We start from the raw sequence: 70,476 nt of genomic DNA, 5'->3' as shown, positions 1-70,476 counted from the left end.
CCAGAACTACTTCCCCCTGAACTAAAAGGTTCCTGGTCCCCCATTGTTGTCTGCGTTTGGACCGCGGGCTGAAGTCCCGGGTAGATTGTGTAAATCAGGCCAGTGACGTATGGAGGAAAAAAAGTAAATGCACTACACCACCAGACCAGTAGAGGGCAGTAACACAGAGGAATGCCATTCATCACAGATGACTGCGTTTCCACCGAGGCCTGATGTACGGAGAAGCAATAAAAGTAACTGCACTACACTGTCAGACCAGTAGAGGGCAGTAAGAAAGAGACAAAGGCCATACAACGGAGAGGACGCCATAGAAGGAGACAGACGGGCCAGCATCATTATGAGCGACTCCACAGTTAGCCTGTTAGCATGAAGGAGATTCCTCTTGTGCTGTTTCTGAACTTGCACAGGGAAGATTCAAATCGTCTGAAACGCTCGACTTAAAGCAAGAAGACAGATTCTAAAAACCGGTGTTCCAGTATAAAGAGCGACCCTGTTAACTGGAGACTCTCAGCCGGATGCATCCCTCATAAACGTTGACAAAAAATTGACAAAAAAAAATTTAACTAAAAAAAAATTTACAAAGAAAAATTTGAAAAATAATTTTTTTGAAAAAAAAAGTTTTGACAAAAAAAAATTTGAAAAAAAAAAAATGTTGACAAAAAAAATTTGACAACACATTTTTTTACAAAAAAGATTTTGACAAAAAAAAAAATTAACAAAAAAAATTTGACAGAAAAAGTTGATCCACAGCCTGTCGAAAAAATTAATTTTCCTCAAATTTGAAATTTTGCTCCAAAAGCAGAAAAACCTGCGCCTGTGGTTATAAACATGGAAAAAGCAAAGAATGAATCAACACGTGAGAGGAGATAAGCGCGAGTAGCAAAGACGTTTCAACACGGCTTTAAAATCCTTTTGAACTCAAAAAGCCGTGGCAGAGATCGGCCGGTGTTTTGGTTTAAACAGCGACCCTGTTAACTGGAGACTCTCAGCCGGATGCATCCCTCGCGATGGTGCTATATTTCATCACAGATGACACCATAGAAGCAGACGGACAGGCAGGTATCATTATGAGCAACACAACAGTTAGCCTGTTAGCATGAAGAGACTCAGCTGGTCTGTTTTAGATGGTGCTATATTTCATCACAGATGGATTCACTGAATCAACACGTGAGAGGAGATAAGCGCGAGTAGCAAAGACGTTTCAACACGGCTTTAAAATCCTCAAATTTTTTTACCAAAAAATTTTTTACAAAGAAAAATTTGAAAATTTTTTTTTTGGGAAAAAAAACATTTTTGAAAAAAAAAAATTTTGACAAAAAAAATACTTGAAAAAAAAATTTGACAAAATTTTTTTGACAAAAATTTTTTTTACAAAAAAAAATTTGACAAAAATTTTTTTACAAAAAAGTTGATCTACAGCCTGTCGAAAAAATAAATTTTCCTCAAATTTGAAATTTTGCTCCAAAAGCAGAAAAACCTGAGCCTGCTGTTATAAACATGGAAAAAGCAAAGAATGAATCAACACGTGAGAGGAGATAAGCGCGAGTAGCAAAGACGTTTCAACACGGCTTTAAAATCCTTTTGAACTCAAAAAGCCGTGATCGCAGAGATCGGCCGGTGTTTTGGTTTAAACAGCGACCCTGTTAACTGGAGACTCTCAGCCGGATGCATCCCTCATAAACGTTGACACAAATTTGACAAAAAAAAATTGACAAAAAAAATTTGACAAAAAAAATTAAAAAATAAAATTTTACTAAGAAATTTTTTTTTTAAAAAAATTTGAAAAAAAAGTTTTGAAAAAAAAATTTTTGACAAAAAGAAAATTTGAAAAAAAACCCCTGACAATAGAAATTTGACAACAAATTTTTTGACAAAAAAAATTTTGACAAAAAAAATTTTGACAAAAAAAATTTTGATCGACCGGTGTTTTGGTTTAAACAGTGACCCTGTTAACTGGAGACTCTCAGCCGGATGCATCCCTCATAAACGTCTTTAGACCATCATTAAATATCTGATGAGGATATTTTGAAATCTTAATAAAAACTAAACTAGTTTGCATTCCCAGGAACTCCCTCTGTGTTTCAACAGATGTGTAAACTCCACAAACACTGACACGTTCAGCTGAAGGTCTCCAGTTTACAGGGTCACTTTTAAAAGCGGAACACCGGGAGGAGAGACGCATTCACGGTGGGCTGAGAGAAGACTACTGTTACAAGCTGCTAAATCAAGAGAATCACAGCTTCTTCTTTTGAAAAGTACACACACATACAAAAAAGATAGAACAAATAAAAACTAATGAAAGAAAGAGAAATCAAGAGAATCACAGATGTGTGTGATGTTATTGTGGACGGAGGGCGGAATAAAAACACTGTGGTTAATCTACCAATCAGACACGTTTAGCATTGCAGGCCCCGCCCCCTGAAAGTCCCGGGACCTTTGAGAAGTACTACCCCCCTAGCAGGGGCTTTTCAGGGGGGAGATTATCTACCCCTGAACTAAGAATGATCATAAACTGTATTTTCAGCTGCAGAAATAAAGAGGTTTATTGGTTTCTCTCTGATGAATTCATATGGAACTAAAACATCTCAGGGTTTGTTGCACAGGAAAACAAGATGCTCCATTAAAACACCTCTGAACTTGAGGTATTTCATGTTTTCTGAAACTTTAGAGAACTAATCTTTGGACTAAACTTGAAAACAAAGAAGAACTGGTTTGTAGTCGAGAGCATCTGCAGCAGAGACTTGAATGTGACATGCATTGTCAGTCTGCAGGAGTGTGCATTATTCCAGTGTTAAACATGGAGGAGGTGTGAGGTTAGCATCATGAAGGAGGAGGACGTCAGGCTCCTGTTTCATTAAAATGAAACTCAAAGAAGAGAGGGGGGCTTGGAGAAACAGCTGCTGGTGAAACACTGGTATACGAGTCAGCCTGGACAGATCCGGCTCCTCGGCTTTGTTTCAGTTCTGCCGCCTCACTGTTTCACTTCGCATCTCGCTCGCAGCAGAAGCCATTTGTTTTGGGCCTCGTGCCGACTATCATCCATCCTCACGTCTTCCTCTCTGCTTTATCTCTGCTGCAGACGTGATGCATCATTTCCCCTCCGCTGCCACGCTGACACTCACACGGCTCGCACAAATAAAACCTGCTCACATGCATCCACACAGGGCGGTGTGTACACAGCCCACTGCACGGGGCATCCTTGTTTGCAGAATGGGTGCTACTGACAACCATAAAGACCACACACACACACAGGACACACACACACACACACACACACACAGGTTTTCAGCAGGGAGGACTAAACGTGCCAGAGAGGTATTAGACGAGAGGGACGGAGAGGAAAAAACGACTGATCTTACATCACCAAGACTCAAGGATTAACCTTAATCGCTGAACACTTCAACACTGCCCAGCTAATTCAACAAATGGCCTCTTCCAGCGCAGACAGACGTGCACACACACACACACACACACACACACACACACAAACACACACACACACGGCTCAAATCAGACACGAGTTCCTCTGAGCTTCGTCTCATTAGTGAGATCACCTGAACTTTCTAAAAATACCGAGCTGCCGTCGTCTTTCATCGTGAGACGAGTGTTTGGGCAACAGTTGGCTGAGCAGGTAGAGCCAAGAGGATCCAGAGAGGGTTCTAAACCAGAACCAGAACCAGCACCAAGGATACAGTATGATAAAGTAGATTTAATGTCATCTACATCTCCACTGAAGCGTTAGCTAATGTAACATTTAGCTAAAGTGAGATAAACTTTGCAGCTAATAGCAACAAGAATGGTGACTCATTTATCTGGCTAGCTTCTCCAAACAATGATCTCTGACTCACACAGCATGCTACGCTAATGACAACTGAGCACACACACACTGTAGAGTTCTGCAGCTCTGTGCAGTTTGCTCTTGTTTTGCGTCAGATTGCAGAGAGGAGCTGTTAGCATCTCCACTCTCAGCTGCACGGAGCTGTGCTGTGCGCCCTCTTCCTGATGCTGATGGAGCTTAAATCTGTCCTCATTGGATGATGGAGGTGGATGGTGAGGAGACACCTTTTACAAGTTTATTCAGATTACTTCCTGGAGTGGGCAAAGAGCAGCTCACACAGATAAAAACACACTTTGTCGAGTGTAATGGAACAACCCTTATGTGTGATGGTGGATTCATTAAACAGCCCCAGACTGATTTAACCCCCAATATCAACAAAAACAGCATCTTAATGTACAAACATAACATTTTCAGGTCATCCAAAGGTGGAGTTGTTGTCAAGATCACCTTAAAATGTGGCGCAACACCCAACAACTTTCATCAGATGTTAAAAATGTCATGCTAACTTCCTGTGGCTGTTAGCACCAGAGTTAGCCTTCATTACATGTGTTGTAATGAAGGCTGATTCTGCTCCAGATGCCTCATTTAAAGCTACAGTTGGTAGGAATGGTGTAAAAAAAAACGTTCCTTTTTTTCTGCTGGGTTTGGAGAAAAGGTCATAATGCCCATCGGTACTCATCAGTAGGTGGAGTCATTTCAGATTATGGTGAAATCTGTGTGTTTCTAATGCCTATATATAAAGCAATGTTATTATTCCCCTTGTTGCCGTTATGACGAACCAATCAGAGCTAATTTCCGATCCTCTGTCCTGATTGGTCGAGTGGCGGCCCCTACTACGTCGCCCTGATTAGCAGGGCTGCCACTACTTCCTCATCGAATGCAGAGAGGGGAGGGGTAGCGTTGGCATTCGAAATCTCTCTCAGAACTGATCTTTATATCACAACGACCAACAGCAGCTTTAAAAGGATGCAAACAGCACAGGCTAACAGGGATGCTTATTGCTCTGCAGCTCAGTTTGTGGAGCATCTTCCTGTTAGCATGCGCAAAAGCTGCTCTTTCCTTTCAGAATCAGGCCTTCAAGATCCAAACAAAGACTTTACGAAGGCCAGAAGAATCAGGAATAACAGAAACTGAAAGACCAGATCTTGAAGTATAGATTCATTTGACGCTGACAGCTTCTTTAGATTAATCTCTCCTCCATATCAAAGTCAGGGGTGTGACTTCCTGCCTGCTCTGATCGATGGTATCTCTCAGGACGTGCACACTCGCTCTGCTTTTCAACGAGGACTCACTCACACTCGGATCACTACGCCGACATCGTCACAGTCTTTTATTTTGAAACACACCGGTGAGGTTTGGATTGTTCTGAGGTCTTCCTGCAGAAACGATCAGACATAAATCACGCTGCTGCTGCTGCTGCTGCTGCTGCTGCTGCTGCTGCTCACGTGGAGGTGAAGACGAACAACAACAATATTTCAACTCAATTTATGGAGGAAAAAAAGAGTGTGTTATCGAGGGGTCATGTGAGACAGAGGGGTCTGTGTTGAATTATACATACGCTGACCTTTACTGGTGGAGGAGAGCCAGCACCGAGCAGACCACGGTGTGTGTGTGTGTGTGTGCATGTGTGTGTGAGAGAGAGAGATATTCATTCAAGTGCAGCATCAGAACGAGCAAACAATGTGAAGTATTCTCACAGTCCGGCCGCTCGGCCGTCTGATGGTGATTACCAAGTGTGAGTGCGAGCTGCGGGATGCTAATATTAGCCGCGGAAATGCTAATCACTGACGTCCGAGCGTTTGTTGTGAATCCTAATTTCCTCAAGTGGTTTTCGGACACAAAGCTGACACAGTTTCATAAATGAGTCTGTGAATGGTGAGTTATTTTAGTACGAGGTCCTCACCTCTGTTAGCTGCTGATAATTCAATATTATGCAGATGATGTGCTTCTAATACGCCGTTATTTGGCATGTAAACAAAACACTTTATATATGTTTTAAGGCCACATATAAATAATGTATGTTATTTTTGACAAATACGTTTAATTGTTGGGGTTTCATTTATCTCACTGTTGCTATTTTTCTTAAAGACACCTCTTTGAAAACTCTGCTTTTAAAACAGAATCAAACGAATGAAGCTGTTATTATTACAGATTTCATTATAAGTGTCTCAAACTGTGTCTGGAGGAAATCCACAAAGATAGAGAGCAGGATTTGCCACAAAAACTACACCATGGACCCCAGATATCACATATATACTCACACAGACATCAAACACTAAAGCTCTCTGCACATTTATGATATTTACCACCTCACAGTCCAGTGGATTTACACGCTAGAGCTCAAATCAAAAGAGTTGGGAATTTAGTCACAGAATCGGCCTCCCTTTTACAAATCTAACACCTTCCTCCAACCACAGAGAGGTGAACAGGTTGATACAACCTGATCTTCATCAGATCACACTGGACCTCTCTGCACCTGAGAGTGCAGGGACTATCTACAAAGACTAAGACCCACATTAAAAGTCTTCTGTTTGTTGTACTACAACAGTAAGTAAGTAACCTCTGCAAGGTTTAGGCATGCACCCCATGTATAGAAGCTATAGTCCTGCTGCAGCAGAAATAAAGCTAAAAAATGGCCCAAAAAATAACATTAAAAAAACTCAAAAATAGTGAGTACTGGCACTTTCAGTGAATTTCAAATAAAGTACTTTACAAGATGAGATTTTAGACTTTTACTCTTTCTTCTACTTTAGTAAAGTTTCATCAGAGTATTGCATTTATTGTGTGGAGTATTGTGATGCTTTCTCAAGCTCTGGACGCAGATCTGACCTGACCCTCGCTCTACGGCCTGACATGAAGACCTCGTCACGTCTTCAGGGTCGGAGGATTTATCTAATCCACTTGATTTATACAGAACATTTAAAACAACAATTCAATTTGCCAAAGTGCTGCACAGTGAGGTAAAATAAGTTAAAAAAGAAAAAATGTAAAACAAATGCAAAAAAAATAATTAAAAAGAATGATAATAAAACACATAAGACACTTGAAAAATAATTAAATACACAAAAAATAAACTGTAAAAAAAAAAAAAAAAGCCAATAAAAGAACAAAATAAAATATGTAATCAAATAAAAGAAGATTGATAATAAAACACAACATTAAAAAATAATTAGAGACATTTAAAAACGCTGTTAAAAAATGAAATAAAAGAACAAACAGAGACAGAGACCTCACAGCTCTCATGCTGGGTTAAAAGCCGAGGAGTAAGAATAAGTTTTAAAACAGAATTTAAAAGTTGGAGAGGTTGGGGTCAATCTAACATGAGGGGGGAGCTTATATTAAATATGTTTGTTCAGATTTGTAACGCAGTGTTGTTTCAATATCTGCAGGAATCACTGATGACACTGGGCCGATTGACTCACTTTTTAACTGCATTTTAGATATTAAAACCTGGATGTCACATAACTTTTTACAGCTCAACCAGGAAAAAACGGACGTACTTGTCATCGGCTCAAAGGCTCAGAGAGAGAAACTGGCCTCCACACTAAATGTTCATGGACTTAATCCAAGCCAAGAAGCCAGAAACCTTGGTGTTTTATTTGATTCTGATTTTAATTTTAAACCACATGTTCGTTTTATCACCAAAACAGCCTTTTATCATTTAAAGAACATTTCTAGAGTGAGGCCGTTTCTCTCTCTGAGCAACACAGAGAGACTAATGCACGCTTTTATAACCAGCAGGCTGGACTACTGCAATGCTCTCCTTTCTGGTCTTCCAAAGAACACAATTAACAAACTGCAGTTAATACAAAATGCAGCAGCTAGAGTTTTAACGAGGACCAGAAGGAGAGCACACATTACGCCTATTTTAAAATCTTTACACTGGCTGCCTGTTGCTTTTCGTATTGATTTTAAAATTATTTTACTAGTTTTTAAGGCACTGCATGGCCTTGCACCAGACTACATCTCAGAGATGCTTTTAGTATATAAACCAGGTAGGTCTCTCAGATCCTCCGGCTCCTCTCTTTTAGCTGTTCCTCAGAGCAGAACTAAAACATTTGGTGACGCTGCTTTCAGCCACTACGCTCCCAAACTATGGAACAGCCTGCCGGAGGATCTGAGAGGAGCTGATGGAGATATTGAGACTTTTAAACGTAAACTAAAAACGTATTTATTCAGTCTGGCTTTTATGTAGGGTTTAACAATTTTATTACCTACCTTTTATTAGAATATTGATTTAAATGTTGCTTTATTATTTTAGTAATTTTAACTGTTATCTTATTCTATTTTTATGTATTTATTCATTCATTTATTTAATTTTATTTATCTACTCAGTTTTATTGATATCTTTCAGCCTTAGTTTTATTTTTCAACTCTTATCCTTACCTTTTAAATCTATTTATTTTAACTATTTTTATTTCTTAATTTTGATGCTTTAACTTATTTTAATTACACATATTTTATTTTGGTGTGCATTGGTCTCTATTTTATTTTATTTTTATGTTGTTCTTATTTTTAATTTGTATTTTTATTAGTTTTATTATTATCATTATTATTATCTTCCACTAAAATGTCTTAGCATTGTTTCATTTCTGCTTCTTTCTTGTTTTCAATCGCTGCAAAGCACTTTGGGTTGCATTTTATTTGTATGAAAGGTGCTATATAAATAAAGCTTGATTGATTGATTGATTGATCGTCTTCATGCATATATCAGGGTTCCCACTCTTTTCCAGAGATCATTTTCCAGGACATTCTCAGTGATGATCAAGCTGGTATGACAGTCTAAATTTAGTTCCTAATTTAGTTCCTAAATAGTCTAATATGTTCCTCTCAGTGGAAGTCTACATTGAAGACATGCAGTCTATGGCTATCCATGAAATCATCTCTTACATGCTTTAAAATGATGCCAAATTAATTATAGAACAATGCAACCACAGATGTACAGCACTTCACTTTATTAGTGCAACCAAGAATGATGGGCAACTCTCATCTCAGCTTTCTCTTTTCTCAAAAAATATTAAATTAGCTAAAAAACAAAAGAGCCACAAACGGACTCAGGAAGCTGCCTTACTGAAATAATACATAATAATAATAATCAGAGGATCAGAGCATTAATGACCTAAATAGATCTGAATGACAAAAATGGTCACAAATGTTGAATGGGGATGTGTTTTTTTTAACCTTGTCAGATCACACACAGTCATGTTGGAATAATTTTCCAGGACATTTTACTTGTTCTCCCATTTTCCAGGACTGGGAAACTGGTCAACTGTTTTCCAGGTTTTCCAGGTTTTCCAGGTTTTCCAGGATGTGTGGGAACCCTGATATATTATTGATAGCATTGTTATCAAACATGCATCAGTCAGAACTCAAACAGGGTGTGTGAGTGATTGAAATGTGAGACTCTCATGTGCTGCATGTGTCTGAATATGAATCTAACAGAGAGAGATGTCTTTGTGAGATAATGACTGAATCCTCTCAGTGCGGTGTGAACATGAGAGCATAACAATCTCTGATCAAATATTTATCAGACACCATTAAGCTTTGATCAGTGGAGCAAATCCCATTTCAGCTGTTTGGAGTTTTATTATCATCTCATTGGATCTTATTACCAAAGTGCAGCAGGAAACATCGGCGGTCTCAGAGGGGAGAAAACCTCAGAACAAAATAAAAAGCCGGAGAGCGAGTCTCTGCTCCCTTTACATCCTGTCCGCTTCAGGTGATTGATGAGGTCATACGACTTACAAGAAAGCGCCTAACACGACACGGCGAGCCGCTCGCCTCCAGCAGGTGTGATGTTTTTATGACACCTTGCACCTTTATCACTACACCACTGTTTGCTCAAACTTAAAACAAATTACAGAGCGGATGTCTCGTCCTGGAGCCGGCTCCGCTGTTTACAGAGCCGGGCCGCGCTGAACACACTCGCCAACACTGCAGCTTTGTCCCAACAATCGAACACGCTGTACTTTGCCGCGCCGTGCTAACGCAACAACATACATCAACGTGTGAACACGGGGAGGCTTCAGTTTGGAGAGAGGAGAGGGTTCCCACACTGCAGGAGGAGAGAGAGCGTGGAAGATGCTCACACACACAAACACACACACACACACACGTCCGGCCGCTGCAGCTTCAACATCCAATCAAAGAGTGCAACTTGATCAAAGTGTGTGCATTAAAAGTTCAGACTCAGATTGTGAGTGTCAGAGAGGATCCCTGCAGACAGAGGACGCTCAGTTCCATCAAACACAGATGTTTTATCTCTCTGCAGAACCACTAGAAGGATGTTTTTAAGACACTTACTCCTGCATGTGCTCCTTCATCAAACAGCTGGATGTGTTGTTGTGCTTAAAGAACATTTAGTCTGATTCAAACTGAACATTTGAAACACAAGAGTCCTGCATAAACTCCAAAAAGGATCAGATTCAGGCGGACATGCTCTTTCTGTGAATGGGATCTGGTGGCTTTGCAGAGAGAGGGGTGTCACGGCTGATATGGATCTCCTCCTTTAATAAAAAGGTCTGTCTCTGCAGGGGTCCTCTCTGTATCATGTCAGACACTTAGAGGAACAATCAGGGACGAAAACAAGACCTCTAAATGGATCAGGAAGGGCCGTACGACCCAGGTGATTCCTCTCTAACGAGACACCAGCTTCCAAAGACGGGAGGCCCGATGAACCGGCTCAACACAGACAATTAAGGACAAAAACAAACAGACTGAGGGACACATGGCGAGTTAAGAGACACAAGCCTGCAGCCAAACTGGAGAAAGGAGGAGGGAGGGGGGGGGGGGGGGGGGACGGGTTTGGGTCAGGGGGAAAATGGAAAGTGGGCAACAAAGCGAAAAGCTGACATCTGTCTCTGCAGAGCGTGGAGAGGAGGATAATAAGCCGTTACTGTTCTGCATGTTCACACGACACACACACATGTTCAAAACACAAAACACACGTTTAAAACTGAGACACAGTGTCGTTACACTCGTGCATCAGAGGACGGGATCACCTGACTTTAAAGACCGGGAGTGTGAGCTTTAATCAGTCCTCACTCTGCAGGAATCCTTTAACAGGATGGCGAGTGAGTGATTGAGTTAGTGAGGGGGATAATTACAAGGTTAGATCAAACATGAAGCGTATGTTAACATGTTTATATTCCTGTATGTACATTCTGCAACAACGCCTTACACACCCTTCAAAAACACACACTCTGTCAACACAATGTACACCGTAGGGCTGGGCGATACGGCACACATTTTATATCATGGTTGTTTTTATTCAGCGATGATGACATCACGACAAGGGATCCCGAGCTGGTGATGTGGCGCCATTATCAACACGTTCGACGCATCTATGAATTTTTTTTAACTTATATTTTTTGGGCGTTTTGGCCTTTAATGGACAGGACAGCTGAAGAGAGACAGGAAATGTGGGGAGTGGAGAGAGGGGGTGGACATGCAGTGAATGGTCGAGGCTGGAATCGAACCTGCGACCCCTGAGATGAGGACTATAGCCTCTGTATGAGTGGCGCTTAGACCGTTAGACCACCAGCGCCTTGAGAAAGAGGATTTTTAAAGACACTGTGGGTTCAGTTCTTCGTACGCTGTGGCTTCTGAATTTGAAGTTTTTGTTTCTCTCCAGTTTCCCTGCTTGTTTTCTGAAATGTCTTTTTGCATTTTTGCCTTTAATGGACGGGACAGCTGTAAGGAGACAGGAAATGTGGGGAGTGGAGAGTGGGGGTGGACATGCAGTGAATGGTCGAGGCTGGAATCGAACCTGCAACCTCTTTGACGAGGGCTACAGCGCCTGAAACACATCTATTTTATTCTACTGTTTGAGATGCGTTCAGTTAACACTGCAGAAAACAAGGCTGTTTCAGAATAAAAGCGTGTCAACCGGGGGCTTTTATTGTGGAGAATCCACCTGAAATTAAATGTTTTCATCATCGAATTATTAGAGCGTTCGTGGACAAAGATTAAGCAGCGATTGTGAGTAGTTGCACGATTTACAGTCGCTGCTTTGACCTTGAGTGAAGGCCACAATCTGCTTCCTTTTACATCTTGGACTCGAGATAACCGGGTCACCTGCAAAACATTCAGAGACGTGAATCCCTGCAGCATGGTTCTGCTTCGGATGTAGATCTTTGTCGTCTGCACTAAAACAAAGCCATGTGTTTAAACCGGTGATGGCTGAAATGTGAAATCCATGACGTAGCATTGAAACTGCTATATCGCCCACCCCTACTTCACAGTGCTCTCTTAAGCTTCCAGAAAGAATGACTTCATACCTTCTAATACTTTAATTATCCCCAAAAATCTGAGGGAAAACTAATCTCTTAATTGCTTTGTGTTTGTTTCCATCAAAGACCAGAGCTAAGACTCATCGGTGTCATTAAACATTTTAAAACAAAGAGTGATAAAGATGGAGATGAGGGTCTGGGGTAGAGTTGACTCTGTGAGGTGGGACAGGAGGGTTTGAGGGATGTGATCTGTGATGAAACCACCTACATTGAACAGGTGAGTCAAAGAAAGAGAAGCTTAAAAAGAGTCAGAGTCTCATGATCGCGTGAGGACGGTACAGGACAAAGTCAGCGCCCTGAAGCGTGTGTTTTACATCAGGCTAGCTCTGTTTTGTAACGTCACCTGTTTGCTAAGTGGCGCCTGCATGCCGTCTAGAATCACACAGGGAGGCAGCACCATGCAGGTGTTGTTCAGTCCAGAGGTAAAGATCAATAACTGTCTGCAGGGTATGAGAGTAAAGAGGGAGCAGGGAAGCCTCTGCATTGTTTTAAAGTTTGAACACAAGAATCAGATATGTGGGAAAGAGACCTGCCGTCTCAGTCGTCATGTGTGTGCGTTAACCTGTCGGGTGTTTGTGTTTGATACTTTAACAACACTGTGATGCTCTCACAGGAAGATCAGCACGCTTTCTGACACCTTCAGATCATCAGTGCTAAATTAGAGGAGATAGAAACCTGCTTTTTGGATTCAAGAGCGACACAAAGCAAACAGTTGCTGGTCCAGCTGTATGCAGATGATGCTGTCGTTTATACATCTAAATCTCATACCTCACAAATTAAGAAGCATCTCCAGTCCACTTTCAACACTTTGCATGATTGTTTTTTTATCAAACAAACCTCCGCTCAACAAAATAAAGTTATATATATTATTTGGGACCAATTTCAAAGATACTAAGATTACTAATCTTCCAATGAGAGGCACAGCTGACTTGATTGACAGGCGTGAACACTGTAGCTGTTGGCTAGGAGACTCAGAGCCCGCCTCTTTACGTCACAATCGCTCCACAGCAGTTATGTTGACTTCAACATTTCCAATATGGCTGCCGCCGACATTTAGCCTCAAACAGCGCTTCAGGAACAGATGGGTGACGTCATGGATACTCCGTCCATTATTTATTCAGCCTATGGGTGTTACTCGTCTGCATAGTGTTGAAACTTTTACATATCTTGGTGTTTAAACTTGTACTTCAGGATTATTGAGATGTTATTCACCAAAATGGATCTAAATCAGACTCTGCAGGTCTCCCAAGGGTTAGGTTTAGGAATTAAGTCTGCTGATCGATACAAAGGGTTAGGGTCTGAACCCACTGATGGTTAGGGTTAGGGACTGAACCCACTGATGGTTAGGGTTAGGGACTGAACCCACTGATGGTTAGGGTTAGGGTCTGAACCCAGTGATGGTTAGGGACTGAACCCAGTGATGGTTAGGGTTTGGGTCTGAACCCGGTGATGGTTAGGGTTAGGGTCTGAACCTGGTGATGGTTAGGGTTAGGGACTGAACCCACTGATGGTTAGGGTTAGGGACTGAACCCGGTGATGGTTAGGGTTAGGGACTGAACCAACTGATGGTTAAGGTCTGAACCCGGTGATGGTTAGGGTTTGGGTCTGAACCCACTGATGGTTAGGGTCTGAACCCGGTGATGGTTAGGGTTAGGGTCTGAACCCACTGATGGTTAGGGTCTGAACCCGGTGATGGTTAGGGTTAGGGTCTGAACCCGGTGATGGTTAGGGTTAGGGTCTGAACCTGGTGATGGTTAGGGTTAGGGTCTGAACCCGGTGATGGTTAGGGACTGAACCCAGTGATAGTTAGGGTTAGGGACTGAACCCACTGATGGTTAGGGTTAGGGTCTGAACCCACTGATGGTTAGGGTTAGGGTCTGAACCCGGTGATAGTTAGGGTTAGGGTCTGAACCCGGTGATGGTTAGGGTTAGTCATGAAATCCAGTGACCAACACTAAGGGTTAGGGGGGATCGTGATGATCCTGAACTCTCGGTCAGTAAAATAATGTGACTCTCGTTTGATTCTTCTTCTCCTTCTTCTTCTTCTTCTTCTTCTTCAGCTCTGACTCCTCTGAAGTGCAGATTGTGTGAATCATGATGGATGAATAAAAGGACAGACGTGAGAAGGACCGGAGGCGTGGACAGTCTGTTGACATACGCGTCCTGGCCCGCAGGAGGAACGATGCATTCTGGGTAAAAAAAAAAAAAAAGAAAGAAAAAAACCCCAGCTCTCTGTCCGTTTTATTGCCCTCCTTTTTAACACAGTCCTCGTCTCTCTCTCTCTCTCTCCCTCTTTCTCTCTAGTCCTCATCACCTGTTTTATTCCTCCTTTCATCAGTTTCATTTCTCGCTGTTCGACGAGCGATGCAGCAGTTCTGGAGCGGGGTTACCGTGGCAACCGCAGTTGCCAGGCAACCCGCGACTCTCCATCATCCATTCCAGAAGTCTGACAGATGGAGAGAGAGAGAGAGAGAGAGAGAGAGAGAGAGAGAAAGAGGGAACGCCAAGAGAGGGCGAGAGAAAGGAGGGAGGAGGAGAGAGAGCGAGAGAGAGAGAGCAATGAGGGAGGAGAGGGAGAGAGAAAAAGAGAGGGAGAGAGTGGTGAAAGGAGAGAGAAGGGGGGACTGTCAGAAAAGAGGGAAGAGAAGAGAGTGAGGAGGCAAAAATGGAAGGAGAGAAGAAAGAGGCAACAACAAGGGAGGAGGAGAGAGAGGGGAAAGAAGGGGGGATGTTAAGTAAAGAAGGAGGAGGAGAAAAGGGAAGATAGCGAGGAGATGAAGACAAAAGAAAGAGGGAGGAAGAGAAGGAGAATAAGGAGGAGAGGAGGAGGCAAAGAGGAGCAAGGGATGAGAGAGAGAGAAAGGAGGTGGAGGAAAGGTAGGAAGAATGAAAGGATGAGTCGAAACAGGAAGAGGAGGAGAATAAGGACGAGAAAGAAAGGTAGAAGGAGGAGGCAAAAAGTTACTAGAGGGAGGAAGAGGAGGAGAAGAAATGGATGTAGCTTGGAGGAGGAGGAGGAGGAGGAGGAGGAGGAGGAGGAGGAGGAGGAGGAGGAGCGGTGTGTCAGAGAGGTGGAGATGATTCCGTCCAAATTAAACAGCTTCAATAAACTCTTCAATGATCCTCTCTGGGACTCGTCCTCCGCCTCTCGGCCTCCATCAGTCCTCCGCTTCATCCTTCCGCTTCATCCCTCACTCGGGGAGTCGTCAGTGACGATGAGATGAAGTCCTGAAGCTTCAGATTTAAGTTTAAAGGGACAGTCCGGGGTTTTTGGAGTCCGTGGAACATGGACTTTAATCGTAGTCTTTCCTGTTACCAAATAACTTCAGAGTTCGTAGCTTCAGGAGCATCAACACGGCGGGCTGCAAACTTCAAAAACTGAGTCTCAAAATGAACCTTCAGGGGTTTTTACAGGGACTGAAACTCAGGACAGACGTTCTGCAGTCGCTCAGATCGGATCTGTAACTTCATCTCACTCAAAACCTTTGTCTGGTTAAAATCTATCTTTAAAAGCACGACTTAACGTAATTTTGTTAAATCCAATTTCTCAGTATTCCCACTGGCTCCACTGGCTTCAGGTGCCGATCATCTTCTCCCAATAGGTAACTTTTCTAAAGGACATATTTCTTATATTTATAACCTTCTATTAACGATGACCCCACCTCCAGCCCTGCATAAGATTAGGACTAGTTGGGAGACCGAACTAGACGTCACCTTGACTAATGAGTGGTGGGACGATGCACTACACGCAATAAGTTCATCCTCCTCCTGTGCAAGACTGAGCCTCATTCAGTTTAAGGTTCTTCATAGGATCCATTATAGCAAGAGCAGATTATCAAAGATTTATCCAAACCTTTCAGACAGTTGTGATAGGTGTTCTCAGGCACCAGCAGACCTGACTCATATGTTCTGGTTGTGCCCAAGCTTAGCGGAGTACTGGAAGTTCTTCTTTCATTTTATGTCAGAGGTACTACAGGTAACATTAGTCCCATCACCTCATATTGCTATTTTTGGAATCCCTGAGGAAGGTACTAAGATAACTACCAAGCAAGTTAATGTCCTCTCCTTTGCTTCATTAATAGCCCGTCGTCGGATTCTCCTTCTCTGGAAGAGTCATTCACCTCCTTCAAACACATCCTGGCTTCAGGATCTGCTATCTTTTTTAAAATTGGAAAAGATCAAATACACCATTCGTGGTTCAACAGATAAATTTTACAGGTGTTGGCAGCCTCTCATCTCTCACTTTCAAAGAATGCAATCTATTTAGCTGAAGTAAAGTCATGGCAGGATGATTATGTGTGCTCACTAGTCATCTAGGAAGAACATGTTGATGCTTGATAACATGATGTCCTTCTTTGTTTGTTTGATAGTTATTATTTTTCTCCTTTTCTATTTATTTTTTTTTATTTTATTTTTTGTTAGGTGCACTCTCTGTTACTCACTTTGCATATATGTATTCATTTACCTGTCTCTGTTTGTCATACTGCTGTTTTTAAATGTTAAAATGAATAAAATTTGGTTATAAAAAAAAAAAAAAAGCACGACTTAAAAGACCGAAGCTGTTCTTGTAACACCGTTCAAGGTGGGATATTTACACTCCTGTAACGCCTCGCCTGTTGCGTGTTTACCTGTCATTGGGGACAGCGATATTGTGCCATTAGAGGATCAATGTGACGGCAGGTACAACATGAGACCCCTACAAACTGAGCCCAAAGTGAGGAAGCATTAGAGTCTTGAATAAACAGATATCTGAGTCGGGTAAAGAGGGGACATGCAGCGTGGATTGAAGACCCACATCAGTGACCTGGCTGCAGCTCAGGTGAAGTGATGTGTGGTTACATAACGGTCGTCGTGCCTGACCCTGATTTCGCCCGGTCTCCTTCTCTCAGGCTCTTGCGGAGGAACCGGCCGCCCAGCAGCTGCTATGAGGGCAGGTGGGTCTCCTCAGCGCAGCTTCCTTCAGCTGCGTAACGAGACATAAAAATAGGACGCAGCAGACTCTCACCCCCTCGGGGACTTTGGGGCGGCAGGGTTCACAGTGAAGGACGCGCGCTTAATGAATTCATAAATAAGAACAAGGACCTGCCGCTGAGTTCTCTGATTTCTGGATGTACGAGACGAGTTCATGCTGCAGCTCCACGCTTCAGGATATAAAACATTCCAGCGGCAGAGTCTTCGTCTCGTCCTTGGTTGTCATGACAGTCGGCGAGGCTTGTTGAGCTCAAGGACGGCGCATGTTGAGAGTCCTAAAAAATCAAAAGCAAACTCAGAGCCGAGCTCCGACAACTGTTGATTGGAAGCAACTTCCAATACAGAGCGAGGCGACGAGACGGAGGACAGATCCGTCATGACGGAGAGGTGAACCCGGTCTGATTGAGAACAGGTGATGAATGTGAAACAGAGAGTGTGTGCATCATGACTCAGGAAGGTGACACACACACCTCCATCCCTGTGAGTTCACTTTTACATCAAGCTTCAGAGCAGCATGACGTCCTTCAGCGTTGAGATGCTCCTGAAGTCTTCAGATTAAATCAGAGAGGCTCAAACAGCAGCATGTATGTCTTGATGCTCTGCAGGTGAACTCACAGGTGTTCTCAGGGATTCACAGAGACAGAGAGATCCAAATATCTGACCTATAAAATAATCAGCCTGGACCAGAGTCAGGGATATCTGTCAGACGTGCATTAAAGCACAAAACATCAATTCTAATCCACTTAACAGAGTTTTGAAGCTCTTAATGTCAGACGCCTGCTTTCAAACCTGAAGTCTCTAAAAGTAGTATGGGAGGTAGAGCCTTCAGTTATCAGGACCCTCTCCTTTGGAATCATCTACCAGTCAGGGTCCGGGAGGCAGACACCCTCTCTACTTTTAAGAGTAGGCTTCAAACTTTCCTTTTTTGATAAAGCTTATAGTTAGAGCTGGATCAAGCTTGGACCAGGTCTTAGTTATGCTGCTATAGGCTTAGACTGACACACTGGGATCCTGTCTTTCCCTCTCTCTCCTCTCTCTGCCTGTCTCTCACTTTAACTCTTCCTGTCCCATTAAAGTTACTAACCATAGACCTTTATGGAGTCCCTGAGCTCCCTTGTCTCGTAGGTTCCTCTGGATCTCTGCTGGAGATTCCTTTTTTGGGGTCTGTTATTCATCCTTTCTATCTTTCCTTCTTTCTTTCTTTCCTTTTGTTATCACTTCTCTCTTTCTTTCATCCTTCTTTCTTTTCTTTCTTGCTTTCTTTACTTCTTTCTATTTTAATGTAATTCTCTTTCTTTATTTAATCCCTTCTCTCTTTTTTCATTCCTTCTTTCTATCTATCAATCATTCCTGCTTTCCCTTTCTTTCTTTCTTTCTTTCTTTCTTTCTTTCTTTCTTTCTTTCTTTCTTTCTTTCTTTCTTTCATTCCTTCTTCTTTATTTCTTTCTATCTATCATTCCTTCTTTCCTGCTGTCGCTCTTTCTTTCCTTCTTTCTTTCAGCCCTTCTGTCCTTCTTTCTTCTTTATTCCTTTCTATCTATCATTCCTTCTTTCCTGCTCTTCTTTCTTTCTCTCTTTCTTTGGTCTTCCATGTTTCTTCATCCTTTATGTTTCATTTTCTCACCCCGTCCTTTCCTTCTATCCTTTCCTTCACTATTTCTTCTCCTCTTTTTCTTTCTTCTGGTCTCCCTCTCTTGTCTCTTTTCTTAGACCTTTCTGGAGTCCCTGAGCTCCCTTGTCTCGTAGGTTCCTCTGGATCTCTGCTGCTGTGGACGTGCCAGACTCCAGCTGCTACAACTACTACTATCCGTCTCCCCACTATCATCTCTCTCTCTCTCTTCATCTCCCTCTATCCCTCTATCCAACACGGTCTCAGCAGATGTGTGTCTAACATGAGTCTGGTCCTGCTGGAGGTTTCTGCCTGTTAAAGGAAGTTTGTCCTTGCCACTGTAACTTGCTAAATGCTGCAAAGTGCTCTGCTCATGGTGGATTAAGATGAGGTCCGACTGAGTCCTGTCTGGAAGATGGGACTGGATCTGATCCGGTCTTGATGTTGGGTCTTTGTTAATAATAGAACACAGAGTACAGTCTACTATAGACCTGCTCTGAGGGGAAATGAACCCGGCTGTAAGGACCTTGTGGTTGAATTTAAGCAGGTGTGATCACAAGCTTTGCAGCAGCTCAGGTTCAGGATCTCTGAGTGTGCATCTTATCTAGTTCTGAACGAGAATAACCTTAAAGTGAAACCACAATTTTCACACTCTGGAGACAAAGAAGTTAGTTTTGTTTCCTGAGATGATTCGGAGGCTGAGAATCTTTCTCTCTGATCGATGGTGGCTGAGGACAGACAAAGGCGTCCATTCTTACTCCTATAAGGTTGGTTTGTCAAAGTCTGACACTTCACTGTGTCTCTGAGGCAAGCATGAAGAAGTCTTTGTCTCCTGTTTGGACCAGATCTTACTTTCAACAAAGCTCTTAAAAGGACAAAGCTTTAAAAATACCTCCATTGTTGCTTTAATGATGACACGGTGAATCAGGCCTGTGGTCACCGTCTGTACCGCTGGAACTGTTTCCTGTTGAACCGTTAGACTGTTTTGTCCTGTGACATGCAAAGCTGAACATTTACCATTCAAATGTGGACGACTCACACACACACACACACACACACACACACACACTCACACACACACAGGCTCTCCATGCTGCTCTCAGACTCACAACTACTTCCCTCAGCTGTGCAGCTTCATGCAGCTCCGTCTGTGCAGCCTTTGCTTTCAGATTCACACCTCAAATCTGGAGTGCTTTCAGATCGGCGATATTAACTATGTATTTTTATTTGACTTATTTATTTTATTATTATCATTTCCTTATATGTATATACATATTTTTTAATTTATATATCTATTTTTAAGTATATATAAATATGTTTTATTTCATTTTATTTGTTTATTTCTGTGTCTTTCTCTAACTTTGTTTAGAAAGGTGCCATAGAAATAAAGATTATCATTATTTCATTGATTGAAAGCATGAAGATGTTACGTCCCAGGTGAACTACAGAGCTCGACATGTGTACTTCCTGCTGCCTGACATGTGAGGATAAAACAAGAACTCCCTGATCGTCCACTTAATGTCTCACACGTGTTCCAAAAATAAATCTGCAGGGTTTGTTTTCTAAATTTAAGAAGAGGAAAAACTCTGTTACTCTGTGGTATTGGAATTTTTGTTTTCTGTGTTTTCAGTGTGTTTATTACTAAGATTAGAGAATAAATATTCACCACTTAGACCAGAACTAAATAGACACTTAGCAGGAGAAAATGCACGGCCATGAAAAAAGAAATGTCAAGTATTCAAGAGTCTTTTGGGGAGTTTGTCGTGCCTTTACTTGAGAGGAGAGGAGGCTGAAGTGGAGCCGATGCACCGTGGATGGTAGCCTCTGAATCTGTCTTTCTCATCATGCTTTTTGTTTTTGGACAAAAACTAATTTGAATCTTGTTTCCACTTCAGACCGAAGAGACGTGACAGACGGTGAAGAAGCGTGCGTCCCTGCAGACTGATCACAAAGACACGAGGAGAAACGACCCGCTTCAGAGTGACAAAAATAATAATAAAATGTGGGGCGCTGGTGGTCTAGTGGTCTAAGCGCCCCACATACAGAGGCCACAGTCCTCGTCAAAGGGGTCGACCATTTCCTGCATGTCTTCCCCCGCTCTCTACCCCCCACATTTCCTGTCTCTCTTCAGCTGTCCTTCAAAATAAAGGCAAAAAGGCCAAAAAATAAAATGTAATTAAATACAAACATAATAATAATTAAAAATATATAATACTCAGAATATTTAAATAGTAATAATGAAATAAATATATTGTAATAATAAAATAATAATTATGTCAATAATAATTATATACTAATGTCAAAATAATAAAATAATAATAATAATAATAATAATAATAATAAAATAATAATAATAATAAAATAATAATAATAATAATAAAATAATAATAATAATAATAATAAAATAATAATAATAATAATAATAATAATAATAAAATAATAATAATAATAATAATAAAATAATAATAATAATAATGATAATAATAATAATAATAATATAATAATAATAATAATAAAATAATAATAATAATAATAATAAAATAATAATAATAATAATGATAATAATAATAATAATAATAATAATAATAATAATAAAATAATAATAATAATAGTAATAATAATAATAATAAAATAATAATAATAATAAAATAATAATAATAATAATATAAAATATTAATAATAATAATAATAATAATAGTAATAATAATAATAATAATAATAATAATAATAATAATAATAATAATAATATATTGGTTATAAAATGACAAAAATAATACATAAAAATAAGAATTCAAATAATTAAAAAGCAAAATAATAGTAATACTTTAAAGGTAGAAACAAAAAAACATAACTATCAGGTCAATCTAAAAACCTAAATATTTCTTTATTATTAAAAAAGGCTTAAAGCAGCAGCAGCACGTCCTCAGGGGTCACGTTGCACCAAAGTAAATAAGAAAACTGGAAACCAAACGGACTCTGATGTGAGAGGAATGAAGCGGGGACGGCTGCCTGTTGATTACCTGGAATGTAAAAGTCCCAGAGGCAGAGCGACATCGACCGGCCTGCTAACGAGTGTTTCCTACGAGTTTGACTAATGAGATCTGAGAGCTGGACTAATGACCAGCAGCAACCGGGGGGACACAGCTGGCTGGGACGTAAGACGGACAGTGTGAGGAGCCAGGAGAGGAGGGGAGGGCGGTGGCGTGGTCACGGGGAAGGGGTCTGATTTTTGATGCAAAGACCCGGACTCTGAGAAGCTTCAACGTGGGGTGGTGATTGGTCGTGTGTCCTGTGGGGATCTCTTGGGCTTGGAGAGGTGAAATCAGAGCCGGGGGATAAATCAATGACGAAATATTTCACATTGATGTTTCAGGACGACGTTTGGAAATCTATTCTCACTTTTACTTCGCTAATCAGAGACCAGGCCCCCGACTCCCTGAGCTCCTGATGTCGATACAAACCCCGGGGTTCCTTTAGCTGCATGAGCTAACACGCATCACGAAACACGTTTGTCCCTTCAAAACGTCCTCAGTCATCTCGTTCTGCAGCTTCCAGCACAGAGGAAACAACCGTCTGCTTTAAAGTTTGTGCAACAAGCTGCAGCATGTCTGAGCTGCTCCAAAATCTCACACAGCAGGGGAGTGTGCAAGCTAACGTTAGCATCACAACAAAGATGAATAATGTGAGAAACCTGGTGTTATTTTAAGAGACGTGTCAGTCAGCCTCAGGTGAAACGTTCACTTCCTGTGACTGACCTTTACTGTGTGCAGACAGAGTGTCCGTTGTGTGTGTCTCTCCTTACAGCGTTCATTGAGGAAATGTTTAAAGTGTAAAGGAAAGGTTAACTCAGACTGATCTCAGCGTGCACGGTCTCTGTTCTGTTGTTTTGTTGTGATCTGTGAGTGTTGGAGAAGAAACACAGACTGTCTTTGTAGAGCGTGGGTTTGATTTGAGACCGTGCACACACGTTTTAAAGCTCCAGTGAGTAACTTTGAGTTTGTGTGAAATTTGGCGCCCCCTGTGGAAGAAGCTGAATCATCTTTCCCTGCTGATCTCGTCCCGTACGAGTGAAATTCAAGTATTTATTCCGGCTTTGTTTGAAACATCTGACGTGCGTTACTTGATGAATCTTTAGACGATGTTTGTTTAAGGACATCTGGCTCATACGTTGTGTTACAGCGCCACCTTGTGGCACCACATACTTGTGCGTCGATGTGTCCGTGTCACGCAGCAATTCTCAGCCGAAACGCTTGAGGGCAGTGTGGTCTCTCTGATAGCCGGTCACCTGCTTCTGCACATCTGCTTTCATAAGTTGGATAAAGACATCGGAAGTCATTTCAGTCTGTTTACATAACCGGCTAAAAATTACTGACTGGAGCTTTAAGATAACCCGACTTATTAAAGGTGACATATTCTGCTCTTTTTCATCAACATATATTGGTCTAAGAGGTCCCCAAAACATGTATTTAAAGTTTATTGCTCATAAAAACACTTTGAAATCAGATTCTGGTCTGCCTGTAGACCCCTCTTTTTCAGCCCTGCTCAGAACAGGCTGTTTTCTGTGTCTGTGCCTTTAAATGAGAATGAGCTCTCTGACCACGCCCCCTCAGGAAGTGGGTGTGGCCTCGGCTCTCCAGCACGTTGATCTAATGTTTACATGTTGGCTGAATATACACGGCTGCTCACAGACCCGCGTAACTTCAACCCTCTGAATCTGATCCAGAATCTGATCCTGACGGAGAGGCGCCTGCAGCAGGACCTTTCTGAACCATTGGTCACAGATTTAGTGTTTCTTGTTGTTTTATTTGTCAGCATGTCGACGTGTGTCTTGGTATACAGCTACGACATGTAGCTATGTGGCTATGCTAACTAGCGCTAGCACTTTTCCATGAAAACTAAAAATCATCCACTAGATCTTCAAATCTGCAGACGTGGGGAGTCAAAGCGACCTTTGTGTTTATTAAGACAGCCTACAACTAGCATGCCTCCCTCCTAAGCTCCTTGTTAGCACACATGTGTGCAGGGAATGAAAAACGGAGGAGGGGTTGAGTTGTATTTTATACAGTCTATGGGCTGAACAAGCTCCGAGCTCTGACTTCCTGTTACAGACCGGATGGCGTTGTGACGTATGAAAAACACTGAAAACTGAAACGGCTGGTTTCAGTTTCAGAACAGGGGCAGAATGGAGTCTTTTACTTTTCAGGGGGTTTGTAGACAGGGACACATATTTCAGGGAGAGAACCATTAAAAAGTCCATTTTGCATGATATGTCACCTTTAAGAGTCAGATATTTGAGATTCTGTGACATCCTTTTCTCCTGACACGGCGTCAAATTTGGAGAATTTTCCTGCAAAAATATCTGAGAGTTGAAGCGGACGTGCAGCCCTCCCTTTAGACCAGTGATTTTCAACCACTGTGCCGTGGACCACTAGTGTGCCGTGACAGATCGTCAGGTGTGCCGTGGGACATTTTCCAATTTCACAGTTAGTCCAAAACCAAAATTATTTATATACTCCAAACAATTTCCCATGTAGTGCGTCTGTGCCTGCAGTGTAGTGACTGGCGGAGTAATTCAGTACTCGTCCATGTACTAACCTTGGCTACTCACCCACCGGGTGGCAATAAAGCGCACTAATGACCTGGTTAATTTAAGACAATAGAATTAATGATGCGCGCGAGAGGTGCATGTGATAAGACGTAGGTGTACAACAGCGATGAATAAATATTCAAAAATGAAAACTCCAAACTGGGCCCTGGACAGAATTCTAACCTGGATGAAAAGCGTAATATGGGTGGTGGAAAGGGCAACTTTTATGAGGAAAAACTACAACGGTGTCTGCGAGAGCTCTCAAAGCTAGCAACTTAGTAGCTGAACTCGTAGCCAAATCCAAAAAGCAACACAGTGTGGCAGAGACATTAATACTACCTGCAAAAGCCATTGTAAATTATGATTTGCCCTGACGCAGTTAAAGTAGTAGCCAAAGTTCCTCTCTCAGATAAATAGATTCATAAATTGAGAGACTAAATGTGTCATTGTGTAACACTTCTGGTTGGTGGTGTGACTCCGGATTTTTTTATGTAAGAAATGTGCCTTGGCTCAAAAAAGGTTGAAAAACACTGCTTTAGACCAATCACAAGCTTATAAACAGACGCTACAGCTTCGACTTCAGTGTCGGTCTGTCAACATGCATAGTCTTATTGTTTGTTTGTTTTCAGTTTACCAAGGACAAGAGAAGATAATCTGAGGAAAGTCAGAATCTTTGTAGTGGAGTTTCATGGGGATGGTTTAGCCGGTTGCTTAGCTAGCTTTAGCAGCTTAAGAGACCTTCCCAGACGAGGTGCTATCATCTCATATCAACATGAAAATACTCTGATGGTCACATTTGCTTTCATAAGTCATATAAAGGCATCAGATGTCATTTCAGTCTGTTTATATAACTGGCTAAAAGTTACTGACTGGAGCTTTAAGATAACCCGACTTATCAAAGATGCTTCAACAATTCATAAAACTTGCAGACCTCGTATTTCAGATGTTTTATGTCGATGTTAAGAGTCAGATATTTGAGATTCGTCAAATTTGGAGAATTTTCATGCAAAAATATCTGAGAGTTAAAGCGGACGTGCAGCCCTCCCTTTAGACCAATCACAAGCTTATAAACAGACGCTACAGCTTCGACTTCAGTGTCGGTCTGTCAACATGCATAGTCTTATTGTTTGTTTGTTTTCAGTTTACCAATAAAGAGAAGATAATCTGAGGAAACTTCATGAAAGTCAGAATCTTTGTCGTGGAGTTTCATGGGGATGGTTTAGCCAGTTGCTTAGCTAGCTATTTTTAGCAGCTACTCAAACCTTCACAGAGGAAGTGCTGTCATCTCATATCAACATGAAAATACTCTGATGGTCACATTTGCTTTCATAAGTCATATAAAGACATTAGAAGTCATTTCAGTCTGTTCATATAACTGGCTAAAAGTTACTGACAGGAGCTTTAAGATAACAAACGTATTTAAGATGCTTCAACGATTCATAAAACTTGCTGACCTCTTATTTCAGATGTTTTATGTCGATGTTAAGAGTCAGATATTTGAGATTCTGTGACATCCTGTTAAAATTTGGAGAATTTTCCTGCACAAATATCTGTGAGTTGAAGCGGACGTGCAGCCCTCCCTTTAGACCAATCACAAGCTGACAAACGGACGCTACAGCTTCGACTTCAGTGTCGGTCTGATGATTATTTCACTTTCTGTTAATCTACTGTTTTCCCCCCAATTAAGGGATTATCTCTTTGTTCTGTTAAATGTCAGAGAACAGTGAAATATGACATTCAGCGCTCCAGAGAGACTGAGGTGACATTATCAGATTGCTCTCTTTTGTCCAGGCTTCAGTCCAAAAAACCCAAAGAGATTCAGTGTACGATGATTCTAGACAACGAGAGGATGCAGGCACGTGACTTCTGGTATTTTGGGATTAAACAGGACTTCTCTGGATTTAACTTTGAATAAAAACAAGATCAATCACACCTGGGTGATGGGTTTCAAACTGACAGAGGAAGGAAGTATGAGAGGTGTAAAGGAAGCAACAAGTGTGAGAGAGAGGGAGAAGGAGGCAGAATTAAAGCGGTCTGTTCTCACGGGGGGGGCTGAGACCCAGAACAGTAAGTAAACCAAGCAGAAGCCTGCAGGGCGGCTGTGGTCCCCTGGTACGCCACAACCAGAGGCACACAGCCCGTCTGCAGGAGAGCAAACACTCAGAGGAGGAGGACTCAGAGGAGCCGGCACAGACACAGGTACGGCTGCAGACTGCTGGGCAGCAGGAAGCAGGAAGCGGGTCGCTCTGTATGAAACCGCTGCATCTACAACGCCGGCACGAAACGAAACCACAACCACCTCACAACAACGAGCTGAAACTTAACGCTTCAAGTGACGAAAGCAGGAGGTGAAGATCAGATCTGATGATGCATGTTTCAAACTGATGCATGGAGAAGAAGTGACGTGGTCGTCTAACATTCACAAACAGAGAAGACGTCTGCACGATGCATCCTTCCTCACAAAGGAAGCTTCACTGCAGCTCCAGGAGCACAAAATCCTCATGTCTATTCTTTAATATTTGATGCTGCTCTAACTGCATCATACGACCACATGCATGGTGTTGCATGGAGACTTTCCCCCTCCTTTAAGTCTCCTTTAATCAATAAATCCATAACAAGCCAGAGGACACCAACCTTACCCCCCTTACACACAGAAAACTGATCATGAATCAATGAGCGTATCGATGGAGGATGGGATCCATGAGCAGAGTCAACGAGGACATTAGCATGCTTCAGATTTATTCAACATGAGCTCTGAGGAAAAGGACGTTTTTGTCGAAGTTGCATTCTGAGGATGAGTCTGAGGTCGATATCTTCAGAACAAGTGAAGTCGATAAGAGCGGAGCTAACACCTTTACTCTGTCACATCCAATCAGGAGGATCTGATCCCTGCTCTATTAAGATGTCACTGCTTTAACTGAAGAGGCTGCAGGAGATACAAACACAGGAATAAAACCTGTGTTTAAAAGATGCATAAACTCAACACTGTGCAGATTTCTAACTTCAACTAAATTCTTTTATAAACTTGTTGATCTAAATATCTAAAGTCTTGATCCAGAACCAGGAGGGTTTTGGTTGTTGCAGGAACACAGACATAGAAGCAAGGCGTGCAAGAAATAATAATAGACCACAAATAGAGAAAACAATTAAATTAAAAAATGGATTAAAAAGAATAAACAACAATAAAAAATAATAATAATAAAATTGTAATTAAATAATAAATACTCAGAATAGTTATAATAATTACATTGTAATAATAAAATAAAAATATGTTAATAAAAAAAAATTCTATGGTGATAAAATAATAGAAATAATAATTAAGTAGTGATGATAAAATAATAATTCTACATCAATAATAAAATGTTTGAGACAGTTATAACAAATTAATAATATTAGTTATAATAAATAGTGATAAAATCATTATTATATAGTAATAACAAAATAATATAGCTATGATAATTAAATAGTGAGAATAAAATAATTATATAGTAATAATAAAATAAAAATAATAGTTATTTTAATTAAATAGTAATAATTAAATGACAACAATAAATAATAATAATAATAATAATAATAATAATAATAATAATAATAATAATAATAATAATAATAATAATAATAATACAATTATGATAATAATTTTAAGGTATAAACCAAAAGAACATAACTAGCAGGTCAATCTTAAAACATTAATATATTTATTTTATTATTAAAAAGGCTAGAAGCAGCAACATGTCCTCAGGGGTCACGTTGCAAAGAAGTTGTATTTTTGTTTTTATTTACATGATTTTATTTTGAATTTATCTACATTTTTAAAAATACATTTTTACAACAATAGATAAAATAAGCTTTTTAAAATAATTCTACATTTTTATTATTTTTTTAAGGCATCTCACGACCCACCAGAGGGTCCCGGCCCCCCACTGTGGGAACCACTGTTTTAAAAAAGGAATGCTAACAGATCAGAAGAGAGAGCCGCCATGTTTCATTCATGACCTGCTCATTTAAATCAGGTAGGAATATAACCAGGAGCAATGCTAACAGGCTGTGCATTGGTAACCATATTAACATGCACTAGAGCAAGCTGACACTCAAAACCAAAGCCCAGCTGATAAGTCTCATAGATCATCAGACCTCCTGAGTGATGTGAGTCTTTATGAGAACTGTCGCCCTCTTTGCACATTCAGACATCCTCTCAAACAACACAGCAGCAGCAGCAGGATCCCTTCCTGCAGTTTAACACCTCGCAGTTCCACTTATTCAAAACCGTGTTCGTTAATCGATGCCTGTTTGTGCATACATGACTGAACTCCAGATCCCACGAGACCTGAGAGCAGAATCAATAAGCTCAGACGTCAGATCCTTAACAGAACCAGGTTTTGATCCCTGTATTCTTCCTGATGCAGCTCTACAAGTTTACAGATATATCTGTCCGGACTGGTTTGAGACCAGCAGAGTTCACCTACGAGCTAACTGAAGAACATGTGGTGCAGGATGTGAGAGTCTGCCTCCATGACTGCAGATAATAATCTCCTCTAATGTGATGAAAATGTTGACTTACCGATTTTCTGGTTGAATATTTTGTCGAACGTCAGCTCGTCTCTCTCCTCCAGGTACTTCTGCATCACGCTGCGGATACTGCAAACAGAGGAGAGGGAGCTTTGAGTTAGCATGCAACAGTTTAACAACCACCAGCATCTCCTCCATGTTCCACATGTGATCCCCGCCTGTGTTTAGGACTCTCCCTGCAGCCGGTCTCCTGACAGTCAAGCTGCAGGGGCGGAGGGGGGGACACAGGGGGGAGGAAACCTGGAGAGATACATGCTACCCTGGGATCGGGTGTTAATGAGAAGGAGAGCAGGGAGAATGAATCAATTAGCACCCCCTCCACGGGCTCATTAACACCACAGCAGCACCCTGCATGCTCCTGAGAGGGTGACCAGGCTTCACCTGCACACACACACACCTCAGGAGGCTCTCACTGAGCGCGTGCAGGAGGAGACCTGCAGGCTCCTTCTGACTCAGGCGCAGCTTCTACTGTATTTACATTTTGATAGCATTTGCTCTTTTCTCCCAGTTTGCTCACACGCTGTTTTTGTTCCAATGAAGACAAACAAGCCAATCAGAAATAACCTTTGGTTTCTCGGATCAGGTCCAAAGAAAAGGTTAAAAAACACTGAAGAGTTTCCTGAATGGAGAGAGAGAGAGACTTTAGATTCACTCACACTGACTTTGTTTTCAGTTACTGCTCTTAAAAACAAGACTTCTACATCAGATGTTTATATGGTTCAATGCATGAGAGTTAATCTCTGACTGCACGCCATAAAAACTGGGATAATCTCAGTTCTAGAGCTTTAAAGTTTATTGATTTAAAAGGTGTTTCTTCATGTTTACAGGTGCATACAGATACAACTGTTCCCCCCCATCAATGTGCTGATTATTTATACATTTATAAAGCCAGCATCACCAAATGTTGGATGTCCAGAGCGTCTCTTTATGGAGCTTTAAATCAAACGTCCCAGCTCTTCTCATCTTTAAAAGCAGCCTGAAGAAAGTCACTCATTACAGATTGAACAAATGATGCTGAGCAGCCAATCTTTGACCGGTATCAGTGTGTCGTAGAGACGCAGAGATACCCACGAGAAGACAGTGAGTGAGTGAGTGAGTCAGATAAAAGTAGACACAGAGCTTTACATCAGGTGCAAACAGACTGATTCTCATGTGTGGTTCCAACCAGAACGCCTCATATACTTTGTTATTGCAGTGAATATTAAAAACAGCATCCCTACAAGTCTGAACACAAATCTTTGGAGCGCTCATACCTGCTCAAATCTGTACAACAAACTCAGAAAATAACAGAAATTCAGACGTTATGATGTTCCAGACTTTTACTTTAAAGGCACAGTTACCAGTTTTCATGTTACATTGATTCTGGCGCCCCCTCTGGACAAAATCAGTACTGTTGTTTCAGGATGAAGCCTGCATTTCCCATGAGCACCATCACCCTCTGTTGTAAAACGTGTCTTCTCTTTTAAATTCTACTTTTCTGTTCATGTTTTATCAGGATACAGAGTGATGAGGTCATGTGTTGATTCTGGCGCCCCCTCTGGAGGAAGTTGGTAGTGTTCTGAATTAATCAATCCTACTTTTCATTGTTCAGACACTTTTATCAGGATGCAGAGTGATGAGGTCATGTGTTGATTTGAAGCTACGTCAGATTATTAACTTTCACTATAACTTTGTAAACTCTGATTTATTAACGTTAGCTAGCTTACGTAGCGGTTTAACGTTAGCCATGACATCCCCGGCGTCATGACATGAGCTCCTGTGTCCCACTAAATGTCTATATGAGCAGAAATACACACACGGTTTAACTCCTTAGTCCTCAGAGAGAAGTGAAGCATTCACACGCCGAGGAGGGGAGGCGTGCTCTCCCTGCCTCAGGCTTTGCCCTTCCACTAAGGCACATGGAAGGGCAGGGAGCTCCCAGAACAGAGCCATATCACCAAATATAACTTTTTTTTTTTTTTTTTCTCTATTTTTTATTCACCTTTCATTACAAACAGCTTGGTAAAAGGAAGCAGATAGGAGAACCTGCTTATGCTTTCTCTGCCGCTGCCTCCTCATCGCCGCCCTTGGTGTTGCGAGTATAAATCAGCTGTGCTCAGTGTTTGGATACCAGTTTGATCATGCCTTCCAGCAAGCAGTTCCTGGAGGGCATTCCTTGCCAGGGAGCCACGGAGCTTTAGCCTTTCTGACACAACAGCTGGGGTGATGAGTTTATAGTTGGGAACTTCTTTGTACAACTTGTCATAGGTTGCCTTGTCGAAGAGCACCAGGTTGTTGAGCTTATCCCTCACTTTTCCCTTGGACCACTTCTTCTTCTTGGCTTTGCCCCCAGACTTGTTGACTGGGTCCTTGTCCTTCTTGGACTTGCCAGCGTCCTTTTTCTTGTCCTGCTTAGGCGGCATGTTTCCTCTTCAAGATGTCGGACCGAAAGGAAGTTCCCCCCGCCAAATATAACTTAATGCATGCAATCTTTGAGTGGTCCTGGTCACATTTAGCTCTTTTAGCTAGCAGAGCCTGGTTGTAGAGTTTCGTAGAGTATGTGTGTTTGATAATCCTGCTCCAGTATCAGACATGAGGACCAAAAACATTATGTCAGAAGGAAGTTATCTAAAGAAGAAAAACTCCTCGACTCAGAAATAATCTGATCTCTAATAATCTCCTTTTACTCTGCAGGTCACGAGGAGACGTCAGGGGTAAGAGGGAGGCTATTTCAACATCAGCTAAAACTCCTTACTGTGCCTTTAAACTGCAACAAGAGACGTAGAATGATATGGATCTGTGTTTCTAAGAGTTCGAGTGATGTCTCGGTTTTTTTTTTACAAACCACAGCTGAACCTCAGAGAAGAGAAACGTCACTGAGTCGTCTGCAGTGGAACACGTCTCTCAGATTAAGAGTGTTTTTGTATTGAAATGAAAGCAGAGTGTAAACAGTGATATATACTCAGAGTGTCAGTTTTAAAGTGAGCAGACAAAAGAGGCTCAGAAAGACAACAAGGGTGTGACTGTTTGTCTACAGCGTTGACACTAATAAAAGTTAACCTTCGTCCCTCATTGAAACACGAGCTGGTGTTGTTATTGCAGGTCATAGATCAGATGTAAAAACACTGGAGGCACGGACACCTGCGTTAAAAACTATAACTTCAGCCGAATGCTGGCTCTGCACGCCGCCAGGGAAGATTCTAGCTGACTGCTTGTGTGACAGTAACCTGGGCCGGAGCAGGCAGGCTTTATGGGAGAGTGAAAATGATCAATGGATGCAGCGTTTCAACATTTCAGCAGCAGCAGGAACAAGAAGCTAGGAAGTAAACACTTCCTCTTTTTAAAGGACGCCTGTTTGTGTGAGTCCCTCTGAATCATTAGCAGCTGACTCTGGGTCATTGGTATGAAGCCGCACCGCTTCAGGCGACACGTAGAGACGCTCAGTGACGCTCAGTGACATGTATAAATACAGGTCGAGCTTCATCGTGCACTAAAATAAAACAGGATAAGAGTGTTTCAGTTACTTTAAAGACGATAGGTGAGTTAAAAGAGGAAGTGTTTCAGACATCAGAGACTCATTATTGCAAAAACATGAGAATTGATCCATATGTTGCTGCTGTGGCTTAATCCAAGATGCAAGGTGCACCGGATCAAAGCACGTCCACTTAAAGTACTCCTTTTTGTCCCTCACAGGCTCAGGTTGTGTCTGACAGCTCTACAGAAAGCCTCCCCGCAGAGATCGACCTTTCCTTTCATTATTAAAAGTTTATTTTGGGGCGTTCACACCTTTATTTGGAGAGGGTAGGACGGTGGGCCGAGCAGGAAATCAGGGCAGAGTGAGGGGAGTGACTCGTGTAAGGGCCGTGTGACTTAACCACCAGCGTCCTGACATCTCCATCCTCCACAGAGGAATCAAGAAAACAGGGATCTGATACGCTGCAGGATGTTGGAGTTGTTAGGCTAACCGTCTTGTCCATGCATGTTCCTCGCGGCGGGAAGTCAGAGAAGATTCTTGGAAGGCATCATGATGTTGAATGTACGCTGCTAAAGTCAAATCAGTCACCAAGTCTGCCTTCTACCACCTGAAGAACATCTCCTGTCTGCATCCATCTCTTTCTGATTCAGTTGCAGAGACCCTCGTCCATGCATTCATAACATCCCGGCTGGATTACTGCAATGGAGTCCTGTTCAGGGTACCCGGCAATGCCCTGGACAGGCTCCAGTATGTGCAGGGTTCTCACGCATACTCAGCCCTGGCAGCACATCCCCCCCAACCTCATGCGCCTCCACTGGCTCCCTGTTAAGTAATGCATCTCCTCACCTACAAATCCCTGCATGCCCTCGCCCCCCCCAATACCTGGCTGACCTCCTCCACCAACACACTCCATCCTGGAACCTAAGGTCTTCAGACCTGGGTCTCCTCTCCATGCCCTGGACTAAGCTGCAGACTTTTGGGGACAGAGTCTTCAGTGTGGCGGCCCAGACTCTGTGGAACTCTCTCCCTCCAGACATCCACAGCGCCCCAACCCTGGACGGTTTTAAAGAAGCAGTCAAAACGCACCTTTACCTCAAGGCCTTTCCCCATTAGCTAGTGTTGTCCCCAGCCACCCCCCAGACCCCCTACCTGACCCTGTGAAGCGACCTTGGGCTTCTTGAAAGGAGCTATACAGATCCCAGTTATTATTATCACTATTATTATCATTAAAGCCACGGTGTGATATTCCCAACATGCAAACGGACGGATGTGCAGACACCCTCAACTAATCCCCTTGATGTTTCTTTTCATGCTGATGTGCTTCACTCTGATCGCATCATATGGATGCAGTTATCACTCTAACACCTTTAAAACAGACGTGCATCTCAAATTAGAGACACCTATATTCCTGCCTTTACAGCATCACGTCTGAAAACAAAGTCCTCGGCTCTTGTTTGGAAGAAAAGCTCGGATAGAGACAACAGCAGCTTCACACGTCAACATTAGCTTACGGGAGCAGATGACCGGAGCGGAGCCCAAAACAAAGCGGCTCCTGCTGTGACAAAGCAGTTTGAGTGACAGAGTGACTGCTGCTGGCATGCAGTGATAAATAAAGCAAGATCATCTACGGGGGGATCGCCGTGACGCCGGGGAACGTGGCGGGCTGTGGATAAATGAAGCTGGAGCTGCTGCAGTGAGAGAAACCCTCAGTTTTAGGATGAAACAATGACAGTGAATATCAAGACACAGAAGCTGCTCATGCTTCACGCTCACTGCTCTCCGTGCTGCAGGGTTCAGACTCCATGTGCACCAAATCATGTCTGAAATGAACCCAAAGGAAAGTGTGTGAACTCGTCGCCTCAGTCCTGACATGGTGCAGGCTGCAGAGACACAACAGGGCCAGTTATAGTGTCAGTATATTCCCGTCCTGATGTACACATCATGTGCTGCGCTCTATAATGTGTCCTAATATCATGTGTCTCATGCCTGCTGGCAAGTCTACGCCTAAACTGAAGCTGCTTCTCCACTGAACCGCTTTAAAGCGATGATATAGTCATAAAAACGTCGTAGGAACTGTGTCTTATTTTTGTTTGGTGCACAGCGATCGTAAATCAGACACACTCTCTTGTTTTGATGAACAGGTCGAGTCAAACGTGATGAATGTTAGCAGAAGATTTGAGTCTGTGCTGGTTGAAAAAAGTTAGATTCAAAGAAACAAAACAAACAAGAGGAGAAGGAAACTCTGCAGCTAGCTACTTCAGTTACTTCTGTTTCTGCTGCATTGTCTGTTTTTCTTGGTAAACTTTTCACCAAATGCATGATGGGAAATTGATCCAACAGGAATTTAGTTGTTCTCCTGCAAAGAGTGTCTTAAACTCTGAGAAACGATGGTGTACCCAATGTGATGTCAATCAATCAATCAATCACAAATCACAACAAACGTTATCTCAAGACTCTTTTACAAACAGAGCCGGTCTAGACCACTCTATGTCAGATTATGAACAGAGACCCAACACCAAGACAGGATCAGACTCAGTCTGACCCCACCTTAATCCACCATGAGCATTGCACCTCACAGTATTTAGCAAGTTACAGTGGAGAGGAAAAACTTCCTTTAACAGGCAGAAACCTCCAGCAGGACCAGACTCATGTTAGACAGCCATCATGCCTCGACTGAGTTGGGTCTGGAAAGACAGATAGAGGGAGATGAAGAGAGAGAGATGATAGTGATGAGACGAGTAGTAGAAGCTGTTGCCGCTGGAGTCCAGATCGTCCGCAGCAGGAGGACGTCTACGGCAGCTCAGAGGAACCTACGAGACAAGGGAGCTCAGGGACTCCAGAAAGGTCTATGGTTAGTAACTTTAATGGGACAGGCAGAGTTAAGGTAAGTGATGAAGGGGTTGGGGGGAAGGGGGTGAGCTAGGATCCCAGTGTGTCAGTGCGCCAATTTCCCCCGGCAGTCTAGGCCTATAGCAGCATAACTAAGACCTGGTCCAAGCCTGATCCAGCTCTAACTATAAGCTTTATCAAAAAGGAAATGTGTCAGAGACGACTGACAAAGCCAACCTGGGACGCCTCACGACCTCCTGAAACAAAGTCTGGCATGTTTGGTTTTACTGTCTTATTTCCAGGACGTGTCCCATCCCGTCACGCCAATGACGTCGACCAATGAGAGCACGGAGCGCTCTGCACGTGCAAAAGACACGAGTGTGACGAACTAAAGTGCATCCCTGTCTTCATGTTTAAGGCTGATTTATACTTCTTGTGTCAAATTGACGACGAAGCCTACGTCGGGTAGTTCTCTGTATTTGGAGCCTGTCAGGACTTTTAAGGACTCATTTGTTGGCCATGGACTCCAAACTGACTACGTCTGCAGGGGTGTTTTAACTGTTTTCGTTCCTGTGTGTGTCTGGAGATCCTGTGTAACCATGGTAACATTGTTTACATACGAGATCAGCTGTTAGCAGCCCGTAGCATGTCGATGCCAAACGATGCTAGGCCCGATGTTCCCTGCGAGCTGAGGAGAAGGAGGCGAGGACGGCGTGCTGGTACTGAGGTGCAAGATAAGAAAAGACCACATGGACCTGTCCTTCCACCCACCGTTATGGGGACCTGTAAGATCTATCTACGATAAGGTGGACCAGCCAACCCAGCACCAGAGTAGCATCATGCTAACAGAGCTAACACCGGACACGAACGCCACATTGGAAGGATTTCACCTGCTGTGGGCGGACAGGATACAGGAGAGCCAGACTGAACTAACTGGGGAAGAAGACCAGCTCAGTCCTGGACCCTGTGGAGGTGGTGGCTGACAGGAGGATTATGTCCAAGCTGTCGTCTCTGATGGACATTTATTTTTCTATATATATTCTTGTTAAATTCTTGTTCTGTACACCTTCTTGTTTGCAGCTGGAACTCCATGAATTTCCTCGTTGTGGGACGAATAAAGGAGGATCTTATCTTACCTACACACTAGTGTTTCAGTGGAGAATTGCTGCAGGACACGGACACATCGATGCAGAAGTCTGTGGTGCTCATGTCCGCGTCAGCCCCTGCTGCGTAGGGGCGACTAACAGCACCGTTAGCTTCTGGAATTTAAGTGTTCTCCTGCAAAAAGTGTCTTAAACTCTGTGACTGAGATGTCTCTAGTTACAAGAGTGTGACAGTCAGATGACAAGATGTACAGTGTCAAGACCCATCAGCCCTGAGAAACGATTGTACATCCCATGTGGTGTGTCAGTAACGACAGTCAAAGCCAAGTCTGGGATGTTTGGTTTTCCTGTCTGACTTCTAGGACGTGTCCCGTCGACCAATGAGAGCACGGAGCGCTCTGCACGTGCAAAAGTCAAAAGCAGAAACCAACATCCCTGCGTTTATGGTGTTCAGTCGAGGGACGAAATGATGGAGAGCAACAGCAGACGCGCTTCGTCCAGCGTGTGTCATCCAGCTCAGCCCCCACACCCAGCATGACTCTGCCATCTCTGAATCTGACACATCCTGCAGAAGTCTCCTCGTGCAGGGTCGGACTGTAAATCATGTTTACAGCTCATCATACCATCACGTCTGAGTCCACCGCTCAGCTCTTTACTACCAGGAGATGAATCCACTGTCATCAAAGAGAAAGCTGTAAGAGGAAGTCACCCTGTGTAACACCATCCCAGCACACAGCTGCACTGATTTAAAAAACGGAAAACATGGCTGCAACTCGCCGACATAAACAGATGGTAAAAATATAGGGACACTTGAGCAGTGATGTGTTAAATGTGTGCGCTGGGTGGGAGTGTTGGTGGTCATTAGAGGACTGCAGGGGGGCAGCTTGGGAAATAGAAATACATTCTGAAGTGTCCTTGAGCAAGACCGTTTATTTCTGTCTGTGAGAAACGAGGAGTTGTGACACCATCCTGCGCCGGTACCAGCTGTACGCTCGGACACACACACACACTCACACACACACAGGGTCCGTAAGAAGAAACACACTCTGCACCTTCCTCTCGGCTGCAGTTACATAACTCTGCCTCCATTACGTCTGAGCCAGCTGTTCGCACCGTGAGGAGAGAGCGTGCTTACCCCGCCAACAAAACCACTCCCAGCCAAAAGCTCTCAACGTGAGTTTACTGTTCCTCTGCTGTCTTATTGACCTTTTTCAAAACCCCCAAAAGCTAACGCTGTGAGGACAAAACACTGACTGTGGGAGACCCTGACCCACTTACATATCTGATTTAATACACAAAGGCTGTTATCTCCAAACCTGGGCTCTCCTTTGAAAACATTAAAAGGGACAAAATGACCAATAAGTACAGACTCTTTTGGAGTTGCTGCAGAAGACTGGCAGTCTGAAAAGAGGATGCAATCACTAGGACATCATCTGGACCGAAGAATACAGGGAGCATCTTGCAGAAGATGGGAGTTGTTGGTCTAATTCTTGTTGGTTTGTTTGTGTAATTCTGTAACAAACAGTTTACATCCTTCTCCTCAAAGCCACCACTCTCCACTGACCAAAACAGAACTTTTAACTTGCAGATCACTGGAGTTAATCGTCTACCTCTCCTGTCATCATTTCTGCTTGTATTACAGTGTGTTAGACAAATTTTGCACTGGGTTTGGGGTTACCATTTTCAACATGGAAGTCCAACAGTGGCTGAACTACACTCCCCAATTCAGGAAGGAGTAGACCAGCAACCGGTGTGATTTAATTGTTAGTTTTGTCAGAGGGGTTTGGCGGCTTTTAAGATTTTCTCTGACTTGAAGTCTGGAAAAGAGAAGCAATCACTGCGACATCATCTGGACAGAGGAATACAGGCAGAATCTTGCAGAAGATGGGAGATGCTGGTCTACTTCTTGTCTGATTGTTTGTGTAATAGTGTAATAATAAGATCCTTCTCTGGAACCAGGAACAGGTTACACCTCTCTTCAAAGCCACCACTCTCCACTGACCAAAACACAACTTTTACCTTGCAGAACACAGGAGGTGATCGTCTACCTCTCCTGTAATCATTCCCCTTGGCGTTTCAATGTGTCAGACAAATATTGCACTGGGTTTGGGGTTACCATTTTCAACATGGAAGTCAAAAAGTGACTCAAATACACTCCCCAATCCAGGAAGGAGTAGACCAGCAACTGATATGAGCTCCTGGGTTAAATTATTAGATCTGTCAGAGGGGTTTGGCGGCTTTTAAGATCTACTTTAGTGATTAAATCACTGCAACTTCATCTGGAACGAGGAATACAGGTAGAATCTTGCAGAAGATGGGAGTTGTTTGTCTACCTCTTGTTTGTTTGTATAATTGTATAACAATGAGATGCTCATCAGGAACCAGAAATTGGTTGCATCCTACTTTTTGAAGCCACCACTCTCCACGAGCAAAAACAGAACTTTTACCCTCCAGAACACAGGAGGTGATCGTCTACCTCTCCTGTAATCATTCCCCTTTGCGTTTCAATGTGTCAGACAAATATTGCACTGAGTTTGGGGTTACCATTTTCAACATGGAAGTCAAAAAATGACTGAAATACACTCCCCAATCCAGGAAGGAGTAGACCAAGAACTGATTTGATCTCCTGGGTTAAATTTTAGTTTAGTCAGAGGGGTTTGGCAGCTTTTAAGGTTTACTCTAGTGATCCTATCACTGCAACATCATCTGGAACGAGGAATACATGTAGAATCTTGCAGAAGATGGGAGTTGTTTGTCTCCCTCTTGTTTGTTTGTGCAGTTGTGTAACAGAAAGATGCTTCTCTGGAACTAGAAACAGGTCACATCCTTCTCTAGCAAGCTACCACTCTCCACTAGCAAAAACAACACTTTCACCCTGCACAACACAGGAGTTGATTGTCTCTCTCTCTTGTAATCATTCCCCTTGGCGTTTCAATGTGTCAGACAAATATTGCACTGGGTTTGGGGTTATCATTTTCAATATGGAAGTCAAGAAGTGACTGAAATAAACTCCCCAATCCAGGAAGGAGTAGACCAGCAACTGATTTGATCTCCTGGGTTAAATTTTAGTTTAGTCAGAGGGGTTTGGCGGCTTTTAAGATTTACTCTAGTGATCCAATCACTGCAACTTCATCTACACCAAGGGATACATGTAGAATCTTGCAGAAGATGGGAGTTGTTTGTCTCCCTCTTGTTTGTTTGGGTTATTATGTAACAGAAAGATCTTTCTCTGGAACTAGACACAGGTTACATCCTTCTCTAGCAAGCCACCTCTCTCCTTTGACCAACACAGCGCTTTAACCTTGCAGAACACAGGAGTTACTCGTCTACCTCTCCTGTTATCATTCCCCTTTGCGTTTTGATGTGTCAGACAAATTTTCCACTAGGTTTGGGGTCACCATTTTCAACATGGAAGCGAAACAGTGACTGAAATAAACTCACCAATCCAGGAAGGAGTAGACCAGCAACTGATTTGATCCCCAGGGTTAAATGATTAGTTTTGTCAGTGGGGTTTAAGATTTACTCCAGTGATTAAATCACTGCGACATCATCTAGACTGAGGAATACAGGCAGAATCTTGCAGAAGATAGGAGTTGTTTGTCTCCCTCTTGTTTGTTTGTGTAGTTGTGTAACAGAAAGATGCTTATCAGGAACCAGAAACAAGATACAGCGTTCTCTTCTAAGCCACCCCTTCCTACCTTGCAGATCATGGGAGTTGCTCGTCTACCTCTCCTGTAATCCTCCATATATTAAACACTCTAACATCCCATGAGTCATTTTGTTCTTGTGAATAAAAAGGGTCCCAGGTTTAAAAATGCTAGATTCAGACATTAACTACATGTGTTGTTGTTCCCTGCAGCTGATTTAACGTCCAGCTGGTAATTGCAAATAAAAATGTCAATACTGAGCGTGAGGTTGATGGAGAGAGCTTCAACCCGTCATCTGTGCGGTGTTTATTGCCCGGTCTGAGGTCTCACTCGAGTAACTTTGTATGCAGCCGTCAGAGGTCAGGGTACAGGCTGCATGAAGCATTCTAAATCAGGTCAACTCGGCCCTCTTATGAGTCATTAATCATTAATACAGTCTTTGGTTTTAGCTCTTTGTTAAGCTGGACACATTACACGTTTCCAAACAGGAGCCTGAAGTGTAAAGACACACGAGCTCAGCTTTCATTAGCAGCTGATCTCCTCACTGACACTGGAACAACAAAGTGTTGGAGACTCTTTAACGCTGCAGGAAGTATGCTGATGTGTAAATATTTAACATATTAACAGGATGCCACTGACATTTCTGAGGCCGGGTCTGTGGACATGTAATTGAACTGTGTTGATAACACACCAGGCGGTGCCGTGAGCCAAGGTCCTGACCCGGTGAAATTTGTTTTAGACTCATCTTTAATCCCTGCGTTATTGATTTTTAACTTCTGTTTCTCACCGTAAGCAGCTTTGTATCTGTCAGCGGCTCGTCGCAAAGCCGACACACAAACAGATTTGGAGCAGAAGGAAAGAGCATTTATTTGAGCTTATTTAAGCCTGCAGACATGCAATTACCTGGGAAACTAGTCAGACTCCAGAACAGGTTTTTCTAGCTGCTGCACGGCGTCTCGCTGCAACAGGTGAGGGATTAAGGGGGCGGCGGTGTGAAGAGAGCCGCCTTAGACAAATTGAGCAATTTTCAAAGAAGGGATGATTTCCTTTTGATTTAAACGGACAAAGATCAAAGATTTAGTTTCAGTTTCTGATCTGGAACTCTGAACCGTTAACGCTCATGAAGGAGTTCCTGTATCGTCACACCTGAGTTCTTCTTTTGTTTGTTTTTGGGACCACATGACTAAAAGGTACATCAAGTCCAGCACATTGTTTATCAGCTTATCCAAAGTGTCTGAAAGCATCACAGAAGGTATCACTGCAGAGGTTTATCACTCTTTTAAAGGCCACCTTACAAACAGGAGTTGGGGGTCTAACACTGATCCATGAGTGTGTGTTTGTGTGACTGTGTGTTTAAATGATCCATCAGAACAAACAAAAAGTGTTCTCTTAAAGCTGGGGTCGGTGTTCAGATTTAGATCCTCTTTTTGTTCTCCTGGTTAAAATGATCTTTCTGTCCTGATGGTAATCAATACATAATGTGTTCTTAAAGAAGAGGTAAAAAGAGCTGCTATCTACAGCCGGAGGAAACCTGGGAAAACACCAACCAATCACCGTCTGTAGGGTCCAAAATTTTAAACCAATCAGATCCTGTCCTGACGTTCTGCCCGCCTCCTGCAAAGCGTATATGGACGCCGTTCACTCCCCGTCTCCTGCCTCTGCTTCCCCTGACTCTACTTCCTGCCCCTCTCGCTCCACCTCGGGCCTGTCCCCTCTGACCCCATGAGGGGCTTTGCTCAGGACTGTAGTCCGGATCAGAGTCTAAAAAGCTCTCTACTTTTATCTCTCTCCTGATGTTTCCTTTCTTTCTCAAACTCCTGTGTCCTCTCCCTCTCTTAATGTACTCTTAAATTCTTCCATCCTCCATCTTCTCCTTCTTTCCCTCCTTCTTCAGTCTTCCTCTTCATATCTAATTCTCCTCCCCCTTCCTCCATCTTTTGTCTCCTATCCACTTCTTTCATCTCCTTCCCTTACCTCCTTTCCTCATTCTTGTGCAAATCTCCCTCACTCTTTTCCACTCAGCTACCTTTACCCCATCCTCCACCTTCCTCTCCTCCTCCTCCTCTTCGCTATGTTCCCTGCTCCTTCCTTCTTTCCTTCCTCCTCCTCCTCCTAGATGTCCTGTAGCATCCGTCTGGACTCTGTAGGGATGACGAGCTGATTGGTGAACACGTTGATCTTCAATAACCGGTCACTGTCGGTCGTTACCACGCCAACCATCAAAGCAACAATCAATGTTTGAATGAATGAAGAACTTCTCCTCTCGTCTCTCCTCTCTCCCGCTCACACTCTCAACACCTCTCCTGATGCCTTCACTGACCGTCAACACTCAGTGTTTTAAAGGTTGAAGAGACAGCAAGGTAGAATCTTGCAGAAGATGGGAGTTGCCGGTCTACTTCCTGTTAGTTTGTGTAATAGTGTGATACTAAGATCCTTCTCTGGAACCAGAAACAGGTTACATCCTTCTCTTCAAAGCCACAACTCCCCACTGACATTAAGTGTTCTCTTCAGTAACACACAAAGATATCAGACTGAGGTAACAGCAGTGCAGCAACTCCAGTGTTTTAAAGGTTGAAGAGACGGGTGTAAAGAAGCATCCTCTTCTCTGTGTGTAAAGTTCTCAGACATCCAGACGGAACAGTCTGAGCCTTTCGGGCTAAAACAAACTTTTTTAAAGACTCATTTTGTTTAACTACACAAGAATGAACCGCAGACACCAGATACACTCCTGTGTTGTGTTTTCAAAAGGATGAAACAAAGGCTCTTCAATGAGGCGATGATACGTCACTGCTGGCTGGAAACAGCAGCAGTAGTAACAATGTTAGTTTGGGGATTTAGCACCCTGTGTGATTACAACACGATGGCACAGTCCACATTCATTCTTCTGCAAGATTACGCAATTACAGGAATAATACCTGGCTGTCCTGATTCACGGCACTTCAACATGAAATCTGAGAGGATCTGAGAGCTGCAGTTAGTGCCTCAGTTAGTGCCTCAGTTAGAGCCCGGGATGTCTGAATGGTTTGTTTTTGTTCTTCTGATTTATGTTGAAACGAGGGCTGCAGCAAAATCCTGATCAGAACAGCTGACAGCAGGCGTGGATAGGTGGTAACAGAAAACCCGGATGACTCAAGTCTGGCTCAGATTCATGCATCCTTGGAAGATTATATATGCTGTGTGAAATACTTGATTCTGATTGGTCAAAACGCCCCATAACAACAGTGATTAACTCTCAGCATGAAAAGCACCGCCAGAGACGACCTGATCACACGTCACATCAAATCAATACACAGAAAGTAGTCCAGCTCATATCCCCTCTGCCTGTTGACACTGTGGAAAAAAGGTAAGAATGGAATGGAATGGAATGGAATAGAATAGAATAGAATAGAATAGAATAGAATAGAATAGAATAGAATGGAATGGAATGGAATGGAAAAGAATGGAATGGAATGGAATGGAATGGAATGGAATGGAATAGATCAAAGAAGAATGGAACACAATGGAATGGAATGCCTGTGACTCATCAAAGCTAAATAACAACGATGATTAACTTTCAACATGAATAGTAACGCCAGAGACGACCTCATCACACGTCATATCAAATCAATACACAGAAAGTAGTCCAGCTCATATCCCCTCTGTCTGTTGACACTGTGGTAAAAAGGTAAGAATGGAATGGAATAGAATAGAATAGAATGGAATGGAATGGAACAGAATGGAATAGATCAAAGAAGAATGGAACACAATGGAATGGAATGCCTGTGACTCATCAAAGCTAAATAACAACGGTGATTAATTCTCAAAAACAAAAGCAATGCCAGAGACGACCTCGTTACACACGTCATATCAAATCAATCCACCAACAGTAGGCCTTCACAGTTCCCCCTCTTCCTGTTGACACTGTGGTAAAAAGGTAAGAATGGAATGGAACGGAATGGAACTGAATACATCAAAGCAGAACGGATCATGACAGAATGGAATGGAATGCCTCTGACTCATCAAAGCCAGATAACAACAGTGATTAAAGCTGGGGTTGGTGTTCAGATTTAGATCCACTTTTTGTTCCACTGGTTAAAATGATCTTTATGTCCTGAAACCATGTGCTGAGGACCGCGAATCAGCGGCGCTCGTGCATGTGAGCGGGGGTGGGGGGTGTCAATTTGGAGGAGCTTCAAAGGGGAGGGGACAGGGGTTAGACAGAGTCCCGAGGAAATGCTACATTCAAATTCATGCTAGTTTTCAGTGGCTACCAACCCTAGCTTTAAAGCTCCACAACAAAAGCAACGGCAGGGACAAACCTGATCGCATTATATACCACCGTTATGGGGAATGTAAGATCTATCTACGATAAGGTGGACCAGCTAACACAGCACAAGAGTAGCATCATGCTAACAGAGCTAACAGCTGACACGAGCGCCACATTGAAAGGATTTCACCTGCTGTGGGCGGACAGGATACAGGAGAACCAGACTGAACTAACTGGGGAAGAAGGCCAGCTCAGGACTTTTAAGGACTCATTTGTTGGCCATGGACTCCAAACTGACTACGTCTGCTGGGGTGTTTTTACTGTTTTTGTTCCTGTGTGTGTCTGGAGATCCTGTGTAACCATGGTAACATTGTTTACATACGAGATCAGCTGTTAGCAGCCCTTAGCATGTCGATGCTAAACGATGCTAGGCCCGATGTTCCCTGTGAGCTGAGGAGAAGGAGGCGAGGACGACGTGCTGGTACTGAGGTGCAAGCTAAGAAAAGACCACATGGACCTGTCCTTCCACCCACCGTTATGGGGACTGTAAGATCTATCTACGATAAGGTGGACCAGCTAACCCAGCACCAGAGTAGCATCATGCTAACAGAGCTAACACTGGACACGATCGCCACATTGGAAGGATTTCACCTGCTGTGGGCGGACAGGATACAGGAGAGCCAGACTGGACTAACTGGGGAAGAAGACCAGCTCAGTCCTGGACCCTGTGGAGGTGGTGGCTGACAGGAGAATTATGTCCAAGCTGTCGTCTCTGATGGACATTTCTTTTTCTATATACATTCTTGTTAAATTCTTGTTCTGTACACCTTCTTGTTTGCAGCTGGAACTCCATGAATTTCCCCGTTGTGGGACGAATAAAGGAGGATCTTATCTTATCTTATATCAAATCAATCCTCAGAAAGTAGTCCCTAACCCTCTGCCTGTTGACACTGTGGTAAAAATGTGAGTGTCGTCTCACAGATGTGAGAGCAGCCTGAGGAGCTACTGGACCCTGATCAGATCTGAGAGGGAGAGGTGGAGCAACTTCCTGTCCTGTGACCCCAGAGCTGATGAGAGCGTCTCTAAGCTGCTGATCTCTACAAAGTCACTTAAAACCATAAGCCTTAGTGACAACAGAAGCAGTGTTTGAAGTTGTGACATTTGCATTTTGTTTGTTTAAAGGTGTGTCAACACCAAAGAGAGGAAGGAGAGCTGAACGAGGACGGATATGTCAACACCAATATTCCTAAAGAAGTCCCGCTCACCTTGTCTAATGTTACCTTCAATGGAAATGTAAGGTTAACATTTTAACTTGACCATGAATTGAAATGTTCAGTATAATGTGAATGGATCATTTTTAAATCAGTTAATTCATCTTGTGCTCACCCCGTCAGGATTCTAATCTACCCCCCTCACTATACTTTGATCCTCCACTCAGAGCAGGCTCTGCACTGCTTCAGCTGTTGGAGGCCTCCTAGTCTCAGAGGGGTCAGATGAGCCCTTTGGTAGATTTCTAATGAGTCAGTGCTGCGTCTGAACATCCTGCGAGAGCAACAAATTAAAATTAAAAATGTTATGAAGTGTTAGACTCATTCTGTTTTCAATCCCACCAAAGAAATTAGAGTTATACATTACACAAATTAAAAAAAGGGGGGGGGGGGAATGTTTTCACTGGGGCGCTACAACCGCTCTGAAATGATTGCATTCTTTTCCCAGTCACCTTCAGAGAGCTCCAAACGCTGAGTGTTGAGAGAACCCAACATGTTAACATCAGATTTTAATGCACTTGAAGCGTATTGAGCTTTGGGATGGATAATGGATCACGTAACTGGATCTGGGATACTTACTGATACCTCAAACCACATCTTAAGCACTATAAGGTCTCCAAACAACTCTCGTTTCAACCACAGACCGGACTGAACATGGACGTAGTCTCGGTGATGTCATCTACTGGTTTCTGAGGAGGCGTTATGAAGCCCAAGATGGCGGCTGATGTAATGTTTACTCTAACTCCCATACTGACAGCTGACAGAGATATATAATATGTAATGTATGTGTATGAATCTTATGTGCTTTGGCAACAACATGTGTTTGTTCATGCCAATAAAGCAAATTGAATTGAATTGAATTGAAATATTAAGACTTTTAAAAGTAAACTAAAAACATATTAATTCAGTCTGGCTTTTACAATTTTATTACTTACTTTTTACTGTTTTATTGATTTAAATGTTCTTTATTATTTTACTATTTTATTTTTATTTATCTCAGTTTTATTGACATTTTTAGCCTTAATTTTATTCTCAATTTTATCCTTACACTTTTTAATTTATTTATTTTAAATATTTATATTCTTAGTATTAATTTGACACTTTAACTTATTCTAATTACACATATTTTATTGTTGTTGGTGTGCATTAGTCTTTTTTTTTTGTATGTCTTTCCATGATTTTATTTCAGCTTCTTGTCTCCAGTCCCTGTAAACTCTTTGGGTTGCATTTGATTTGTATGAAAGGTGCTCTATAACCCTCCTATTATCCTTGGGGTCAATTAGACCCCATTCAATGTTAACGTCTCTAAATCAATGACTAACATCATTTTTTTGGCTTCATATTCTTTCCCTAATTTAATGCAGAAAACTGGGAAAACGTAAAATTAAAATGTTGATGTGTTCCAATTTCATGTAAAAAAAAATTACACATCAGTGTTCCTTGGGGTTCCTCCCACAATCCAAAACCATGCTCAGGTTGATTGATCACTCTAAATTGCCCGTAGGTGTGAGTGTGTGCATGAATGGTTGTCTGTCTCTCTGTGTTAGCCCTGTGATAGGTTGGCGACCTGTCCAGGGTGTACCCTGCCTTCCGCCCGAAGCCAGCTGGGATAGGCTCCAGCCCCCCGTGACCCCTAACGGGATAAGCGGTCAAGATGGATGGATGGATGTTCCTTGGGGTCAATTTGACCCCAGGTTGTTTTAGCTGTTTATAACATAATAAAAATCAACATTTTACATTTGTTTTGGTTGTTTTGGATGATATTGAGGTCACTATCACTAAGGACACTTCCACATGTGACTGCAGGAGCTGGGATCGAACCGCCAACCTTTAGAGTGAGATATGATATTTCCAGCCATCATGTCTCTGAAGACATTCAATGATGAGTCATACGTTATGATAACATAGAAACAAGGCAGGGCCGATGAGAGCATGACAAGTCCTTCTGAATGCTTTAAATTCTGTTTATGAATTAAATATATTTCATTTAAAGGGATATTTAGGTAGTCAACAAATAAACAGAAAGTACCTGACACATAAACCTGGGTAACAATCAGTTTCTGGAGGTTTAAATTGCTGGGGTCAAATTGACCCCAATGATAAAAGATGTTGGGAAATTTGAGGGTAACAGGAGGGTAAGATAAAGCTTGATTGATTGATTGATTGATTGATTGATTGCTTGATTGATCGATTGATTGATTGATTGATTGATTGATTGATTGATTGATTGATTGATTGATTGATTGACATACAGTTTGAACAAAAAGAAATTATGTATAGACACTAAAGACATTTTTGTACCAGGTTGTAAACATGTTTTATCGCTCTGTAAAAGTTGACATGTTTATATGGCTCTAATGGGGTTTCCTGGCTTTTTGGGACCGCCTCGAGTGGACACTCAAGGAACTGCAGTTTTTTGATACTGGCACTAGTTTCCACTGAATACCTTAGTGTGTGTTAATTTGCTGCTCTTACTTTCTTAAGTTCTGTTACCACACACACACACACAGCTTCCCTCCCATTATACACACAGCAGCTTGTCCCGCCCCGCCTCCTACTGTTTCCCTCTTTCTTCTGTGAACTGAACTTTTGACTAAATTCATCAACTTCATGTTTTATAAAGACGCCCAAATAACAACTTACATTATGAAATGTCTCACTTGGTATTCTGTGAGTAGAACACGTGACCTGGGTGGAGGAGAGGGTTGTAATGACGTAGCTTTTCACAACAAGACCAAACTGAGCACGCAGAATGGCGGCGGCGGCTTGTCAACACATCCATTCATGTTGCCTGTGTCGTTGTTGTTTATGGTACGATCACATTTTGCTAGTAGAGACTTTGTTTTCGTATCTTTAAAAAGTTGGTGCACACACACAAACGTCTTGAACCATCTGGGACTCTGAAACTCGCCAAGTCTCCGGGTTCACTCCGCCTCCTGGAGAACTCCGTCTGGTCACTTCTCCCTAACAGCGGGTCCTCCTCTCTCTCTCTCTCCCTCCCCCCACGGCTCTCATCTCAACAGCCTCCAGTGTTGCTGTCAAAGTCTCACCTCACTGCCAGAGGACACAGCCTTGGCCTGCCGAGAATGTGGCAGCACCATGCTATCTCCAAAGTGCCACATTTAACTGCCCCCCCCCCCCAACAAGCATGTGGCTTAAACCTTTCCACATGCACGACTGCTACTTCTGAGACTGTGCGTGCGTGGAAGGTGGCCTGGTTGCACGCAGCAGTTTGCAGCTTTTGTAATGATGATGACCTAACTGACATGTTTCAGGTAAAGTGACTGGTTTACTCAGCAGAGCTTTCACACGTCCATTAGCTGAAGCTTTTATCTCTGCAGCGGCGTAACCACAACATAAAACAGCTCATTTCTAACATGAGACCACTTCACAGATGATATTCACAGAAGCACCGCGCTAATGCTTGTTTTTATATACCCGGATATAAATAAACACCTTTCCTGTTGCAGCCGCAAAACTACATCAACATGCCCTCCTCCTATCTGCTCGCTAATCTGCCCAAATAACGAGTGCTCCCTGCAAGTGGCATTAAAGTAAATGTTGTCACACGGATGCCAATCCTTGGATTAACTTCCAGCATCAACCTGGATTTGTGTGTGAACATCTGATGAGGAGCGGTGAACTCAATTAGAAAGGCAGCAGAAAGCTTTGCAGCCAAAACGAGATGATCCTGATCAGGTTCTCAGAGGCTAAAAACACTAACTGCACCGCATGCTAACACACTTAGAGTACAGGTAGAGCAGGATCCACACGCCAGAGCAAGTCTGACCTCTGAGGTAAAGCTGGGTCTAAGTTTCAGACACACAGTACAGCAGACTGGATAGTGGATTACATTAAAGTGGTACAGTGGTGACTCAGGGGCTTGAAACTGCAACCACTTTGGTCGCACATGCTCCTGAAATTTAATCCGTGCACCCCTCCAAATATATCAGGGAGCATCTGTGAGAGTGCAAATTATATTCTTGTGGTGCGACCTTTTTTTATTTTCACATCTCTTTAAAACGTCGGCTGATCCAGTGACCGGGGGTCGATTAGTGATGCCTCAGTGGAGAGCGACTCGTGCCTCTCAGCAGGCGTCACTAATCAATCCAACGCTTCCAGAACCAATCAGACGTCAGCTTGATGTTCTTCGCTTACAAGGCTGGTTTTAGATTGGTTGATTTTACCCTCCATCACTTCCTCTCACTGCGCTTTGAAGCTACGTGACAGAGAGGGAACTAGCGCCAAGTAACACTGAGGGATTCCTTGTGATACCCTGAGGTTAGCGATGGCGATGGTGACAACAGTTGCGGCACTCCCAATTTCTTGCTGCAGTTCCTCAAGTGTCCACTTGAGGCTGGCTTTGGAAGTACCAGAAACCACATACACACCCATTCAAAGAAGACGATCTTTACAGCAGAAGTAAACATGTTTACAGCCTCGTTCAAAAGATGAGTGTAGTCTGGATAGATCATTTCTTGAGCGACACGGGGGTTGAATTTTTCATAACGTGTCAATTTCAAAGATATTGAGATTAGTGTCCCATTAGAAGAGGCAGAGCTGACCTGACCTGACAGAGGGGGAACACTGTAGCTGTTAGCTAGGAGGCTCAAAGCCCGCCTCTTTACCTCACACTCGCTGGACAGCAGTTACATTGAGTTCAGCATTTCCAATATGGCTGCCTCCGCCAATCTGCCTCAAAACAGCACTTCAGAAACAGACAGGTGACGTCACGCATTGACATATAAAGAGTAGACGCCGCATCGACCTCTACTACCTATTGGCGCTGACGAGCCGTGGGGCCGCCATCTACGGCCGGTCACCCGCTCCACTCAGTGTAATCTGTTCGGCAGGCGCAATTAAGTGTCAGCGCATTTAATCCATCGTAACTCGCTGAATACTAAACTGGTTTTCATGCAGGTTTTTTTCCTGCAAACGTCATACATGTAGGTTTGATACAGGATCTTGAAGTCTCTGCTGCTTCAGTTTACAGGTAGGATCATGGGTAGGATGACCGCACCAAGATGGAGGACATATTTCTAGCGCCCCAGCAGCCAATCCGGCGTCTACTCTTTATATGTCTATGACGTCACGAATACTACGTCCATTATTCATACAGTCACCGTTTGGGCGCACCAATGCTACCATAACTTCCAGTCTATTATTGAGCATGCGTCTTTCATTAATGCATCAAAAGGTGCATTATGAGACCTCTCCAGGTGCAAATACCCGTATCTTGACATGCATCATCCTCCTTATTCCTAGCTCTGATAAAGACCGTCTTCCTGCTACATGCTAGAGCACCAAATGTAGATTCATCTGCCGCTGAAAATAGTCCCCAACGAATGCATTATATCTTCCAGCTGTTGCAGGAAATGATCAAGGTAGCATTGCTTTTGAAAACTAAAGTATTTCTGTGTTAACTTTGGATGTTCAAAAGCTACATTTTGAGTGTATTGCTCCTTTAAGTCCTCTTTCTGAGGAGATCTGTGTGAGTGAGAGCAGCAGCCACCTCAGCCATGCTCTGTGGGTCGAAAGCATCTCCTCCCAGACCTCAGCTGGCCTCGTCTTCCAAACTGTCAGACTGCTTTTTGTATCCTGATACCGAAGGAAAGCTGAGGGTCAAATTTATTCTCCCGGCCCCAGAACACGATGAAACGTAACGCCGCTGCCAGGACTGTGTTGTTACGCAACATTTACACGACTCTGACTTGGCCAGAAATGAAATGTGACATTGTGTTCGGCGGATTGTCTGAAGCTCACGTTTCTGGAAGATCATTTAATACCAAAGTGACGAGAAACGAAACCAGAAAGGGATCGATTAGCTGTCATGTAAAGCTCCAAGTCCTGCTGTAGCTCGAGGACAGGGACAAGGATCGCGGTTTGGCGAGGCATTTGATGTCTAAAGGGAACCCAGTGTTTTCAAACGTGGCCCTACTTCCATACTTTGGGGTCAAATGCGCCCAAACAAAGTCCATCCACTAAATGTGTTTCATTTTGACCTCTGTAGGTCTCAGATTGTTAATCTCAGAGTCGAACAGAATCACAGAAAGGATCCTTAAAAAGACGAACCTTTGTGTTTCTGAAGCTATCCCTAAATAGTCCCTTTGTATTGTATGTAGTCGTTGTTGGTCTACCCTTACACAAACTAACATTTGAAACCCACCAAAGCTACACTATAACCCAAACTCACCAACTGATCAAAGCAGCTGAAGACCTGGAACTCATGTGGATTACTCTGCAGGGTTAAGACAAGCCTGATGAGGCTCTTTAATTGGCCGACTGTCCTTGTCCGAGCAAACAAGCACTAGGCAAATTGATTTATTGACAGGAGCACGGTATGGTAGTTGGCGGTGTGCGCCCCGTCAGCTAGTTGACCTTCTGGACCCTCTCCCAGCTGACCGCACAGGTTGCATACCAAAACAATCAACGAGCAAATTAGCAAGAGGCTAACAAGCAGGGACAACTTTACCACTAAGTCATCTTACAGGTGGGTCGGGACCCCCTGGGGTGGGGGGGTCGCAAGCAATCTGCAACCTCCGGTCTAAAAATATGAGTCCAATGCGGAAGTCTTATAAACTGCAGTTCATCGAGTGTCCACTTGAGGCTGGCTCCGGAAGGACAGGAAACCACATACACACCAATTCAAAGAAGCCGATCTTTACAGCAGTATAAACATGTTTACAGCCTGGTTCAAAAAACAAGTGGAGTCTGGATAGCTCATTTCTCAAACGGCACACTCTGTACGGGGGGTGAATTTTTTCATAACACTGCAATTTCAAAGATTTTGAGATTACAAGTCTTCCAATGAGAGGCACAGCTGACTTGATTGACAGGTGGGAACACTGTAGCTGTTGGCGAGGAGGCTCAAGGCCCGCCTCTTTACGTCACAATCCCTCGACAGCAGCAATATGGCCGCCGCCGACAAATGGCCTCAAAACAGCGCTTCAGAAACAGATGTGTGACGTCACGGATACTACGTCTATATTTACACAGTCTATGGTCGCAAGACAAAAATAGGGGGTCATGAGATGTCTTCCAGAATATATATATTTGTTTTAAGTTATCTATAAATAGTACATTTTCCCCCTTATAGTAAAGAATATTGACAAAGATAAGAGCTAAACTTGAAATAAAACCTTGAAAATAGAAAATGTGGTGCTGGTGGCCTAGCGGTCTAAACGCCCCACATACAGAGGCTATAGTCCTCGTCGCAGGGGTCGCCGGTTTGATTCCCAGCCGGTCGACCATCTCCTGCACGTCTTCCCCCGCTCTCTACTCCCTACATTTCCTCTCTCTCTCTCTCCAGCTGTCCTGTACAATAAAGGCAAAAAGGCCAAAAAATATCACTAAATAAAAAGTGTCATGAGTTTTCTGCCTTTCTTTGTTTCCAGATGACTCCTAAGTTTAGGGTTAGTGAACAGTTAATGATCTAAAGCATCAGCAGCAGCAGGTTCATTCATAACAGCACAGGAAACACAGACACATGCTCATACAGGTAGGGTGAACTTCTGCAGACCAGTTAAATAAAGACACATTAAATCACTTTGAGGGACAGTGGGGGTCTTGGCTCTCATATTTTGGGGTTGCATTAAAGTCTGTTAACCCTTGATCTAGACCCTGGTTTTTAAACACCAGAACTACCCTTTAACCTGCTTCTGTTGTTATTGACATTTGTCAGCAGAGCAACATAATGAGCCGTTGTCAAGAAGTGCCAGAAGGGAGAATTCATTAGAAACCCTGAGGGCCTTTTAACCCGAGCACTGGAGGTGAAATGAATGTTTGGACCATGTGGAGAGAGAGAGAGAGAGAGGGGGGCCGGGCCTCTCTCTCCTCTTTATGACTTTATTAACGTATACATGAGATAAAAAGGAGCCAATGATTGATTTCACATCATGTTTAACTCTAACATAAGAATGGGAATCAATGTAGGGCTATTACATAATGTCCCTTATTCAATCATCTTACATGGAACAATCAACAGGCTTCAAATTCATTACTGTGTGCAGCACACTGTGCGGATCACTGCTTTCTGCTGATCTGCCAAGACAAGCCGGCGAGTGAATGAATCGCTGACCTCCTCTGAAATCGCTCCGGTTTAGAATATAACGGCTGTTTTAACCCACATCCACACTTGTGGAGCCTTTTTTCTACACATGAGTGGGTGTGTCAGAAACAGTTTGTGATTAATAAACACAGAGTACAAGAGTCATATCTGTAAACATGGTGAAAACAAACATACCCTAACTACACACAGACACCTCTCACACACACACACACACAGAGAGAGTGGTTTTCATTTGACTAAACACAAACTGTGACATTTATAAAACCCTGGTTTTGAAAAAGCAACTATCTCAATACACAAATTGCGACCACATCCTCTTCCATTAAAGCGGCACGCTACATGTCTGAGACCGGGTCTCGTTCACAGGCCTGGTGAGCGGCTCAGCGGGGACAAAAGGATGTGAAATCATGAGGGGATGTTTGGGAGGAGAAGGTGGAGGGGTGTATTATTAAAATATGATGGCCTACTCGTCCTGATCTGCAGTGTTCACACCATGCAACATGACAATGGTGTCCCTGTCGCTGAGGGTGTGTTGCAGATTTTAATAATGAGGAAGAGTCTGCAGCTCTCAGCTCGTGTGTTAACTTCTCTCAGGTGATGAATTAATGAGCTGCATGGCTGTTTTTGGTGATAATGTCAAACCACTGAGCGGCTGCATGTTCCCTGAAAGCGCCACAGTCGTATTTCTCTACCACCACTGACAGCTCCAATAAACAAGCTGTTTGTGCAACATGAAGCACGTTTATTACCAGGCTGTCAGTGAGGCAGGAGCAAATGGAGAGGAATCATTTAATGGTGGAAAAATAACTCCATTCAGACTTGAAAATAATGACAGTATCATGCAAGCAGCTGCATGAAATGATCTTGTCATCTTGCAGGTGTTATTGGAGTCAGTGCATGAGTGTTTTTTGTGCTGTGAAAGCCTCTTCATGTTTTGCAGAAAGCTCCACAGCCCTATTCTCTCTGTGAAACATCCTCAGTCGGTCACAGGTCTGGGGAGGAAGCACGCCTCCATCTCCCTACATGGCTGCACAGCTTCTACAACAGATTCATGCATTAAAGAGGAGAGCAGCACAGCATCATGTCTTTGTGTGGACGTGCTTACCTGGGCTCGGGGAGGATGATTTTCTTGCTCGCCCTGGCTGCTGGAGTGGATTTGCTCTTCTCCATCGCCATCAAATAACTCACATCTGCGAGCACTGCTTCGAGGTCCGCCATCTTTCGACCCTGGGATGAGCAAATCAATTCTGGGTTCTGGATCAGGGGGTTATAAAAAAAAACACAGAGTCCTCCACATGAAGGGGTGCAGGTGTGTGACAGGAGGCCAGCTGAGAGGACCTGGGAGGGGGGCTGACCATCGACTGGGAGGGGGGGGTCTGTGTGGTTGTGGTCTCTGGCTTGCTCCTCAAACTACCATCATGGTGACAGAAACCAGCAGACTCAGGAGGGGGGACATCAGGGTGCAGAGAGAACACTCAGTCACCATGCAGGGCCGCTGGAGCTCCACCGTTGTAATCCCATTTAGTGCAAAAACGCAGGTTCCTCCATGCAGGGCGTGTTGTGAGGAAAACACACACAGCAGAGCAGAGCAGAACACAGGCTTTGTAATGTGATCTGACCCAGATGCTGGATTTCTGGAGGCAGCTGTCAAATCCTACAGGTCTCTCTCAGTGGAAGTCTGTCCGAGCTGGTCTCTTCCTGCAGAGCTGCATGTATGCGCTTCAGTGTCTTTGCACTGAGCTGAAGGGGAACAGGAGAGGAACACCTTGTTGAGCTGTTTTGTATGCAAAGGAGGGATTCTGTGCAAATATCCTAAAAGAGGATGAAGAGGATGAAGAGTCTGCAGCAGGGAGGACACGTGTTGCAGCTGGACCCCAACAAAAAAAAAAGGGGAACCTGTGCAGAGGACAGGTTTGGATGTGTCCCAGTGAGTTGCCACCTCTGTCTGCTTTGTGTGTGGCTGTAAATGCACATGAAATCTTCACAGCCTTGTTGTTTATGTTACCCTCCTCTTCCTCCTCCTCCTCCTCCTCCTCCTCCTGCTGCTGCTGCTGGCTTCCTGAAAGGCTGAAATGTTCCCTAACGACTCATCAATCACAAACACAAGATCTCCTCCTCAAACACCTTTCAGATATTTAGAAATCCAGTCCGAGCAGAGAGAGAGAGAAAGAGAGAGAGGAGCTCAACCACGAGTCAGATCCACGCAGAGCTAGCTCCCTTTAGCCTGTGAGGATCTGCTAGTTAGCCGCCACGCTAGCTAGCTAAATGAAACCTGCTAGCTTCAGAAGGCTAACTCTGGAGTCAGTTACAGAGTGATTCACCAACATGAACATCTACTGTAGGTCATTAAAGTCCAGAGGAGGGGATAAAAAGCTCTCTGTGTGGAGGTGGAAACACACGAGCAGGAATACTGGCTCGATTTCAAACACTTAGTGAAGCTAACGGCTCCGAGTCAAAGTGAGGAAGTCCTGAACCGTTTCCGAGAAGTCCTCCCGAGTCCAGAACGGCTCTTCAAAAACCAAGAAAAACCAGCAGAGAATAATCCATGTCTTGTTGTTGTGGTACCCCGAGCTGTAAGGGGGACACTCCTCGCCTGTAGACCCCGCACAGAGCGACTGACTGCGGGCTGATGGTGACGCTGATGGTGGTGGTGGAGGAGAGTGAGGGGCAGTTCGGATCTTTTTTTGGGAGTCGGTTCTTTTGACTGACTTTTCGACTCCAAAACGAATCTTCGTCCACTTCTCTTCTGGATTTTGTAATTCAGTGAAATCAAGTTAGAAAAATGAACTTTTTGTGTTTCTTGTGTTTATTCCTCATGCCCACTAAGTCTGCCCCGAATCTGGGTGTCATGATTGATGACCAGCTAACCTTCAGGGTTCATGTGGCCCTGATTGCTCGGTCCTGTTTTTCCCTCTATAACATCAAGAGGATCAGACCCTACCTGACAGAACACGCAACACAGCTCCTGGTTCAAGCTCTTGTAATGTCACGCATTGACTACTGCAACTCTCTACTGGCAGGCCTCCCTGCATTCACAGTTAAACCTCTGCAAATGACCTAGAACCCAGCAGCACGTCTGGTCTTCAACCAGCCTAAGACAGCTCATGTCACTCCCCTGCTCATGCAGCTACACTGGCTTCCAGTTGCAGCTCGCATCAGATACAAAACTCTAATCATGACTTACAAAGCAGGAACCAAAACCACTCCAGTTTACCTGGAACCCCTCATCAGGTCTACTGCCCTTCTCGCCCGCTATGCTCAGCCTCTGAAAAGCTCCTAGTGCTTCCAGCACACAAGGCCTCAAAATCACTAGCTGGACTCTTCTCTTCTGTTGCCCCTAAATGGTGGAATGAATTGCCCAACTCCATTCGATCTGCAGAGTCCCTCTCTACTCTCCAAAGGCAGCTAAAGACCCAGCTCTTTAGGAAGCACTATGCACTTAGCTAGACTGTTCTCCACTGTTGTCCCCAGGGGCAGATCATGTCTTCCAGCTACAGTTGACTCACACTGTCCTGCTCTACTCTGGGACTCTGTGTTCAGGTCTGGAGTGACCCAGCACTTGGTACTTTGGTCATTATTGTGGTGATGTTAATTGTTGATGATGATAATGGAAGGTCTTAAATGGTTTGGTTGCTTCATTGTAGATGTTCCTTATTTACTTTGTGCATTGCCTTTACACTGCTTGGCAGTACCTGAACCCAAATGGACTTGAAGCACTTTGTTCCTCTTACTGATCTTGTTTCCTCTTGTCTAGATCTTTGCTTGTGTTGTTCTTGTTCTTGTTCTCGTATGTACGTCGCTTTGGATAAAAGCGTCTGCTAAATGACATTGGAACATTGTATTCCCTGTGAATTAAATGTGATCTTAAGGAGCAGGGTGGCGCCAGCAGCATATTTGAGTCTGACATATATTGAATTTGAGTGTCCAGAGCCATCCTTGACCAAACAAAGCCAAAGTATGAACACAAATAACAAGTATTTAAGTAAGTGTTTAAGTATGTATGAGTGTACATAAGTAAGGGATAATGTATGGTTAGCTTTGCGTCAGTGTCTTGACCGTCCATCCACAGCATCCCTGTACACTAATCAGTTACAGCGGATAGCCACCTCTATTTTAAATAATGCCTCACACCCTTTGCACGGTGATTTCCAGGTTCTTCACTCTGGACGACGGTTTTTAGTCCCAAGGTGGAGCTCATTTTTATTTATTCATGTGATTCTATCCTTTTTATTGGTTGACTGTTTTCTGATATGCTTTTTAAATGGAACCTTTAGCACTTTTATCATTTTATCATGTCTATTCATTTTACTATTTTTAGTGTTAGATTGGTTTTAGGATATTTTTGTATGTTTTGCACATTAAGTAGATTGTTCTGTCTGAAGTCTATCTTGTACTTTTGTATCGACCTAACATCTCACTGGCTGCAAAACAAGTTTACCTACGGGTACAAATAAAGTAACCTGAACCTGAAGGGATTCTTTTTCCCATAACAACCTGCTAACCAATCAATCAATCAATCAATCTTTATTTGTATAGCGCCAAATCACAACAAACGTTATCTCAAGACGCTTTCACAAACAGAGCAGGTCTAGACCACTCTATGTCAAATTATGAACAGAGACCCAACACCAAGACAGGGTAAGACTCAGTCTGACCCCACCTTAATCCACCATGAGCATTGCACATCGCAGTATTTAGCTAGTTACAGTGGTGAGGAAAAACTTCCTTCTAACAGGCAGAAACCTCCAGCAGGACCAGACTCATGTTAGACAGCCATCATGCCTCAACTGAGTTGGGTCTGGAAAGACAGATAGAGGGGAGTAAGAGAGAGAGGTGATAGTGATGAGACGAGTCGTAGAAGCTGTTGCTGCTGGAGTCCAGCACGTCCGTATCAGCTGGAGTCCAGATCGTCCGCAGCAGGAGGACGTCAACGGCAGCTCAGAGGAATCTACGAGACAATGGAGCTCAGGGACTCCAGAAAGGTCTATGGTTAGTAACTTTAATGGGACAGGCAGAGTTAAAGTAAGTGATGAAGGGGTTGGGGGGAAGAAGGTGAGCTAGGATCCCAGTGTGTCAGTGTGCCAGTTCCCCCGGCAGTCTAGGCCTATAGCAGCATGACAAAAGCTGGTCCAAGCCTGATCCAGCTCTAACTATAAGCTTTATCAAAAAGGAAAGTTTGAAGCCTACTCTTAAAAGTGGAGAGGGTGTCTGCCTCCCGGACCCTGACTGGTAGATGATTCCAAAGGAGAGGGGCCTGATAACTGAAGGTTCTACCTCCATACATTATCACGCTTATTACCCGGCCACTAACTTAAAATACAAACACATTGTCAAAAACATTGATTCAAATATTAAGATAAGATAAGATATTACTTTATTGATCCCCCAGGGGGGGATTCAGTTGTTACAGCAACCCAGACATAAGTACAATCAAGAAGAAGTTTCAATAAGTAAAATGAAATAAAATAAAAATAGATAAATAAAGATAAAAATACAATTTAGATATATACAATGTTACAAATGTAATATAGATTAAATAGCAGTAATTACAGGCAGTATTAAAAATGATTCAGTAGTGACAGGTTGACATGGTGTGATTATAATTGGTAATGACAGATTAAGCAATAAATAAAAATAATATGGGTATGTAATATGACCGTGAGTTGAAGTAAACAATAATAATGTAATATAACATTATATAATATAGCAAGATAATTATATAATACAGTATTGTATTCTAGCTTTATTTATCTTATTTTATTTTGTACTTATTGAAACTTCTTCTTGATTGTACTTATATCTGGGTTGCTGTAACATCTGAATTTCCCCCCGGGTGATCAATAAATTAATATCTTATCTTATCTCATCTTATCTTATCTTATCTTATCTTATCTTATCTTATATTCTCCCTCACAGCTCATATAAATAAATACTGAAGGGCTTTCGTCCAACAGCTCATTATTTATTGAACAATTACAGTACCATGTCTTATTAAAAACATATTTTCAAAAGAAATCATTTTATAATGTTTTTATTAATTTTTTTAACAATCAAAAGATGGAAGAAGAAAAGGAAACCTCTTCCCCTTGAACGCCCAGAGGAGTCGATTCAAAGAGTCGACTCGTTCGCAGATGAAACATCTCCTGTGCTGCTCTGCTCTCTGCGCTGGGGGAGCTCGAGCGCGGCTAGATATCAAGAGCTAAAGATGCCTTCACGTGCTCATTAAAAGCTCGGATTTTGCACGTTGAGCAGTCGTTTGTCTGTTTTTGTTGTATTTGTGTGCTTTAATTATTAATGTCAAAACAACATGGAGGAGATGAACAGAAAGTCTAATACATGTCATCTTTGAGAATTAAAAGAGGGGATTTAAAGTGCACGGTTACAGCTTACAGCACAAAAAAAGAGCCAAAGATCAATATGAGCATGTTTTTATATCATGCACTTTGATGCATATGTTTCCAATCTAATGTGCTGTGAAGTCTCTGAACTCATGATGATTTCCTCACACTATTTAAGGTATTTTTTTTAGAGTTTGGTGAGCTTTTATGTTTCCTTCAATCATAAGTCCTCATTTGTCCGATTATTTGTGCAGCCTTTGAAAGCAGCTCAGTGTGCCCATCTCCTTCCTCCCTCTCCTCTCTGTGCCAGGTGATTCCTCCTGCTTCTTACATTGAATTGTTCCTGTCCCAGCTCAGATCCAACATGTGTGCGTTTGAAACATTGAAGAGATCTCCAGACATTTCGTAACAGGGTCCCTCTGCTCGATCTGTAGACCGACTTCCTCCCACTGCGGCGGGGGGACGCCTGCAAAACCCGGAGAGGGTCTCTGCAGGCTGGAGCCGGACTGCAATGGAGGAGAGGGTTTGTGTGAAGGTTTTTCTCACCCCCAAGAATGATTTCATGCATTATTTGAACCTGTATTTAAACCCTCTGCAGCTACACGTTCACATGATTACAGCCACAGCCTTCAGAACAGGGATCCCCCTCTTTCAGATGTGGCCTCTTTTAGGAGAGTGATTTACGACGTCCACTCAGAATATCATCCACCAGTGTGTGTGTGTGTGTGTGTGCAGGAAGAGATTCCCACGGGGACAGAGCAGAGGATGCATTTAGATCTATTTTGGCTTGAATAAGTTAAATACACCCTGCATGTGTTAAATCAGCAGTGTGAGTCTGTCAGTCATAAACACTCTGTTTGTTCCCACTGAATGTGCATTGTCACGAAGCAGCAGAGCCAGCAGAGCCAGCAGACAGTGGATCTGTGTGTTTGTGCTGCAGCAGAGAGTGGGATGTGTTGGAGTGGAAACACAGTGCCGTTTCCTGGATGCTGGAGGTAATGCTGCTCATGCACTGCAGGGGAAAGGCCTGTGACAGGATACAGGAGGCCAAGTTACTATAAAACAACAACAGATAATACAATACTACAGAAGCCCTAAGAGGACAGGATTCAATACATTTACTTTCTCAAGATAAGAAGTTCATAGTGTCGTTATCTCAAGGAAACAAAGCTTGATAACTCGAGATCTCAACTTATTTTCCCCGTGATAATAGGCTCATTAATCTCGTTTATCCAGAGAAAAATTAAAGCTCTCTTTTTGTGTTATTGATCCTCAACCTGTGAGATACATGTCTCCTAACAAAATACAAGTTAATTCTTTGTTGAGGCAAAATGTTCTAAACCATGTTTGTGAAGAAAACAAAAACTAAATAATTAAAGGTGACATATCATGCAAAATTGACTTTTTAATGGTTCTTTACCTGAAATCTGTGTCCCTGTCTACAAACCCCCCGAGAATGAAAAAAATCCATTCTGCCCCTGTTCTGATTTCTCCACCTTTCTGTAAATGTGTGCTGAAACCAGCCGTTTCAGTTTTCAGTGTTTTTCATACGTCACAACGACATCCGGTCTGTAACAGGAAGTCAGAGCTCGGAGCTTGTTCAGCCCATAGACTGTATAAAATACAACTCAACCCCTCCTCCGTTTTTCATTCCCTGCACACATGTGTGCTAACAAGGAGCTTAGGAGGGAGGCATGCTAGTTGTAGGCTGTCTTAATAAACACAAAGGTCGCTTTGACTCCCCACGTCTGCAGATTTGAAGATCTAGTGGATGATTTTTATTTATCATGGATAAGAGCTAGCGCTAGTTAGCATAGCCACATAGCTACATGTTCATAGCTGTAGCTGTAGCTGTGTACCAAGACACACGTCGACATACTGACAAATAAAACAACAAGAAACACTAAATCTGTGACCAATCCTTCATAAAAGGTCCCGCTGCCTTTCTGGCAGAGGTCGCTTTGACTCCCCACGTCTGCAGATTTGAAGATCTAGTGGATGATTTTTATTTATCATGGATAAGTGCTAGCGCTAGTTAGCATAGCCACATAGCTACATGTTCGTAGCTGTGTACCAAGACACACGTCTACATACTGATAAATAAAACAACAAGAAACACTAAATCTGTGACCAATCGTTCAGAAAGGTCCTGCTGCAGGCGCCTCTCCGTCAGGATCAGATTCTGGATCAGATTCAGAGGGTTGAAGTAACGCGGGTCTGTGAGCAGCCGTGTATATTCAGCCAACATGTAAACATTAGATCAACGTGCTGGAGAGCCGAGGCACATCCACTTCCTGAGGGGGCGTGGTCAGAGGGAAAGCAGCCTGTTCTGAGGAGGAATGAAGAAGAGGGTTTTTCAGGCAGACCAAAATCTGATTTCAAAGTGTTTTTTTGAGCATAAACTTTAAAGACATGTTTTGGGGACCTCTTAGACCAATATATGTTGATGAAAAAAGCCTGATATGTCACCTTTAAAGAAACTGATAACAGGCATTTACTATTACCTGAAGTTACTTGGTTACCATATGTATGAATGTGTTCCTATCATGTTCAGCAAGGAAGCCTTAAAAGGACATGATTAAATGGATTTCCTCAGTTTTCTCGTCTGATTTTTCTCACTATATCAAGAAAACAAAGCTTGAGATAATGAGAAAAATAACCTTGTGCAATTAATTCGTTATCTGAAGAAAACAAAATGTATTCAATCATGTCCTTTTAGGGCTTCCTTACACTGCAACAATGAGCTACTTCAACTTTGATTGATCAGGTTCAGTGAGCAGGACCAGGGTTTGCAGAAGCAGTCCCATCCATTGAGTTATAATACGGATTAACTATGAACAATGAGAGTAACGAGTGGGTCGGTATCGGTTGGTATCCATATTTGAGAAGCAGCTAACGTCATATGTCCGGTATTTGTCTTTAGGAAATATATTTAAGTGCCAAATATGCACAACCAAAGGACCAGTTTATCAGGCTACAAACTGTTTCAGCTTTAAGGTTGAATTATCTGGAGCATCGGAGTATTGGAGTATGTAAATGAAAGAAAAATATAGCTTGGATTCTTAATTTCTAAGTTGTGCTGCTTTTATTTGCAGCAAGCTGATCATTTTGGGTAGTTTGGACGACAGTTTGGACATTTCAAAACATCACCTTGGATCCTTGGAGGTTATTATTTATTAGGGCCCTAGCACCGCTGGTGGCGAAGGCCCTATTGGAACCCTGAGGATTGTTCTTTCTCCCGCCACTTAAAACGCTTTTTTGGACCCCTGAACGTGAATGAAAGCGCGGATATTTTTGCACACTCATCGGGTCTGGTGAAAATTGCAAGTTATTATAGGTCTCGCAAAAAAATTCTCAGTAGCGCCCCCTAGAGGTAAAAAAAAAAAACACCCTATGCATAGAGTTTTTTGAGCTACATGCATGGAAAGTTCTACACATATTCATGGCATCAGGACGCACAATAAAGGCTCTTGCACCCATATCAGATAACTCAACAGGAAGAGCGCCACCTAGCTTTGAACATGAAAAATGGGTCCAAGCAAGGGTGCATACTTTTGCTAATTTCTCCTAGAGCTTTTCTCCAATTCAGTCCAAACTAGGCTCATTCTATAGTAAACACATTGACAATTAATACAAAGTAAAGGCATTCTGTTCAGACTAAAATTGTGGGCGTGTCAGACTTTGGGGCGGGGCATAAAAAAAAAACGTTAGAAAATTGATTTTTGTGACTTTAAAATGCACTTAATCTCACCTCATCCAACACACTCATCAGTCCTGGGAAAATTGTGACATTTCAGTGGCTTTGCAAAAAAAAAATCAAAAAAATATGCTCACTAGCGCCCCCTACAGTTTTCAAAAAACCCTCCCCATAGAGGTTATTTTGAGCTTCATGCTTGAAAATCAATACGCATATTCATGGCATCAGGACGCACAAAAAAGTCTCTTGCACCCATATCAGATAATAATAATAATAATAATAATAAATTTTATTTAAAGGCGCCTTTCTCGGCACTCAAGGACACCGCACAGATAGAAATATATACATACACGAATTCACATTAAAGGAAACAAAATCAGAGTCAGAAATGAAAACAATATAAACTAACAAGGGGTAAGAAAAAAATAGAAACAATAACAAAATGACAGTGCAATTGGAGTCAGACGGAGTAAGCGGTTTTGAACAGATGTGTTTTGAGTTGTGATTTGAAATGGGGGAAAGAATCTGTGTTTCTGAGTTGAGGTGGCAATGAGTTCCAGAGACGGGGAGCAGAGCGGCTGAATGCTCGGCTCCCCATAGTGGTGAGACGGGCGGAGGGGACAGACAGGTGTATGGAGGAAGAGGATCTGAGGGAGCGGGAGGGAGTGGGAACATGGAGGAGGTCGGACAGATATGGGGGGGCGAGGTTGTGGATGGTCTTGAATGTAAACAGATAAGATAACTCAACAGGAAGAGCGCCATCTAGCTTTGAACATGAAAAATGGGGCCAAAATGAGTCCAAGCAAGGGTGCATACTTTTGCTAATTTCTCCTAGAGCTTTTCTCCGATTCAGTCAATACTAGGCTCATTCTATAGTTAACCCATTGACGACTAATACAAAGTAAAGGCATTCTGTTCAGACTAAAATTGTGGGCGTGTCAGACTTTGGGGCGGGGCATAAAAAAAAAACGTTAGAAAATGGATTTTTGTGACTTTAAAATGCACGTAATCTCACCTCATCCAACACACTCATCAGGCCTGAGGAAAATTGTGACATTTTATGGGTTTTGCAAAAAAAAAAAAAAAAAATGTGCTCACTAGCGCCCCCTACAGTTTTCAAAAAAACCCTCCCCATAGAGGTTATTTTGAGCTTCATGCTTGAAAATCAATACGCATATTCATGGAATCAGGACGCACAAAAAAGCCTCTTGCACTCATATCCCAAACTCAACAGGAAGAGCGCCACCTAGCTTTGAACATGATAAATGGCATCAAAATAAGGGTGCATACTTTCGCTATTATCTCCTCGAGCTTTTCTCCGATTCAGTCCAAACCAAGGGCAACCTATAGTAGACACCTTGACGATTAAAAACTGTTCAAAGAATTCTGTTCAGACTAAAATTGTTGGCGTGGCACACTGTCAAGTTTGGAGGTTTTCTAGGCAATCTGCCAAAAACTTGGAACATTTGCACCACCTGAGGCTGTATATACTCTCAGATCTTGCTTTCACATCGTGTGGTGGCAAATATCAGGCGGTGGTTTACATGTGGCGGTGGATCGTGTAGGCTGTAGCCGCAGGTGTGCGAGGGCCCGTTCATCGCAGCTTGCGGCTTTAATTATTATTATTATTATTTTTCAATTGAGGAAATTGTAGGCAGGTTTATTTGAAATAAATATAATATACAGTAGTGGTAAACCCCAATAAAGCCACCTCAGTGCTTTACTATTTCGATACCTTAACATGTTCAGATTCAGAGTCAGATTCATTGTTCCATATTTAGATTCTATCTTTCTGAAAGTATTGTGATCAAAATGGTCTTCAAGGTATTTTGTGGCACAATGGATCTAATCTGTGTTTTCTTATTGTGTATTTAATGTGCTTCTCTGTTTACTTGTGATTGTTGTTTGTATTTGCCATTATTTATTTTTGAATCCCACTCTTAAGGAAGCTAAAGTAGCGTTATGTAGTTACATTATATCGTATTGCATGATTACGTTTCATCTTATTACATTTTATCGTACTGTAGCACATATTAGCATATTGTATTTCATGTTTGGAGCCGAACCTCCCAAACCAGAACATTTTTGGTGTTAAGCTCAATTATTGAAACACAAACAATTATTAAAACTTTTCAATTCCTTTAGTTTCAGCTCCTGAATTAGAAAGTTAATTTGAGTTATTTCAGAATATATTTGAGTCTCATCTTCTGCTGTTTTTACTAACTATAGATTTATTACTTTAATATTTATTAGATATGGACACCAGGCAGCTTTTGTGGTACAATGTGTCCTTTGTAGTAGAACTTTTTATTGAGATACATTAGTGGAAGTCAGTAAGGTTTAAAAGAACAACAGTTTATTCAGCACTGGGAAGCATCAGGGGTCAAAGGTGAAGGGTCACATGGGATAAAGGGGGGGGGGGGTTCAGGAGGGGAGTTGTTACTGCTGAATACGGCGGATGGACTGGATCTGAGGGGTCTGGCAGTGAGATCCAAACTCCTTGAAGTGTTTAAACTCCCCACAGTGACGATCACACTCCATGATATACTGGTATCCACGGTATCCAGGGAACTGGTAGCACACAAATCTGTTGAGAAATCGCAGCCAGAGGACGAGGAAGTAGTGATTAGATGTTGCAAAAGATTGTGAAACTCTAACCAGGATTATTTTTGAGCTGCAAAAAATTGAAAACTAGAAAATGTGGAAACTCACGCTCCAGACTGGATCTTCAGAGAGCCCACTTCGTTGTTGCACCAGCCCATGGCCTGGAGGGAAGGATAATCGTCGCTGAGCTCACCCTTGCGGCCCAGGAAGTTCTCACGCTCAAAGAAAGTCATACGACACTCTCTGTGGTTCTGCAGAGGGGGGGAGGAGGAGGGGAACGTAAACAAACAAAACACACACACACACAATGCATGTTTGAACAGTGTCCACTCGTTTTAAAATCATAGACTCTATAAAGGAGAGGGTCACTCACGGCACAGGCGATAGGTCTGAAGGAGGTCAGTCTCTCGATGTGGTAGGAGTTGCTGCCACCGAAAGCATCACTCTGGGGGTACTCTCCCCTCTCCAGGACGAACTGCTGCCCCAGGAAGGAGGCGTGCTCGTAACCCACCCAGCTGAGGAGAGACACATTTAGATATGTTGATGTGAAGCACTTAATAACCTTAGAGAGATGACACACAGATTAAATTTAGCATTCATAACCAGACTGAATCCAAACGCCTTCCCTGGAGGACTTTATTCAACCCATGTGTATTCAGTCATTGGAGTCTATGTGTACGGAGGCCCTAAGAGGCAAAAATCTACAGATCTGTTTTTGTATTCTGATCTAAACACTTTGAATCCCTGTGTTTATGACTTTATGGTGTTTCCAACTTCACTCATTTTAACTTCATCTGTGAATTTTGGAAATAATGTTTTGCCCATTGTTTAAATCATTTTACTGAATTTCCTTTAGATTCTTAGTTCTGTTGGCAAAAAGTAAAAAAAATCTGCAAATTAAGTTAAATTTTATTTTTTTTTTAAATGTGAAAAAAGTGGAAAAAAAGATTGTTAAATCTTCTAAGTGTTTATTTTTTTAAAGCGAAAAAACTGGTAGAAAAAATGAAGATTAAAAAAGTATGCAAAGTTAATTTTTACTGTGGTGTTTTTCATTGCAGGTGAAATCCTGATTTAATTTTAAAAAATCAGAGAATTTAAGTAATTTAAGTAATTTAAGTAATTTAAGTAATTCAATAACAAAAGTAGGAAAGTAGAACATTTTTAAAAAGTAACACAAAAAGTAACTAAGTAGCAAAAGTTACAAAAGTAGCAAATTTATAAAATAAAAGTAACAAAGTAGCAAAAGCATTTGTTTTTGAAATACTTGTTTTGGCCACAAGAGGGCGACAAACACAACAAACACCTGTTTAAATAATAAAAACAATTTAATGTTTGTCACATTTTCTTCTAGGAGAGTTTTAATTCTTCCATTTGCTCTTAAAAAGTAACATAATTACAAGATGTTAAGAAGTTATCTATCATTCCTGTCGTTTGTTTTGTTGCTTTGAATGTTTTTTAATTTATTTAAATTTAAATTATTATTTGAAGTTTGATTCAGTTTCCTCAAACAGAATCAGAAACAACTCCCAGCAGGTCACAGCAAAAACAGGAAGTCAGTTATTTTTGTAGATTTTTTGGGAGAAAGAGAAGAAGAAACTTTGGAGAGAAAACACTTCCAATCAGAGTTTAAAATTAATATAATTCAATAAATAACTGTAATTATTTTTCCTCTTTTGTCTCTCAGACCTTCTGCTCATATAAAACTTCCTCTCTCTGTGTCTCTCTGTACTCACGCTCCGCTCTCCACCTTCAGGGAGCGCACACTCTCGAAGCCAAACTCCATCACATTGTTGCACTCGGAGGTGAACTCATGGCGGCGGCCCTGGAAGCACTCCTCGTCGAAGACAATGATCTGTGGGGGGGAATAAAGACGGAGCAGCGAATCAGAAGGTGAGAAGTGGATCCAGCTGGGATTGTTAGAAGCATCAGACTGTTAGAGAGGATTGTGTTTCACCCTGAGAAACATTTAGAGCTTTACAAAGTTATAAATGAGTTTTTTAAAGTGTCCTGATCTGGATCACAGTCAGGACACAAAAACCAGCTGCTGATAAATCATCCTCTGTTTAAAGTTTTATTAAAATGTCAGAGTCATCTCAGGGATGATAAACTTTTAGCTTTAAAGGTCTCACACTGAGGCCATGTTTCTGTGTCTCCATCTGCAGACTCACCTTCCAGTGGCCGGAGAACTTGGTGCAATGGTGAGTCATCTTGTCTGCAAGGAAAAAAGGACAAAAGACGTTTGAAAGAAGACCTTCAGAGCAGAGATGATGGAGACAAGAGGATGGATGAGACTCTGTGGTTTCAGGGGTGAGCTCAGAAATTTAAGCATTGAAAAGTCACAGAAAGGCAGATACAATATTGAGTTCAGATCCACCGGTGTCACACTGAGAGAGACAGGTCTGTAAAGCTTCCATCAAGACCTCTTCTGTGCAATATAACTCAGATAATCAACATGTGACCTGGTTTATGAAACAGCAGCAGAGTCTGTCCTGGTGGGGTAAAAGCTCCATGAGATGAGAGTGACCCTGGATGAAAGATATCCGGTCAGACAGCACCGAGTCTATTTTTAATCACCGCATTAAAAAAAACAGCAGAAGAAGAAGAGGGGTAAAAAAGCCAGAGGCGTCATGTAGACTTCTTCCTCTCTATCTCTTTATCTCATTCCTGCCCGTGTCCTCCCGGCGCCCGCCTCTCTTTATCTCCCGGGTTAGTGGCGGCCTTTGGGCTCCTGTGTTTGGGGGTTATTTTGTGTGTGGGTACCTGGCTCTGATAGCTGCCCTGCCTGAGCTGTGCTGGGTGACGGGGGACAGGGACTCACCTTGCTTTGATGCCCTTCGGTCGTCCTGCCGTGAGAGTGAGAGGCGCCACGCGCCCCCACCCTTTTAAAGCCTCCCCTGGCAGGGGGCCATGCTGAAAGCCCCGGCTCAGCACCAAGGGAGGGGCCTTTTTCTCTTTGTCCCCCTCCACAAAAGCTGTGTTAATCTGTGCAGGGGCAGAAGTGCAGACGCCACATTATCTCCCCGAGCAGTGGACTGGGACACGGGGGAATATAAGAGAGACAAGATACAGGAGAAGTTTATGAGGAAGTCTGGAGACGCAGGGACACGAGGGGGGGTCTGAGGGAAGAGGGAGAGCGGGGTATGAATCTACTGACCAGTCCTCTGAAGAATCAGCTGTTTGAGCTCCTTCAATCAATTAAAAACAGTTAGAATAAACCTCTTTAAATATCTAATGAGAGGGATTCAGACGGCTCTTTATTCTGACTCAACATCCAGATATAAAAAATATGAATTACAATCAAATCTGACCGTCAAAGCATCAGTTTAGGAATCACAAAGTCAAAGAATGTCTGAAATGTATCTTATAAATGGACTCAATGATTATTAAATCACTAAAATATCAGATTTCTGAAGAATCAGCTGTTTGATCTCCTTCAATCAATTAAAAACTGTTAGAATAAACCTCTTTAAATATCTAATGAGAGGGATTCAGACGGCTCTTTATTCTGACTCAACATCCAGATATAAAAAATACTCTTTACAATCAAATCTGACCGTTAAAGCATCAATTTAGGAATCATGAAGCCAAAGAATGTCTGAAATGTGTCCTAAAAATGGACTCAATGATTATTAAATGATGAAAATATCAGATTTCTGATTGATTAGAAGTTAATTTTGGTCTCTTGTGGGAGGAGTTCAGGTTTGATTACATGTTTTAGAGTCTGATGGACTTAAAGTGACCAGAAGTTTGGGATCACAGCCTGCAGGTTCCTTACCAATCACCTGCAGGTGTTAAATACTCAATCCTGATTGGTCAATTACATCGGTTATTAATTCACAGCCTGATCACTCATAAATCAATCCACAGAGGAGTCACAGCATACCATATGTACTGTTTATGATTTCTCTTCCTGTTGACACTGTGGCAAAAATGTTACTTTCCCACAGCATCAGAAACCACACAGAGGATGTTCTTGATGTTACTCTTCATTTCTTTATAGAGAATCAAAAGTAAAAATGAAGATCAGGAGTTAAAGACGCAACAACAGAGATACTCACAGGGTCACAAGCTACAGGTGAGAGGGATCTAATAAGTGGAGGGACAGGAAGTAGAACGAGACAAGGACTACAAAATGATGTCATACAAAGCTAAATAAGATAAAATCAGTCCTTTCTCCCTGCAGGACACCGGGGGTTGCTGGTCTACCTCTGCGTCAGTCACTCTGTGGTTGAAGTGAAGTGTTTGGATTTAGGATTTACATATAAACAAATAAACAACTGTAACATCAGCATTTCCCTAAACTTCTGTTTTTGTTGTCTGACAACTAAACAGAGTTTTCAGAATTCTCAGTGATCTA

The 70,476-nt window shown here is 42.6% G+C and overlaps 3 protein-coding genes and 1 long non-coding RNA gene across 9 annotated transcripts in view; 1 reads left to right on the top strand and 3 right to left on the bottom strand.

Annotated features, from left to right (window-relative positions):
• Positions 1 to 27,157: 27,157 nt before the first annotated feature.
• Positions 27,158 to 56,194, bottom strand: LOC117831445. Of its 2 annotated transcripts, XR_004635002.1 has the most exons (3): positions 54,586 to 56,194; positions 28,858 to 28,934; positions 27,158 to 27,222 (listed from the first exon to the last, which is right to left on the bottom strand). It is a non-coding gene; the product is annotated as an uncharacterized LOC117831445 (long non-coding RNA). The 2 variants fall into 2 exon arrangements; XR_004635001.1 differs by lacking the exons at positions 27,158 to 27,222; positions 28,858 to 28,934 and adding an exon at positions 53,295 to 54,518 and having other exon boundaries at positions 54,586 to 56,169.
• LOC117831444 (40S ribosomal protein S25-like) lies at positions 30,833 to 31,319 on the bottom strand. Its single transcript, XM_034710146.1, is given in 2 exon segments — positions 30,833 to 30,993; positions 30,995 to 31,319. Coding segments are annotated over 2 exon segments (372 nt in total). The 5' UTR covers positions 31,268 to 31,319; the 3' UTR covers positions 30,833 to 30,894.
• Positions 56,195 to 65,794: 9,600 nt separating the features above from the next.
• cryba4 (crystallin, beta A4) lies at positions 65,795 to 70,200 on the bottom strand. Of its 5 annotated transcripts, none has more exons than XM_034708976.1 (7): positions 70,178 to 70,200; positions 68,938 to 69,101; positions 68,288 to 68,331; positions 67,853 to 67,971; positions 66,493 to 66,634; positions 66,228 to 66,370; positions 65,795 to 66,102 (listed from the first exon to the last, which is right to left on the bottom strand). In XM_034708976.1, exons 3-7 carry the CDS (start codon positions 68,324 to 68,326, stop codon positions 65,955 to 65,957), a joined length of 591 nt encoding a protein of 196 aa, XP_034564867.1. In that variant the 5' UTR covers positions 68,327 to 68,331; positions 68,938 to 69,101; positions 70,178 to 70,200; the 3' UTR covers positions 65,795 to 65,954. The 5 variants fall into 5 exon arrangements, with proteins under 5 accessions (XP_034564867.1, XP_034564866.1, XP_034564865.1 ...); XM_034708975.1 differs by lacking the exon at positions 70,178 to 70,200 and adding an exon at positions 70,003 to 70,136; XM_034708974.1 differs by lacking the exon at positions 70,178 to 70,200 and adding an exon at positions 69,274 to 69,848.
• The window catches only part of crybb1 (crystallin, beta B1), a 17,332-nt gene continuing 14,686 nt past the window's right edge, over positions 67,831 to 70,476 (top strand). The window contains exons 1-2 of the mRNA XM_034708972.1: positions 67,831 to 68,009; positions 68,282 to 68,426. The gene's annotated coding sequence lies outside the window, so the exon portion shown is untranslated. The remainder of the gene's footprint in view (positions 68,010 to 68,281; positions 68,427 to 70,476) is intronic.

Source organism: Notolabrus celidotus, chromosome 19 (genome assembly GCF_009762535.1).
Source record: "Notolabrus celidotus isolate fNotCel1 chromosome 19, fNotCel1.pri, whole genome shotgun sequence".
NCBI lineage: Eukaryota > Metazoa > Chordata > Actinopteri > Labriformes > Labridae > Notolabrus > Notolabrus celidotus.
The sequence above is the reverse complement of the archived record's forward strand: the minus strand, read 5'-3'. Positions and strand labels throughout refer to the sequence as shown.

Excerpts from the sequence above, each read along its gene's own strand:
- cryba4 (XM_034708976.1), bottom strand. The coding sequence starts at position 68,326 with ATGACTCACCATTGCACCAAGTTCTCCGGCCACTGGAAG. Across the intron at positions 67,972-68,287 it reads AGTTCTCCGGCCACTGGAAG|ATCATTGTCTTCGACGAGGA; the intron begins GTGAGTCTGCAG and ends TCCCCCCCACAG. Across the intron at positions 66,371-66,492 it reads TCAGACCTATCGCCTGTGCC|AACCACAGAGAGTGTCGTAT; the intron begins GTGAGTGACCCT and ends CCCCCTCTGCAG.